General features: G+C 41.0%; 1 protein-coding gene, 2 long non-coding RNA genes, 1 other non-coding gene and 1 pseudogene across 4 annotated transcripts; 2 read left to right on the plus strand and 3 right to left on the minus strand.

Moving 5' to 3' along the window:
* Nucleotides 1-4166: 4166 nt before the first annotated feature.
* Nucleotides 4167-4239, minus strand: TRNAG-CCC (transfer RNA glycine (anticodon CCC)). The gene has a single exon. It is a non-coding gene; the product is annotated as a tRNA-Gly (tRNA).
* A 15949-nt stretch (nucleotides 4240-20188) lies between these two features.
* Nucleotides 20189-23325, minus strand: LOC145506559 (uncharacterized). Its single transcript, XR_014054033.1, has 2 exons — nucleotides 23160-23325; nucleotides 20189-22353 (listed from the first exon to the last, which is right to left on the minus strand). It is a non-coding gene; the product is annotated as an uncharacterized LOC145506559 (long non-coding RNA).
* A 145-nt stretch (nucleotides 23326-23470) lies between these two features.
* On the plus strand, nucleotides 23471-40202 carry SDE2 (spliceosome associated SDE2). The gene is made up of 7 exons (XM_081491485.1): nucleotides 23471-23609; nucleotides 28969-29086; nucleotides 31816-31927; nucleotides 32251-32420; nucleotides 33214-33328; nucleotides 36367-36871; nucleotides 39868-40202. The coding sequence occupies exons 1-7, from the start codon at nucleotides 23490-23492 to the stop codon at nucleotides 40087-40089; spliced, it is 1362 nt and encodes a 453-aa protein (XP_081347611.1). The 5' UTR covers nucleotides 23471-23489; the 3' UTR covers nucleotides 40090-40202.
* Nucleotides 40203-46669: 6467 nt separating this feature from the next.
* Nucleotides 46670-50643, minus strand: LOC145506560 (uncharacterized). The gene is made up of 3 exons (XR_014054034.1): nucleotides 50403-50643; nucleotides 49651-49796; nucleotides 46670-47357 (listed from the first exon to the last, which is right to left on the minus strand). It is a non-coding gene; the product is annotated as an uncharacterized LOC145506560 (long non-coding RNA).
* A 13309-nt stretch (nucleotides 50644-63952) lies between these two features.
* Nucleotides 63953-64998, plus strand: LOC145504556 (deleted in azoospermia-like; annotated as a pseudogene).
* Nucleotides 64999-72089: the final 7091 nt, after the last annotated feature.

Raw genomic sequence — 72089 nt, forward strand, 5'->3', positions numbered from 1 at the left:
GCTTAGTCATGTTCGACTCTTTGTGACCCCATGAACTGCAGCACGCCAGGCCTCCCTGTCCATCACCAACTCCTGGAGTCTACCCAAACCCATGTCCATTGAGTCGGTGATGCCATCCAACCATCTCATCCTCTGTTGTCCCCTTCTCCTCCTGCCCTCAATCTTTCCCAGCATTAGGGTCTTTTCAAATAAGTCAGTTCTTTGCATCAGGTGGCCAAAGTATTGGAGCTTCAGCTTCATCATCAGTCTTTCCAATGAATATTCAGGCCTGATCTCCTTTAGGATGGACTGGTTGGATCTCCTTGAAGTCCAAGGGACTCTCGAGAGTCTTCTCCAACACCACAGGGCAAAAGCATCAATTCTTCGGTGCTCAGCTTGCTTTATAGTCCAACACTCACATCCATACATGACTACTGGAAAAACCATAGCACTGTGTAAGTATGCACAATTATTATTACCTCTAACTCTAGAAATTAAGAGAACTAAGAATATTTTGAAGGTACTGAGAATATTTTACTATATATTTCAATATTCAAACAACACATGTATTTCCAAAGCAGTGTCAGGAAACACCACACATTTCAATAACACTTCATACTTCTGACTACACAGATAGTGGGGCAGATAGACGTATGGCAGGAAGTTGTACTTAAGCCAACTAAGATTCATGTTGGTTAATTACATTTTCTGACTCTAGTTAGAGTGACATCATAGCATCCAAAATGGAAAGTCATTACACACGTACTGTAATAATATCCACTCCACGGACAATAAGAAACTTCCCTCAAATACAAAAATCTAAACCTAAAATAAATATGCATTCTTAGCGATATTTTACAAAGAAAACATGTCTAAAATATTTTCCCTCTGAGTCAGTATCCCTCTAAAGTTTATTGTGGTGTGTGGGTAACATAACAGAGAGAATAGCCATTTACAACAAAATTAAATAGACTCTACTTCAACAACCAGAGAAATCTGATTATAGTCTGAGTATTAGGAGAAACTGAGGAAGTACCATCCTTTCTGTTAGGTGTGATATTGACATTATGGTCATGTGAGAACATATATATATATTTTAAGAGAGGCTTAAATATGTAGGAGTGAGTTGAAATAACTTCTAGGGTTAAAAAAAATAATTCAGAGGAAAAGTGAGAAGGGATAGTGCAGCCAAATCTTGCTAATTGTTAAATCTGAGTGATAGAAATATGAAAGTTTACTGTTCTACTCTGTCCACTTTTGTGAGTTAGAAGCTTTACATAATAAAAGTTTTTTTTTAAAGAACATTAAAATATTTGGTTTATTGGTTTATTTTTTGTATATGTAGAGCATGATTAGATGAGAGAGTTCTGCCATATTTGAGACTATCTGTTAAAGGATTTTTTCTAGCTTACTAGTTCCCAAACTTGAGTATGCATTAGAGTCCCCAGAAAGACTGAGTACCACCCCCCCCACTCCAGAGTTTCTGATTCAATAGGTCTTTTCAGGGGCCCAAGAATTTGCATTTCAAACAAGTTCCCATTTGACCCTGATGTTGCTGGTCCATGGACCACACTTTGAGAACCACCACTCTAGATAAACCATCTTTCCTAAATTACCCTGTTTAAGTAGTGATGTAGATGGACCTGGAGTCTGTCATATAGAGTGAAGTAAGTCAGAAAGAGAAAAACAAATATTGTATATTAACACATATATATGGAATTGAGAAAAATGATACAGATGGACCTATTAGCAGGGCAGGAACAGAGATGCAGATGTAGAAGGGATGTGTGGACATGGTGGGGCAAGGAAGAAGAGATGGGTGGGATGAATTGGGAGAATAGAATTGACATAAATACACTATCACGTGTAAAGTAGACAGCTGGTGGGAAGTTTCTGTACAACACAGGGAGCTCAGCTCGGTGCTCTGGGATGACCTAGAGCAATGGGATGGGGGGTGGGAGGGAGGTTCCAGGGGAAGGGGATAAATGTAGCTGATTCACTTCATTGTACAGCAGAAACACAACATTGTAAAGCAATTATACTCCAATAATAAAAAATAAATAGAAATAAACTACCCTGTTTCATTTTTTCTGTCACCAATTCCATTCCTTTTTTATTTAATGTCAAGTATGAGCTTTAACTGTTCACTTTGGCCAGCTTCTGAGCCTATTTAATTGATTCTAGAATATGTGGAAAGTCAAATCTTGAGACTTTAGTATTAAGATTTTTCACTGTTTGATCTTAATCTACACAGCTTCCCAATCTTATCGTTCACTCTTCTCTCGACTCCAACAATATGAGGCCACCTGACTTCTAAACAAGTTAGTCAAATTCCTACCTCAGGCCCTCTGCCCATGCCATCATCCCCTCCTGGAATCCACTTGTGCACTTAACACACATAGACTCACACACTGAATCCAGTCCAGGTACTTCCTCTTCCATGAAGCTCTCCTGGGCTACCAGCATCCATGGTGATGTCTCCTGCTGAAAACCTCTTATTTTAAACTAATCAAACCCTCTCTTGTAATAATTTTTATATTACTATTTGTTATATACTTGCATCTTGTCTCTTCAATATAGTGCAAACTTTGCAAGGGCAGGGGCCATGCTTTATACAGAACTTATTTGTACAGGCCACAGACTTCAGCCTAGAACTATAAGCAAGGTCATTTACCCTACAAAATGGGGGAGGAAGATACTTACTTTTTCTCTAAAGTAAATAATGGGATGGAACCTGAAATCTGCAGATGCAGAAGACATATTAGTAAGAGGCAATAGAAATCTAATATCTGATTACCTCCAAGCAGTGCTCTGAGACTAATTAATGTTTACATAGGTTTTTGAGATGTTCAGATGGAAGGCGTTTAAAAGAGTTGGAATGATGATGACGATCCCTGGGTCTCTTTCAAAATTTCATACCAAATTTCATAGCACCCCTCAGGTTTACCCAGGCTAGGAAGAGGGTCAAGGGCTACTCCTCTGCTGGTGGCTGAAAGGTGACTTTCCAATAGCGCTTGAGATTTTCAGGGAAAGCAAACTTTAAAATAAGGCTGATGGTGTTGAAAATCCCAACATAACAAACCCTTGGCTTCCTGAGCAAAACTGAAACCAGAATGCTCCTTTTCATCCTCCTGCAGGAATGCTGGACTCTAGAACTGATTCTCTGCTTCACTTCTGCAATCACTGGCTGTCAAGTTTCAGGATTGTGCCTGCAGCTACCTGGATTATGTTTGTATTGCTGCTGCTGCTAAGTCACTTCAGTCATGTCCGACTTGGTGCGACCCCATAGACGGCAGCCCACCAGGCTCCGCCGTCCCTAGGATTCTCCAGGCAAGAATACTGGAGTGGGTTGCCATTTCCTTCTCCAGTGCATGAAAGTGAAAAGTGAAAGTGAAGTCGCTCAGTCATGTGCGACTCTCAGCGACCCCATGGACTGTAGCCTACCAGGCTCCTCCGTCCATGGGATTTTCCAGGCAAGAGTACTGGAGTGGGGTGCCATTGCCTTCTCCGATGTTTGTATTATGGCAGCTCAAAGGCATTTTTGGCCTGAGTTTATATATATATATATATATATATATACACACACATATGCTTTATTATATATATATAAATATACATAATATGTTATAAATATATAATATATATAAAGTTTATATATATACATATATATAAAATATATATGTGTGTGCATGCTCAGTTGCTAAGTCGTGTCTGACTCTTTGTGATCCCATGGGTCGTGTGATGGTAAATAATTCACCTCCCAAGGCTGGAAACACAGGAGAAACAGTTTCAATCCTTGAGTCGGGAAGATCCCTTGGAGAAGGAAATGGCAACCCACTCCAGTATTCTTGCCTGGAGAATTCCGTGGACAGAGGAGCCTGGCTGGCTACAGACCATGGAGTCGCAAAGAGCTGGACAGGACTGAGCAACTGAGCACACATGTATAATATACATACATATATATATATATATATATACATACATACACACATATATATGGTGGTTTAGTCGCTACATCGTGTCTGTATGTATGTATATGCTAACTTGAGATTTTCTTTAGCCCTCATTTTCTTTCTTTCTTTTTTAATATTTATTTATTTATTTGACTGAGTCAGGTCTTAGTTGCAGTACTTGGGTTCTTTAGTTTTGGCATGTGGGCTATTTTACTTGCAGCATTTGGGATCTAGTTCCCTGACCAGGGATTGAACCTGGACCCCCTGTATTGGGAGCTCAGAATCCTAACCACTGGACCACCAGGGAAATCCTTCTAGACCTTATTTTCCTTGGAAACAACTCTTCTTTCTCTTTTTCCTTTGCTTTATTCCTGCATCCTTGTTTAGGTTGACTTGGCTTGGTACTACTTTGGTTTTATGGTTAATAATTCATTAACCACTAAAAAAAAAATCTCTGAATCCATAACTATGACTGCCTATGTTAGATGAAAAGAGCTCCAATAACTTTACAGGCCCAGGCAGACATAGGTACGGTTATAATTAAACAGTAAATCACTACAAGATACCCTCAGAGGCATGCCTCAGATGTGCTGGGAAAAGTCAAACGTTCTCACCTGCCAGCAGGAAAGAAAGAAAGAAAGAAAAAAAAGACTAGCCCAGTCAAGCTTGACCAGACAAGGTTTATACGTGGTATGATCATAAAGCCACTCCTGGACTGTATTTCCAGGAATAAAAAATCCAGTGTACAAAGAGCCAGGGTCATATTCCACACCAGATGCTAATTCCTTTCTTAGCTGCAAGATCAGATCAAACCATTTCCTGGTTGGCAACGGGCAACTTTGGTTAGACTAATGCATGAGATTAGAAGTCCTCAGACTGCTATGACTCATGTGCCAAGAAAGTCTGCAATTTAATTAAGACAAAAATGACAACAAATTACAAAAAAGTCTCCACTTCAGGCCCTGAATTAGAAGGAACCTGAACCTGGATCTGCCATCAGTTAACCAAGATCTCAGGGCTCCTTCCTTTGGCCTCGAAGACTCTTTGTTGACATTGTTCTTGCACAAGGACATCAGTGTGGGTGGCCCTTTATTCCTGACTCAGACTTTTAAAAAACAAACAAATAAGCAGTGGAGGAGGCCCAGATTCTCAGTCTCTAACTGCCCTTTGAGCCCAATTCAGGATCTGCTTCCGTGAAAGAAGTGTGTCTCTCTCCTGGGCAAATGTAAATGGATGAAAACTTAATGAAGCCTCCTCCCCACGTTATTTTTATAGGAAAATGTTTCCTGAGGTGTACATGACTGGCTTATTACCTTTGGGACACAAATCTCCCAGTAAGATGATGACTGTAGTCCTCATCATAAGGATCTGATTCTGGAAGAGACCTTACAGATAATACAGTCCAAACTCTATAATTTTTCTCTGCCTTCTTTTAGAAGGCTCCAAGGTAAAGGGATCAAAGGATTTGCCACAATTATAGAGCCACGGTCTATGACATGTCCTCTCAGTGTGGCTCCCGACCATCTGACAGACAGCCTCACCTGGGAATGTACTAGAAAGGGAACTTCTCAGGCCCTGTCCCAGACTTTCAGAATGAGAAACCCCAGGGATGGGGCCCAGCAATCTGTTTTAACCACTTGACCTGATGGTGTAAAATTTGATGACCACTGGTTTGTAGGAAAAACATATATTTACAGGGGCAGAAAATTGGGGTGGGGAGGCAGACTTTATTATCTGCCTTGAAAGAAAAGTGAAAGTGAAAGTCACCCAGTTGTGTCTGATTCTTTGTGACCCCATGGACTATATAGTCCATGGAATTCTCCAGGCCAGAATACTGGAGTGGGTAGCCTTTCCCTTCTCCAGGGGATCTTCCCAACCCAGGGATCGAGCCCAGGTCTCATGCATTGCAGGCAGATTCTTTACCAGCTGAGTCACAAGGAAAGCCCAAAAAAATTGGAGTGGGTAGCCTATCTCTTTTCCAGCAGATCTTCCCGAGCCAGGAATTGAACCAGGGTCTCCTGCATTGTAGGTGGATTCTTTACCAATTGAGCTATGAGGGAAGCCTATCTGCCTTGAGTGTGTGTATAAATAGCCATTTTTTTTTCTCCTTTCTTTGAAACACAATTACTTCATGTGAAAATTTAAGGGTATCTTATTTTGCCCCCTTAACCAAGAGAGGGCTGACGATGTAATGCAAGAGCATTCTCTTTCTACTCGCCTTTCATCTCATGATGGAGCCAAGATTCTGCTCAGAGAAAGGTATTGCCCCTGCCAGTGCCTGCCCTGGAGGCTGCCAGGCAAGGAGCTTTCCTGTATAATTCACAAGGAGCCCGGGCAAGCTGAGGGAAGAAATCTGCAGGAGGACCGCCTGGTCAGGAAACACCTGGTAGGGAAGTCCACACATGGTCAGAGGAGCTGAGGGCCTGGAGCCTCCAAAGCAAGGACAAATGTCCCCAATAACCTTCCATGCGCTGTTCCCAGAATAAAGGATGGAAAGGTGGGGTGTGCCCAAAGTAATTGTGTTTCAAAGAAAGGAGAAAAAAAATGGCTATTTATACACACACTCAAGGCAGATAGGCTTTCCTCATAGCTCAATTGGTAAAGAATCCACCTGCAATGCAGGAGACCCTGGTTCATTCCAGTCAAAGAAAGGCATTGGATGAGGACTATTCATAGAAATCTGTATTTATCACACATGGCTGGCATTTTCCTGTTTATCTTTCTGTCTTGACAAATTCAGCTGGGACTTGTTGGTTTTGTTTTTTTTTTGGCTGCCCCCCACAGCTTGTGGGATCTTAGTTCCCTAACCAGGGATAGAATCTGGGCCCCCAGCAGCGGAAGTGAGGAGTCCTAACCACTGTACTACCAGGGAATTCCTTCTTGAGGAAAGGGCCATTACCTGGACTTCATAGCTCTGCCACTGGGTACCTAGTGAAGTCATTCAGCACTGTGTGTGGAGACAAGTTAGCTGGTTATTGAACTTGGGGAGGCAATATAGGATAACAGTTAGGTGTAGGAATCAGACTGCTTGGCTTTTGCATTAGCTAGCTGCTTGAATTTGGGAGAGTTATGTGACCTCTTTGTGCCCCAGGAGTTCTACAGAAAAAAAGAATCAGTAATAATATTAGTATCTACTTAGTGAGACTTGAAAGAGATAATCCATATAAGTGCCTGCTATGTCAGTATGAACAAAATCAAAGTCCCCAAACCCATCCTGACCCTTCTTGCACCTGCATCTTTGTTTCTGCCGTTCTGCTCTTTGGGGATTCCCTGGGCCCAGTCCCCGCCAGTCACAGAGGTCAACCTGTGCCTCCTGTTTCTCCAGAGTTCACCTCAAACACCACTTCCTCATGGAGCGCCTCTCGCTCGATCACTTGTCCCATCAGCCACACAGCACTGTGTTTTTATATTTTTGTGGTATTCATCACATTTTCCCTCAGACTGTATAATGTACAAAGGACCTCAGGTTACTCTCTCTGTTTCATCTCTGTTTCCCTCTGAAGTGCCAAGTGAGAGGAGGCCTGGAAGTGAAAGTGAAAGTTGCTCAGTCGTGTCTGACTCTGCGACCCCATGGACTATAGTCCATGGAATTCTCCAGGCCAGAATACTGGAGTGGGTAGCCTTTCCCTTCTCCAGGGGATCTTTCCAACCCAGGGATCAAACCCAGGTCTCCCGTATTGCAGGTGGGTTCTTTACCAGCTGAGCCACAAGGGGAGTGCCAAGTGAGAGGAGGCCTAGACTGAGCATATTGGTGTTTCAATGTTTTCCTGTCACAAGGATTCAAAAACCCAGTTCAATTCAACTTATAAGGTGGAAGGATTTTTCTTGCTCATGAAATGGAAAATTCCTGAGGAAATACATTCAGGCTTCACATGTGGTGCCATCAGAGCTCCGGCTCTGTGTTCTGGAATTCCCTCAGCTCTGGTTTCTGAGGTGTCATCTCTGTTCTCAGTACAGCCAGTAGCAACAGGCTGGGCTACAAACTTCTCGGTCAAGTCTAGGGAGAGAATACATTTCTCTAAACAGCAAATGCAAGTCTTTAACTTCACTCAGGTCAGGCCAGTTTACATCAGGTACTCATCCCTTAACCCATGAGAGACAGCTGAGGCAAGAGGGTGGGATCCCCCTGGTCAGTCAGTTTGCCTTCAAATGCAAACTGCCTTCAAATGCAAACTTCAACTCCTCTTAAACTCCTGCTGCTCCACAGTGGGGATGCCAAACACAAGCTGGGGCTGCTGAAGCAGGAAAAGATATATATATATATATATATCTCACACTCGTCTGCTAGTCTTTACAATATCTTTGTCAGGCAGTTTCTGGGTAGCTTTTTAGATAACACTGAAGTGCAGCAACAACAATCATTGGCCTTGGAACATTTAGAACTCAACATACCTTCTTAAAGCCCATTTCTATATCTTATTTTATTTCACCTTTCAAACCTCAGAAGTAAACATATCCTCACTATTCAAGCAAGTCTCTCCTTTATTTAGTTATTTTTAATCATGTAACAGCACCTATATAGCCACCCCCAAGAGACATCTGCCTTCCTCCATCTCAAGGAAACTCATCCTGAATCCTGTGTTCTCACTTATTTGCTTGTCTTTTCATATCACTTTATTTCATCTCTATGTATTTCTACAAAGTACCTTTTTATTCTAGTCATTTTTAACTGCATCAAAAGGGTCTCATCATGCATGTAATTGTTTGGAATTTATTTTTCATATATTGCTAAGATCCAACCATATTGTTATATGAGGCTGTAGTGCATGTTGCTGTAACTTCTGAATCCTATTCCATTGTGATAATAAAACAGAGCTTATCCGTCTACTCTCCTTTTGATTGGCATTTGAGTTGTTTTGGGGGTTTTTGTTAGAGTGAAGAGGAGGATGGATACTTGTAAAAGAAGATCAACAAGGAGAAACTTACTCTGTAGACAACAAAACCTATTGTGAAGCTATAGTAATGAAGTTTTGTAGTGCTGGCTCAGGGACAGACAAACTGACCAATGGAATAGAATGGGGTGGTATGAAACTTTGCTGTGTGTCAGAGGTGATATTTAAGACTACTGGGGAAAGGAGAGACTACTCAATAAGTAGAGTTGGATAAAATTATTATCCCACATGAAAAAGGATGAAGTCAAATTCCTACCTCACAGTATAAGCAAACATAGACATCAAATGGGTCAAGATCTTAAATATAAAAAAAATATAAACAATATTTATTTTTCTCTTTCTGACTTACTTCACTCTGTATGCCAGATTCTAGGTCCATCCATGTCTCTATAAATAACCCTATTTCTTTCCTTTTAGTGGCTGAGTAACAGTCCATCATATATATGTACCACATCTTCTTTATCCACTCATCTGTCATTGGACATTAGGTTGTTTCCATGTCTTGCCTGTTGTAAATAGCAATGCAACGAAAAGTGGCACAGATGAACCTATTTGTAGGGTAGGAATAGAGACACAGACATAGAGAATGGACATGTGGACACAGAGGGGAAAAGGGAGGGTGGGACAAATTGGGAGATTAGGATCGACATATGGACGCTATGAACAAAGCTAGCAGAGATGATGGAATTCCAGTTGAGCTATTTCAAATCCTAAAAGATGATGCTGTTAAAGTGCTGCACTCAATATGCCAGCAAATTTGGAAAACTCAGCAGTGGCCATAGGACTGGAAAAGGTCAATTTTCATTTCAATCCCAAAGAAAGGCAATGCCAAAGAATGCTCAAACTACCGCACAATTGTACTCATCTCACATGCTAGTAAAGTAATGCTCAAAATTCTCCAAACCAGGCTTCAACAGTACATGAACTGCAAACTTCCAGATGTTCAAGCTGGATTTAGAAAAGGCAGAGGAACCAGAGATCAAATTGCCAACATCTGTTGGGTCATCGAAAAAGCAAGAGAGTTCCAGGAAAACATCTACTTCTGCTTTATTGATTATGCCAAAGCCTTTGACTGTGTGGACCACAACAAACTTTGGAAAATTCTTCAAGAGATGGGAATACCAGACCACCTGACCTGCCTCCTGAGAAATCTGAATGCAGGTCAAGAAGCAATAGTTAGAACTGGACATGGAACGACAGACTGGTTCCAAATCGGGAAAGGAGTACGTCAAGGCTGTATATTGTCACCCTGCTTATTTAACTTATATGCAGAGTACATCATGAGAAATGCTGGGCTGGAGGAAGCACAAGCTGGAATCAAGATTGCTGGGAGAAATATCAATAACCTCAGATATGCAGATGACACCACCGTTATGGCAGAAAGGGAAGGAGAACTAAAGAGCCTCTTGATGAAAGTGAAAGAGGAGAGTGAAAAAGTTGGCTTAAAACTCAACATTAGAAACTAATATCATGGCATCTGGTCCCATCACTTCATGGGAAATAGATGGGGAAACAGTGGAAACAGTGAGAGACTTTATTTTGGGGGGCTCCAAAATCACTGCAGATGGTGATTGCAGCCATGAAATTAAAAGACGCTTATTCCTTGGAAGAAAAGTTATGACCAACCTAGACAGCATATTAAAAAGCAGAGACATTACTTTGCCAATAAAGGTCCATCTAGTCAAAGCTATGGCTTTTCCAGTAGTCATGCATGGATGTGAGTGTTGGACTATAAAGAGAGCTGAGCACTGAAGAATTGATGCTTTTGAACTGTGGTGTTGGAGAAGACTCTTGAGAGTCCCTTGGACTGCAAGGAGATCCAACCAGTCCATCCTAAAGGAAATCAGTCCTGAATATTCATTGGAAGGACTGATGCTAAAGCTGAAACTCCAATACTTTGGCCATCTTATGCAAAGAACTGACTCATTTGAAAAGCCCCTGATGCTGGGAAAGATTGAAGGCAGGAGGATAAGGGGATGACAGAGGATGAGATGGCTGGATGGCATCATCAACTCAATGGACATGAGTTTGAGTAAACTCTAGGAGTTGGCGATTGACAGGGAGGCCTGGTGTGTTGCAGTCCACGGGGTCGCAAAGAGTTGGACACGACTGAGCAACTGAACTGAACTGATGTACACTACCATGTGTGAAATAGATAGCTAGTGGGAACCTGATATAAAGCACAGGAAGCTCAGCTAGGTGCTCTGTGATAGCCTAGATGGGTGTAATGTGGGGGCAGGAGGGAGGTCCAAGAGGGAGGGATGGAGATATATGTGTATATAAACATATATGTGTATATATATATATATATACACATACATGTTACTGATTTACCTTGTGGTACAGCAGAAACTAATACAACTTTGTAAAGTAATTATATTCCAATTTTAGAAAGTACATAAAAATTCTAATTAGAAAATGTGGGTGAATCTTTTAGAACTTAGAGTTGGAAAAGACTTAAGACACAAAACGCTTTTTTTTTTTTTTTGATTTTTAAGAAACTTGATTTAATAAACATATCAAACTTTGTACAATGATCATGCATAATCTTTTTGACACAAATGGAATATTCCCCTAAACTGACCATATTTTTGGCCACCAAGAAGGAAAGCAAAAATTATCTAGACCACAATCTCTGACTATAATACAAAATACAAAGAGTAGCCCCCTTCCCCCAAATCTTTTTTTTTTTTTAATAAATTTATTTATTTTAGTTGGGGGCTAATTACTTTACAATATTGTAATAGTTTTTGCCATACATTGACATGAATCAGCCATGGGTTCACATGTGTTCCCCTTCCTGGACCCCCCACCCACCTCCCTCCCCATCCCACCCCTCTGGGTCATCCCATTGCCCCGGCCCTGAGCCCCTGTCCCATGCATCAAACATGGAATGGTGTTCTGTTTCACATATGATAATATACATGTTTCAATGCTATTCTCCCAGAACGTCCCACCCCCACCTTCTCCCTCAGAGTCCATAAAATTGTTCTATGCATCTGTGTCTCTTATTCTGTCTCGCATATAGGGTTATCGTTACCATCTTTCAAATTCCATATATATGCATTAGTATACTGTATTGTTGTTTTTCTTTCTGGCTTACTTCACTCTGTATAATGGGCTCCAGTTTCATCCATCTCAGTAGAACCGATTCAAATGTATTTTTTTTAATGGCTGAGTAATATTCCATTGTGTATATGTACCACAGCTTCCTTATCCATTCGTCTGCTGATGGACATCTAGGTTGCTTCCATGTCCTGGCTATTGTAAACAGTGCTGCGATGAACATTGGGGTACACGCGTCTCTTTCAATTCTGGTTTCCTCGGTGTATATGCCCAGCAGTGGGATTGCTGGGTCATATGGCAGTTCTATTCCCAGTTTTTTAAGGAATCTCCACACTGTTCTCCATAGTGGCTGTACTAGTTTGCATTCCCACCAACAGTGTAAGAGGGTTCCCTTTTCTCCACACTAAAAAGGAGAAGCTGATAAATTTGACTACATTCAAGGTAAGAGCATTTGTTTGCCTATAGGTTTTAGGCAAACAATCGCCAGGACTAAAGATTATTCTGCTGCTTTAAACCCCACCCCCATGATAAACCTTTTATAACCTGAGATTAGATTTGAATATACATAAAATTGTAGCTGACTTCATCGTCTTAAAGGGAACCATTGTTTCCTTCACACTGTAAATAATAGTCTTACTGGAGCCAAATGACCCTCTTCAGTGGACGCGGCTCCCCTCAACCAGGCGTTCCCCTCTTGCTTCCTGATTGCTCTCTCACTCCCACTTGAATGTGAACATCAGAGTCTTTACAGGCTTGAAATAGGGTTGGGAGAAAAAAAAGATTAAAATCTGCAACATTAAAACAAATGGGACATTATTTCTATCCCAAAGTAAAATTTGAAGTTTCTGAAAATAAAGTTACTAGGACTTCACTGGTGGTCCAGTGGTTAAGAATCTGCCTTGCAATGCAGGGGATGTGGGTTTGATCTCTAATCAGGGAACTAAGATCTCACGTGCCACGGGGGCAACTAAGCCCTCATGCCACAATGAAGACCCAGCACAGCCAAAATGAAATAAATAAATAAAGTTTCCAAAGAAGGTAAGGAAAATCAATAAACTTTCCTTCTTCAAATATTTGTTGAGCACCAACGATCTGTCAGACACTGTGCTAGAAGCTACAAGTACAAAAGTAAATTAGATGCAGCCCTAACCTTAAGGAGTCTACAATCTGTCACAGTAAGACAAGGCGACGATAGGGCAACAAGCATCCTTGGTGCTGTTAGAATTGTCGTAGGGTCCAGTAGGGCACCAAGGAAGAGATGGCCCGTCCTACTAGAAGGGGCAGGGAATGTGGAGGAAAAGTAAGCACAGGAGAAGCTTGAAATACGCAATTTAAGCAAAGACATGAAGGTATGAATAATAATTAGGCTGCTTCTAAGGCATGTCAGTCGTGTCTGACTCTTTGCAACCCTATGGACTGCAGCCTGCCAGACTCTTCTGTCCATGGGATTCTCCAGGCAAGAATACTGGAGTGGCTTGCCATTTCTTACTCCAGGGGATCTTCCTGACCCAGGGATCAAACCCTTGTCTCTAACATTGTCTTCCTGCATTGGCAGGCGGATTCTTTACCACTAGCACCACCTGGGAAATCCAAAATAATTATAGAGAAACAAAAGTAGCCAGTATGGCTGAAGCGTAGAGTCCATAGGAAGAGGTTAGATGAGATCATCATGCAGCGTTAGGCAGAGGCCAGTGGGTGCTTGAAATTTCCCCTAGAAGCCCCAGGTTGCCACGGAAGAGTTTTGAACAAGGAGTGACATCATTAAATTTGGTTTCTGGGAGATAACCCTGGAGTGTGGGTGGAGAGACGGAGAATGGTGGCAGAGACCTCCCCCAGGACAGAGACCTCCCCCAGGACAGAGACCTCCCCCAGGACAGAGACCATAATGGCTGAAACAAGGCATTAGCATCTGGAGAGGAAGGGCTGGGAACGGTGTGAAGAATTTGGACACTGATTTGATTTCAAAGAAAAAGTGGAGGTACTTCCAGGAGGCCACTTTTACCCTAAAATAAGTCCTCGATGGTGTCAAAATTACAACATAGCCCCTCTTGCCTAATGGACAGCAAACAACAATTTCAATGCACAGCAAAGTATACATCCAATATTACAACAATCACACAAAGGGATGTACCTTAGGGTGACAGGTTCAGGCCCAACATCTTTATCTGTATTCCATGAATATCCTAGGCATCCATGATATTCCTTTTCATTGGGGTTTTCTATTTATGTGGATGTATGATGCAAACACACAAGCCTTTTTCAGATTTGTGCAAAATAATAAGAGAATATCATTATTATGAATTCATAACACAAACACTGACAGGCTGCACATGGAACCCAGATTTGTAAAAGAAAAGGCAAAGAAAAAGAATCTGGCAAGAAATCTATCAAAGACAAAGACACAACAGAAACGAGTCCCTGAGTTGTCCTGCTCAGCGCTCAACAGTGATCTTGAGGCAGGAAGATGCTCAAGACCAAACGTCTACCTTTTTCATCCCCCACCATCAATTCTCTTCTAGACAGTGGTTTCTCTGTGATTATTCTGTGAGCACGCCAGGTCATGGTAAACAAGCAGGGAACCAGCTATCCATTCTGCTTCCTCAGCGTCTCCCACCTGTTCTCTCCTTTTTGCTGTCATACTGCCTGCAGGCCATCATTCCCTTTGACCTTGGCAACAGCCTAACATAGGACCTACTAGTAGGTCTTGATGCTCTGGAATCAGTGTCAGTAGGGAGAACTTCTCAATAAAGGGTGGCTCTTCTGATTGTTTATGCCTCTGATCTGTCTCCAGATTTATATTTCTGAAATACAGATCTGATCATGTCGCTTCTGTTCAAAACCTGCTGTGGTCTCTCCTTCCCTGTAGACTGAGGTCTGGAAGTCACAGCCTTCAGTTAAAAACCCTATCAATCCCTCCAGCCTTTCTCTTCTACAGTTTCTACCATTTTCCCCAGCCTCACGTGCTCTTGCCGTAACTCAGACTTCTTGCCCTCCCTGAGCCCTGAGCTCTCCTCCTCTGTACCTTTCTATCAAGTGTGTGTGTGTGTGCATGCCTGTGTATTTATCTAATCAGCCTATACAAAGCATGGCCATTTAAAATCCCAAATCTTTTGCTTTTTTCTCTCTCTTGCCTGTATGCCTATAGGATGTAGTTTATGTCTGTTAGAATGCCAATTATAGCATCTATTGGTCTGAAATGTTTTAAAGGCGATTTTTCATTTATTATGGTTTTAGAGCCTCAGGAAAATAGGCATTCAACATTTTTTTTTTTTCGGTATCTCTCTGTCCAGTATTTCCTGCACTTAGAAGGTAAGAAATGGCTATTAAGTTGAATTGAATAATTCACTCACACTGCAGGTCTCTAAATCTCCAGTATGAGCTATGATGATACAGAGGCTCATCTTGACACAGTAAATTCCTTTGAGTTTATTGACTCTGCACGTGGGCATGAATAGGACAAGGAATGTCATTGTGTTCACTTATTACCTTCTTCCCCAAGAGGCAGAAAAAGGACTTAGTTCACCAGCATTGGTCCTAACAACTTAGAAAAAAATATATGGTGAAGCAGACTTTGATGGTGTGTGGAGAGAAAAAAAATATGTTTGTTTTTTATGAAAGAAAATGAACTTAGCTCCACAATACCCTGAGAAATTGCCTTTGTGTTCAGCATTTCTGGTTGTTTATTTTGAATCCCCATACGTTAATATCCAAGAACTCATACAATTCAATAGCAGAAAAAAAAAAGAAATCCTAAATAATCTGATTTGAAAATGGGCAAAGGATCTGAATAAACATTTTTTTCAAAGAAGATAAATGAATGGCCAGTAGGTACACAAGAAGGGTTCATTACTAATCATCAGGGAAATGCAGATAAAAACCACAGTGAAATATCACCTCACACCTATTAGAATGACTGTAAACAAAAAGACAAGGGAAAATAAATGCAGTGAGGATGTGGTGAAAAGGGAAACTTTGTGCATTGTTGGTTGGATTATAAATGTACAGCCATCATGGAAAACAGTACGGAGGTTCCTCAAAAAATTAAAAATAGAATGACCATATGATCCATAATTCCACTTCTGGGAGTATATCTGAAGGAAATGAAAACACCATGTTGAAGAGATAGCTGCACCCCACGTTCATAGCGGCATTATTTACAATAGCCAAGACATGGGAACAACCTAGGTGTCCATCAGTGGATAAGTGGATAAAAAAGATGTGGTATATATACAGTGGAATATTATTCAGCCATGAAAAAGAAGGAAATCCTGCCATTTGCAACAAAATGATTGGACCTTGAGGGCTAAGTAAAGTAAGTCAGACAGAGAAAGATAAATACTGTATGATCTCACTTATATGTAGAATTTTAAAAAAACTCAGAAAAAGAGATCAGATTTGTGGGCAGCAGAGGGGTGGGGTGGGGTGAATTAGATGAAGATGGTCAGCTGGTCAAATCTCGAGTTTAAGGTAGATAAGTACTAGGGATGTAACGTATACAACATGATGAGTAGAGTTCTCACTGCTGTGTAGTATATTTGAAAGTTGTTAAGAGAGCAGATCCTTACTAAGAGTTCTCATCACAAGGGAAAAAAATTTTTTTTGGTATCTATATGAGTTGATGGATGTTAATTACACTTACTGTGGTAATTGTTTCACAATATATGTGAGACAAATTGCGCTGTACACCTTAAACTTACATAGTGCCATGTGCTAAGTCACTTCAGTCGTGTCCAACTCTGGGTGACCCCATTGACTGCAGCCCACCAGGCTCCTCTGTCCATGGGATTCTCCAGCCAGGAATACTGGAATGGGTTGCCATGCCCTCCTCTAGGTGATCTTCCCCACATAGTGCCATAGGTCAATTATATCTTAATAAAACTGGGTGGAGGGAGTTAGAAACCTCATAAATAACTATACTTCAGTCTCAGCCTTTTTAAAATACTAATCATAGGGCATGCTAATAGGTGAATCTAGAAAAGAAGTTCCATGGTCAAATAAGGTTGTGAGATACTGGATTAAACAAAGAACAGAATTTCTCAGGGCTTTTATCATGTTAATGAACTTTGAATCTCTAGCAGTCAGCATATGATATTCGAGTGTTCTTCAATTTATTTGAAAATGGAATTCTTTTATAATAGTGCACTGTTGTAACCTAATATTTCATGGAACACATTTTGGGAAGCACTACTCTAATTTAATATTAATATCTGAAGACTGTATATGAGGATAAATATTTATTCATATATTTATTTATTTATGGCTGCATCTGGTCTTAGTTGTGGCACGAAGGCTCAGCAGTTGCAGCTCCAAGGCTTAGTTGTTCCACAGCATGTGGGATCTTAGTTCCCTGAACAGAGATCAAATCCATATCCCCTGCATTGGAAGGTGGATTCTTAACTGTTGGACCACCAGGGAAGTCCCTGTATATGAGTTTTTGCATCTCCTATTACTCTTCTTCTAAGGTCCGGAGGATTTCAACAGTGATTACAGGAGAAATATACATTTTATAAGTTTTATGAATCCTTTATCTAACCCAGATAGATGGACTGTAGATTTTTCGTAAATATTCAGAGGAAAGCTCTCTAGTAATTTATGGAAAATGAGAGAATTTTTGTATCATTTCCAACCTTATCTTTTTATCTAGAATGGCACAGATTGTCTGTCTTTCAAGGCTCTGGGTAATTAAAAGAGAAGTTATGTGTTGAAATCAATGTCATATTATAGTAACAAGGAGGAAGTTGTTTATTTGTACACAAAACAGTCTGTCTTACCCTCTATTTGAAATATGTTAGAATACAAAAGTTGTTTGGGAAGTGAGCCTAAACAGCCAAGATTTTGACTATATCTGGAGCTTCCAGGAAACATGCCATTCTGGATAGCTGAGTTTTCTTAATTCCTAGTATTTAACCTATATTCTCATGAGTGTTAAAAATTCTACCTTTTTGGTAGATCTTTTCTAAAATGTGTATCATGCCACCTTGTCATCTTGACTACAGTACACTCCACATAAGGTTTTCATTCTGCTGTGATACAGGAAGATCTTCGTCTACAGTGATGTGTTACCTTGTTTGACCCATCACAAAATCTTCCCTGGTGTTAGCTTTGTCTTTTTATTTCACTCTGGCCGGCAACTACTACTTCTCGGTTCTTGTCCCCACACCAGCCTCTTGCAGTCCCCATTCTTGTCTCCTTACTTAATAGAATTTGTTGTTGTCAATAAGTCACTAAGTCATGTCAGACTCTTTTGCAGCCCCCATGGACTCTAGCCCACCAGCCTCCTCTGTCCGTGAGATTTCCCAGGCAAGAATACTGGAGTGGGTTACCATTTCCTTCTCAGGGGATCTTCCTGACCCACGGATTGAACTCCGGTTGGCATTGGCAGGCAGATTCTTTAACAAGAGCCACCAGGGAAGCCCCTCATATAATTTATTTTATATTAACTTACTAATTTTCCATAGCAGACCATTACCCTTCTTAGAATCCTTTTTATTTTTTATAAGATGAAATTTATTTTTTATTTTTAAATTTTATTATTTTTAATTTTGTCTGCACTGGGTCTTCATTGTGGTGCACAGGCTCTCTAGTTCTGGTACAGGCTTAGTAGCCCCTTGGTATGTAGGATGTTAATTCCCTAACCAGGGATGGAACCCGCATCCCCTGGTTTGGAAGGTGGATTCTTAACCACTGGACTGTCGAGTCCAGTGGCATTCCCTTAGAATCCTTTCTAAAACTAAGAGTCTAGGGTGCTATAAGAAAAACTTAGTCTTTAGCTGTGTGGAGACTTTGAGGCTTATTTTATTTTTTATTTTTAAAAAATGTGTTCTTAGGTAGGTGAGTTAGCCAGACAGCTGAGTTATTAAGGAAAATCTAGTTAATTTATTTAACCTAGAAGTTTAATGCAGTTGACCAATGACCCCTGCATTTTAATTAATGAGATACAACACCTTTCATTCAAAAACTCTCAAAGGATTTCACCATATGAACTTTGACCACACTCTGTGGTACAAAGATACTTTCTAACAATAGTTGTTGGGTAGCTCTTCGGCCATTTAGAAGCATATACACAAAGCAATGGCACCCCACTCCAGTACTCTTGCCTGGAAAATCCCATGGACGGAGGAGCCTAGAAGGCTGTAGTCTGTGGGGTCGCTAGAAGTCCGACACGACTGAGCGACTTCACTTTCACTTTTCACTTTCATGCATTGGAGAAGGAAATGGCAACCCACTCCAGTATTCTTGCCTGGAGAATCCCAGGGACGGGGGAGCCCGGTGGGCTGCCGTCTATGCGGTCGCACAGAGTCGGACACGACTGAAGTGACTTAGCACACAAAGCAGTCAGATGAGTTTCCTGAGTTCACAGAGCAAAACCTCTGGGGAGTAAGAAACATTGGACTTTTTCTTTCTCAGTCATTTGCTAAATAACATTTCCTCTTCAGGTGCAAAATAAAATTAAATTAGTGAAGTTTATTTCTTTACTAAAGGTAACTCTAGTTAATGGATATGATGGTTAATGTTATGTGTCATCTTGACTGGGTCATGAGGTGCCCAGACATTTGGTCAGAAGTTATTCTGGGTGTTTCTGGATAAGATTAACATTTGAACCAGCAGACTGAGCAAAGCAGACTGCCCTCGCTTTATGCGGGAGGGCCTCATCCAATCAGTTGAAGGCCTGAATAGAGTAAAAAGCCTGACCCTCCTCCTAGTAAATGAGGGTTCCTTTTACCTGGACTGCCTTCAAATCAGGACATCAGCTTTTTCCTGCCTTTAGACTAGAACCAAAACCCTGGCTCGCCTGCTGACCTTCAGTTGAGAACCACACCAGGCTCTCCTGGGTCTCCAGCTTGCCGACTCATTCTGCAGATCTTGTGACTTGTCAGCCTCCTTAATTGCATGAGGTGTGAGCCAATTCTTAACAATGTCTCTCTTTCTCTCTCTCTTTCTTATACAGTTGCTCTCTCTCTCTCTGTCTCTCTCTATATATATATATTCTATTCATTTTGTTATATTCTATTCATTTTGTTTCTCTGGAGAATCCTAACACAGTGGACATACACTAATGTCAATTAATTAAAGGAAAAAATACTTCTAAAGGCTTATCAATTCTCCAGCAGAAAAATCCCCTTTTGAAAGGTTTGGCTATTCTAAATTCATAAAGGATTGCAGATTTTTGTTGACTAGAGAGAAATTAAATTTCAGTGTTGAAAAAATCCCAGTGCTGAGATACTAAATTTCTAGAAGATAGGTGCTGTGTCAGTTTTGCTTTATAGTTCTAGTACTGTGAACAGCACAAAAGAAATTCAGCCTTTTTAATATAACATTATTTGATGGTGATGTAAGAATGATACCAAATAAGCCTTGGGAAGCTACTGTTGGCATGATAATGCAAACAAGGTAATATCTAGCGCAATCAGGGGTGATAGAATTTACTGATCTAAGTTCACCCTGAGTGAAGATGTTTTCTTGCTGATATTACAAAGAGCTAGGCTTCTACATTCAGCACTGACTGCGAGTCCAGCTTTTTATCTCTTCCCTGTGCCTCTACCATACTCTCCTCTTCTGCCATCTCCAGATCCTTCCCAGCATCAGAGCTAAACACAAACCTCTTCTACCTCTGAACTCCACCTCATCCTTGACGTGTCCTGTTTTCTTCTGTCCAATAAAGGAAGGAGGGTGGAGCTGTGCCTTCACTGGCAGCCAAACATCTTGGGTCCTTGCTTCAGGCTCCACCTCCCCACATCAACCACCACCCAGTATGGACTACACAGCTCTTACCCAGAAGCTGTTTTTCCATCCTAGGAGCTGACCTCATTGTTTCTGGGGTTGGAGCCATCTACAAGGCAACACTTGCCAACTGGGGAGTTTATAGCAGTTTTGCGTTTGTGGCACGGGAAGAGTCGGCCTGTACCATTGTCTTTTGTCTTAAGGACGGCATTAACAACCTCCCTTCGTCTCCTCTGAGCACAAACATGGCTGAAAACACAGAAGGGCGACTTGCATGTCACACGTGGATGTAGTCTGTGAATTCACTAGTTTAGGAGCTTTGCTGTCATTTATGAAAATTGCCAGAGTGTACAGCTCTGCTTCCTGTTCTTACAGACCAGCATGACATTCTGGCTTGGTTGAGCCTCTGTCATGGGTTGCCACACAAGCATTGTCTGGGGCTGTCATTTCCTGGCAGTGAACAATTATTCCACATTGCCTCAGGATGCTCTCACAGTGTCCTTCTCATGGTGGCTGAACTAGTCTTCAAAAAGCAAATGTATAGCTAGAGTCAATCACTTGGAGAAGATGGGCAGAAACAAAGCCGTTGTGGTTTGTTGGAAAGAACACCAAATACAGTTCTAAGAGCACAGCTACACACTCTTAATAGTAGAGGAACTGGCCCCCACCCACTCACCATTTAGTGTCATAACCTCCCATGTGTCTTCCTGTCCCTTTTCTCCCTACACTGAGGTTGGAAAGGTGGCAGTATTTGTCTCTATTTTTCCACAACCAGCCTGGCACATAACACTGTCTACTGGACACCACCACACACTCTCAACCATCCAACCAATCAGCTGTCTTTCTAGATTTTTTTTTTCACTGATGTGCACTGTTTTCTTGGCCATAGCCCTAACTTTGGGTACCTTAATTTTCTTATTATTTGAATGTATTCAGTAATTTAATCCAAGTTGAAGCTGCACCTTCAGGAGAGAAAGTGTTTTGTTAGTGCTAACTATGGTGACATAGTGGTAAAAAATCCACCTGCAAGTGCAAGAGATACAGGAAATGCAGGTTTGATTCCTGGGCCAGGAAGATCCCCTGGAAGAAAACTTGGCACCCCACTCCAGTATTCTTGCCTGGAAAATTCCATGGACAGAGGAGCCTGGAGGGCTAGAGTCCATGGGGTCACAAAGAGTCGGACAAGACTGAGCACCCATGCAGGCAGGCATGTTTCTTCAGATATGTATTGGGAATAATTAGACTGTCTACCTTAGTAGTTCATCAAATAACCAACTAATATTTATTTAATGCCTACTTTGTGTGTGCCATGGTGCCACCATGCTAAGTGCTTATTGGAAAGATTTAACAAGATTATATATTACTCAGGAGATTTTTGTCTTTGAAAAGTTAATAACAGTTATTGCATATTTTAAATGACAAATGCCTTTTCAATACTTGGTTGTTTTTTTTTTAATACTTGGGATTTTTAACAATAAGAATTTAAATGCAAGAAAGGGATAAAGAAGGAACAATTTCATTTAAACTTGAGGTTTTAGAAGGACTAGATATAATGTTAGTAACAAACAATATGGACTTCCCTTATTAGAAGATGAATACTTGATGAGACACTTACTGACTCTGGGGTCACCGTGTCACCCACTTTGCAAAACACTGGTCTCTAGGCACAGTATTTTTATTATTTCGTGTAATTTTTCTTTATCTCCTGGCATTTCCATGGAGGCCCTTTCTCATTTTTCTTCCTGTGAAAGTGAAATAAAGACAACGGAATCTATAACTTCAGAGGTCTTGACATTCTGTTGTTCATACCGCCAGTTAAAAATGATTTCTGAATTTTTCGTTGCTTTCCCTTCAGCAGTTTCATTTGCTAAAGATCTGAGACGCACGACTTCGATTCTGTCGGCTGATACAATCGTGTTTAATAGGTACACATATCTCCTAAGACCCTCCTATCTCGTGGCTTTTAAATTGTTCAGGATTTTATAAATACCATAACCTCAGCATATTAAACATTAAGGGACTTCTTCAGATTCCCAGAGCCTTAAAGTTAGACTATGCAAATATGTGCGAGTGTGTTTCCATGGTGCGGAATAAAAGTTATGGCAGGGTTTTTCAGAGCAGCATCACTATAAGCGTCACTGCCTTTCACAAGGGCCCACTTGCTGTGAAATATTTTGAAAACCGAGCTGAAGTGAAGATAACGCAGAGCGGAAACAGGCGGAAATACGAATAAACTGAGCGTGGCTGGCAGAAACCGAGAGGATGGCAGTTTCCGCAAAGAGATGGCTTGGTAAACCTGGAGGAAAAACCCGCCCAGAGCTGTTGTTTAGAAACCTCCCCACCTCCGTTTCCCTTGCCCCTAGAGTGGGGGGAGCTCCCCAGAGCCGAGGAAGCAGCCCCCCAAAACCGCTTCCGCGACTGCAGCTTCCCTTCTCAAGCCCCCAGCGAGCAGCGCCTTCTCAGGCCACGATTCCCTGCGACCCAAAAATAACTACACAGATGGGAGGGAAAGGGCCAAAGCTTGAGGTACAAGGAAGTACTTAGTTACCTTCTTATCACTTATAGCCAGACCGCTGGAAACCTAACCCGGCGCCAGCCTTTTATAGAGAGTCCCTCGAGCCCCGCCCTAGCAACTCCTCTTAGCAACGCCTCGCCCCGGTGCTCTGCCTTCTTATCGGCCTCTGCCAGGCCCTTCCTGTTCCCCTCCCCCAGTCAGCTTTGCTCTGCTGCTCCAGGTCACGTGACTGTCCCCAGGGGGTGGCGGGGCGAAAAGTGAGGGGCGGGGCGCTGGATGAGCGAGCTTACGTCATCAAGAGACGCCGGGTGGGTGGTGGTTCTTAGCTCTCCAGGGAGTGTCGAGGTTCCGCGACTGGGTGAGATGGCGGAGACAGCGGCGCAGGTGTGGCTTCGGGCCCCTGGCTTCGGGTGCAAGGCGGTGTGGTGTGGTTCGGCCCCGTGCTCCGTACGAGATTTTATCCGTCGACACTGCGAATATCAGGTGAGGTTTGTGGTTCCTGGAAAGAGGAGGACAGAGGAGGACAGGGGCAGGAATAGGTGCGGTGAGGGTCTGTCGGGGGGCACGTCTGTTCTTCTGAGTTTTCAGTTTTTGAGGCTGAAGGTTCCTCAGTTTGAAGATGCTTCAAACTGATAATGAGGCCTTCCGTCGCTTTTGTTTTGTGATGGTTTTGTCTCAGAGAAAGGAGAAAAACCCTTTCGCTCACAGGCGCTATAGTCCGGCCCTCAGTCTGGACTAACAGAATACCCTTTGGTATTATTCTCTTCATCCGTAAATGAGGCACTTGGCCCAGAAGATTTTTCAGGCTCACTTCCTTACGTTCACTCTACGGTTATGTGACATGCATTTTTTGTCTACTGATAACACAGCCCTGTTAGCTCCAGCCTAGAGAAGTATGTCATATCCAAAGGATGATTGGGAACGAAATGGATTCTTCTGGTCACTGGTCGTGGCCAAGCACTCACATAGGCCCTGTCGAGAGCATGATTCTTAGCGCCTGTCATTTAGACGTTTTCATTAATCATATGATGCTCTTATTTGTCCAGGCGTATTTTTTAAAAACTTACAAAGTTACACATGTGTGGTTTACTTAATTATGACGTAAGCAAGCTTTTACCAACTATAAGATATTAAACCTATTATGTTATTTAAAGAATCAGATGCTCTCCTTGAATCTAATTTTAATTTTGACATTTGACCTGTTACTCTGTTTTTCTTTATAAGCACACTTCCTCCGTGTTTCCCTAGACTTTCTCTGGTTGTTATTTATGAGCTTAACACATGTTAACACTGCAGTCTAAACCACATCTTTATTTGAACTGGTTCCATGAGAAGCAATGTGTATTTGCAAATCGTGTAGTTTTTCAGTTCAGAGAAGGCAATGGCACCCCACTCCAGTACTCTTGCCTGGAAAATCCCACGGACGGAGGAGCCTGGTAGGCTGCAGTCCATGGGGTCGCGGAAGAGTCGGACATGACCGAACGACTTTACTTTCACTTGTCACTTTCGTGCATTGGAGAAGGAAATTGTAACCCACTCCAGTATTCTTGCCTGGAGGATCCCAGGGACGGGGGACCCTGGTGGGCTGCCGTCTGTGGGGTCGCACAGAGTCGGACACGACTGAAGCGACTTAGCAGCAGCAGCAGTTTTTCAGTTTCCCCATTTTTTCCCTATACTTCAGTTTAACTGCTGTCAGAACTGACAGTTTCCATCAGTTTGCCATCTGAATGGGGAAATATTTTCCAAAATAGTTGGATTTTAATACCTTTGAAAATAATTCTTATCCCATGAGTACAGTTTTCAAACTCATTGACAGTTGATCCAAAGTGGGACCAGAAAAATTTAGACCTTAATTATGAGGAGTCTTGGAAAAAATTTAAAATAAGAAGCAAGAAATATGAATGAATGAATTCAGTCATATACTTAAGAAACATGGCCATAATAAGTATGAACAAAACCACAAAACTTATAAAAGGGCATTTGATGATATACTGTAATGAATAAAAACAGCACAGTTTCACACCTGTGCCTTTTAAAACAAAACTATTCTGACACATGATAAAGTTGGTGTTAGCTCTCCCTGAAGAAGTTAAAAATCAGCCCAGCTATTCATTAGGCTGGGATAACAGACATAGAGCCAGCTGCAAAGTCAGTAAGAAACAGTGTTTCTCCCAAGGAGATGGTGCAGTGGTGAAATGTCAAAATGATTTCCTTGAAAGTCTCCTTCTTTTTCATTCTTTTCAAAACCTTACCTTGAAAATCTTAGATTATAAGAGTAAACTGCTGTTTGAAGTTGTATCAGTAAGAAGCATCCCACTCTTGCCTTGAGAATCTAAGCCCCTTTGATGTAGAGAAGCACTCTTGATTTCCAGGTGCGAAGCTTCAAATTAGGGGTTTCTAGACACAGCATTGCACGTTTATCTTAACTTTGTATTTTTGGAGGAAACAGGATCCTGGATCTCCTTCACAGTCTAGACCTGGTATTGACCCTGATACACAAAGCCCTGCTTTATTGTGAGCCTTTTAAAACATTGTTTTATTTAAATTTTACCTAAATTCCATCCTTGCCCCCAATCCTAAAACTGCATCTTTTTATTTGTTGGTGAGACAACTCATGATTCCTCTGGTGTGCAATCCCTCTCTTGTAGTGAGTCAAGAAATTTGATTTTGTTGGACTACATGTTTTTCTCTGGTGGCCTTGGCTGATTGGCCCAAGACGCATAATACTTTGTGCTTGAAATGCCTTCTAAAGGTTAAAAACAATTAAATTGATTCTAAATTTTCTTGGTGTTTTTTTTTTTTCTACTAGAAAATTGACAAGAATCTCAAGTAGAAAAATGCAATTTTGGTAATCAGTTGTCTGATTAAATAAGCGGTTCTGTTCATAAATGAAGTATGATGTATAATCTTTCTGCCTTCATATTAAAGTTTTTTGAAGTTATTTAGGATTTTAGAAATAACCATACTCATTGGATATACAAAATATTAAAGTGGCTCTTAATTTATAAACATTAAATATATAGAAGGTATATTACTTGTCTCATTTATTTTTACAGCTTTTTAAAGTAAACAGGATTTTATAGACAAGAATAATCCTTCATGTTAATCACATCATTGTATATGGCCTGAGTTCCCTTGTTGCTCTCTCCTGGTACCATATTTGCCTGGGAAAATGCCAGTCAGTTTAAATCCAACTCTCTACCTATTATGAGTGGCATCTAGGCAGTGACCCTGGTAGGGGAACTAATCACATAAAACAGTCTCATGACAAATTCACATATACAAGCCTTAGTGCTGCTTGGCAATTCTACTGTAATTACACTTGGATTAGAGAAATCTGCTGGATTGCAGGACTGCTGAGAATATTGATCCCACTAGACCTTGGGCAGCTGGACAGAACCTGGGGGTGCCCAGAAGCTCAGCCCATCCTTAGTAACTTCACTCACTTTCCTCAGGGTGTCATCCAGATATTATTTGTGTATATGGTGGTGTAAAAACGATTGAGAGGCACTGCTCAGTTCATCACTCTTTCACTCTTCTAGATTTCTTTCTCACATCCTCTCTCTTTAAATCTCCAAGACTTATTCCATCTCAAGGACAAACATTGTATTCAAGCAGTAAGGAGAGAATTTTCCTCTCCTCACAGCAGTGCCTCTGGTAGGTACCTGCTGTATATTCAGCCTTCTTGTGTGTTACTGTGGATGAACTGTCATTATTTTACAAGTAACTTGCAGTTATCTTCTACTTTGTAGAGTAACCCCTCTTACCTACTAAAAGACTTATTTGGCATTAGTGCTTTCTCCCCTGTATTTTCCAGCGTTTTCCCTTTTTACTGGATCATTGCTACCAGTGTGCAAACATGAGCCCACATCCCTTCCAGCTGTCGCCTTATTTTCTCTGATTTTCTTTATTAAAAAAATATACTTGAACATGAAACTCTTCTCCTTTAGAACCCACTCTAGTTCAGCTTTTCTGTTCCCATCACTTCAACAGCTCTGTGTCATGCTGGTCAGTATCTTCTGTGTGGCCATATCCAACGATCAGTTTCCAGTTTTCGTCTTGCTTGGCCTGTCAGCCTCAGTTCGCACAGTTGACCATTCCCCCTTTTATACACTTCTCTCACTTGTGCAGATGACACCCTCAATTGTCTTCCATCTTGCTGGCCTCTCCTTTCCAGTCTCTTGCTGCTTCATCCTCATCACCATGAACTCTCATCTTGCAGGAGCCCCTCCCTCATCCCAGTGGTTTCCTCCCTACTCATGGCTTTCAGTACCATCAGAATGCTGGTAGCTTTCAAGTGTAAATCTTCAACACCGACTTCTTCCCCAAACTCCAGACTTGTATAGCCACTGGTCTACTCAGCATCTCCATGTGCTTGTGTAATAAACATCTCACACCAAAATATCCAAATAGTCCAGCCATGTCGACTGTGTTGCTCTTCCTTGAATACTCTAACCTCATTTCTGTTGGCAGTCTTTGCATTTGCTGTTGCCTCTGGAATGCTGTTCCCCCAGACAACCATATGGCTTATTCTCTCACTTTCTTAAATTCTCTGGTTTCTCTGACTGACCGTATTTATTAACTGGATTACCACCACACCTATCCATATATCTTAATCCCCTTTACCCTGCCTATCACCACTTGACATAATATATAATTTGTCAATTATATAATTATAATTATATAACAAACATAATACATGTTTGTTCATAATTTGTCTTCCCCCACTAGAATATAAGCATCATGAGGCAGGATTTGCATTCACTATGGTATTCATGGTAGTATTCCAACACTTGAAAAGTACTATGCTCATAGTAGGCAGCTGGGTGAAGGAATGGGTCCCATTAAAATAGCTGTGTGATGTGCCTTAGAATGAATGTTAATAGTTTCCACTTCAGGAAGATGCCAGAAATGCCTTTTTCCTTTCTATTTGTATTTAGATCTCTTTATTCTTCATGTTGCAGATTTAATTGCCAACCTCCTATATAACCTCCTATAAGTTCCATATAACTTTGGAGAATACTCCTCTGTTGTGTTATTATATGGCATGAGAAACTTGTTTAGGGACTTCCCTGTCTAGTGGTTAAGACTCTGAGCTTCCCCTGCAGAGGGTGCGGGTTTGGTCTCTGGTTGAGAGCAAAGATCCTGCATGCCGAGTACTGCGGCTAAAAAAAAAAACTTGTTTAGAAAACCTTACGGTATTTATATTTTCTTTTCATCACTTGATCTGAGAATTTTTTTGAAATACATAGAGTGGGTTTGGGGGGCTATGTGGGCTTCTTCAGTGATTGGCTGGATCTCAGGGAGGCGCTGGCAGAAGAGATTAATTACCAACTGCCAGCTGATTCTAAAACTGTTAAAGCTTATGTAAGTATATTAAAAACCATATTTTTGTCTCCTCCTCTCCCCGCTTCTTATCCCTATCTATACTTTTCAAGATGTCACTTTTAAACTTGGGGCCACTCACTGTTCAACTTGGTATTGTTTTTGAAAGTCAAAGGAAATGGGACCTTCAGAGTTACTAGATCTGAGCCCCTGTAATCTTCCACCTCGACTCCCATTTCCTATTAGAGAACGAGAAAGAGCAGTTTTAATTTTCACCCAAGAAGCAAATAGTTCTTTATATCATGATTAGGTAAGTATTAGGAAAAAGTTGTACCTAGAATACATCATATAAAATGACTTTTTTCTTTTAGTGTTTTTCATTTTTTTCAATTCAGCAGATATTAACTGATCACGTACTATCTCCTTGTAACTGAAATAATAAAAAATAAGCTAGGTCCCTTCCTGCAAAAAAACTTGTCTCATAAACAGCATTGAAAGGCCCCTCACTTGTCTCTAGGTTGTCCCAGTGGAATGCTTCTTTGTGAAGTGCAATGGATCGCTTGTTAACACCAGTGACACAGTGCAGCATGGAGCTGTTTACAGTTTGGAACCCAGACTTCGTGGTGGAAAAGGAGGTAGGACGTGAATGTTGATGGCTTAGTAGTAACATATCTGCATTCTGTAGCCAGATGTATTGGATTAACAAACTCCTTGGTCTCTGTAGTGTGCCAGCCTTGATTTGCCTTATGAAGTCCTTTGTTAATTTACCTAGTTTTGAATATTTTCTCTTTTATTCTTTTTGGGGAAGATACAGTATGATAAAATGCCCACCTTCTCCAGCCCAGCCAGATCACTCTTAGGCACCCTAGGCTCTCAGTCTTTGGGGAGAATTAAATGAAGAGAGGTGATGGCTGTTCTGTCCAGTTTGCTGATGAGTGTTAGAACAATCAAATCTCCTTTTGCTGTTCTCAGGATTTTGTTTGGTTATTCTAGTTCCACGGGAAGCCTGACGTCACTTTATGAAATGCAACTGTTAACAGATTGAGGTAGATTAAGGTCCTGGTTGTGGTAACTCATCTTAGAGAGAAAAGAAACTGAAAGAGCAAAAACTGAATATGAACAGTTCTTGGTATTTCTCCTGATGGACTAACATATAATTCTTAGGCTTTCTCAAAATCTGTGGTGACTCAGTTTGGTTTTCAAAGAGCTAACATCTCAGATTACAGTCATCCTGCTGTTTGAAATTCTGTCAGTATGAAGCTTGTCGTGTCAGCCAGTGACAGCTTAAAATTGCTTGATTGCAAAATCTCATCATATAATTTTTAAAATTCTTAACTGTGGAATTTTGGGATTTCTGTCACTAGGTAAAGCCCTGTAAAACATCCCAGTGGTGCAGGTACAATATTGCAGAAGTATAAGAGAAAGTGTGAAAAGCACAGGATTGAATCACATTTATCAGTATTCTTACCTTTGCTACCTGGGTTAGAATCTTGACGTGCATTTCCTTTAAAACCGAAAAGAAAATAGAGATCACCTTTACTCTTATGATAATCTTATAATATAATAATACTCTTTTCACAAGGTCGGCTTTTGTCCATCCTTGAACACTTTCTTTTTTTTTTTTTTTTTTATAAATTTATTTATTTTAGTTGGGGGCTAATTACTTTACAATATTGTAATAGTTTTTGCCATACATTGACATGAATCAGCCATGGGTTCACATGTGTTCCCCTTCCTGGACCCCCCACCCACCTCCCTCCCCATCCCACCCCTCTGGGTCATCCCATTGCCCCGGCCCTGAGCCCCTGTCCCATGCATCAAACATGGAATGGTGTTCAGTTTCACATATGATAATATACATGTTTCAATGCTATTCTCCCAGAACGTCCCACCCCCACCTTCTCCCTCAGAGTCCATAAAATTGTTCTATGCATCTGTGTCTCTTATTCTGTCTCGCATATAGGGTTATCGTTACCATCTTTCAAATTCCATATATATGCATTAGTATACTGTATTGTTGTTTTTCTTTCTGGCTTACTTCACTCTGTATAATGGGCTCCAGTTTCATCCATCTCAGTAGAACCGATTCAAATGTATTTTTTTTAATGGCTGAGTAATATTCCATTGTGTATATGTACCACAGCTTCCTTATCCATTCGTCTGCTGATGGACATCTAGGTTGCTTCCATGTCCTGGCTATTGTAAACAGTGCTGCGATGAACATTGGGGTACACGCGTCTCTTTCAATTCTGGTTTCCTCGGTGTATATGCCCAGCAGTGGGATTGCTGGGTCATATGGCAGTTCTATTCCCAGTTTTTTAAGGAATCTCCACACTGTTCTCCATAGTGGCTGTACTAGTTTGCATTCCCACCAACAGTGTAAGAGGGTTCCCTTTTCTCCACACCCTGTCCAGCATTTATTGCTTGTAGACTTTTGGATAGCAGCCATTCTGACTGGTGTGAAATGATACCTCATTGTGGTTTTGATTTGCATTTCTCTAATAATGAGTGATGTTGAGCATCTTTTCATGTGTTTGTTAGCCATCTGTATGTCTTCTTCGGAGAAATGTCTGTTTAGTTCTTTGGCCCATTTTTTGATTGGGTCGTTTATTTTTCTGGAATTCAGCTGCAGAAGTTGCTTGTATATTTTTGAGATTAATTGTTTGTCTGTTGCTTCATTTGCTATTATTTTCTCCCATTCTGAAGGCTGTCTTTTCACCTTGCTTATAGTTTCCTTTGTTGTGCAAAAGCTTTTAATTTTAATTAGGTCCCATTTGTTTATTTTTGCTTTTATTCCTTGAACACTTTCTAACCTACTTTTTACGAGTTCGGCTTTTGTCCATCCTTGAATACTTTAAAAAAAATTTTTATTTTAATTGGAGGCTAATTACTTTACAATATTGTGGTGGTTTTGGCCATACATTGACATGAATCAGTCACAGGTGTACATGTGTCCCCCAGTCCTAAACACCCCCCCACCTCCCTCCCCATCCCATCCCTCTGGGTTGTCCCAGTGCACCAGCTTTCAGTGCCCTGTTTCATGCATCGAACTTGGGCTGGTCATCTATTTCACATATGCTAATATACATGTTTCAATACTATTCTCTCAAATCACCCCACCCTCGCCTTCTCCCACAGAGTCCAAAAGTCTGTTCTCTCTATCTGTGTCTTTTTTGCTATCTTGTATATAGGGTCGTCATTACCATCTTTCTAAATTCCATGTATATGCGTTAATATACTGTATTGATGTTTTTCTTTCTGACTTACTTCACTCTGTATAATAGGCTCCAGTTTCATTCACCGCATTAGAACTGACCATCCTTGAATACTTTTTAACCTGCTTTCTCCAAATATATTTGTTTAGGTTTTGGCTCAATGCTCCGAGCACTTGGTGCTCAGATTGAAAAGACAACCAATCGAGAGGCTTGCCGGGATCTCAGTGGAAGGAGATTACGAGATGTCAATCATGAAAAAGCGTAAGATGCCCACCTGTTTTGTTTTTTAAAAAGACATAGTTTTCTGTCATTAGTGATTGCACACACACCACACATATCAGAAATGTAAACTTAAAGTACTTATGCTGTAATTTGTTGTTACCAGATATAACCTTTTTCATGATTGAATCTTTGGGTTTTAGTCAAGTCCATAACAGTATGCTAATAAGCATGGCACACCTTTCTGAGGGACTATCACAGTGTGAATAAGAGTGGAGTAATTTGTATAGGTGGGGTGTTACCTGTATAAAAGTATGTGTGTATAATTTAGCCATTTAGTTACATCTTCTCTTTCCTATCCCCAGAATGGCTGAATGGGTAAAACAACAAGCCGAGCGAGAAGCTGAAAAGGAGCAAAAGCGCCTGGAACGACTGCAGCGGAAGCTTGCAGAACCCAGGCACTGCTTCTCCAGCCCTGACTACCAGCAGCAGTGCCATGAGATGGCTGAGCGCCTGGAGGATTCTGTCCTCAAAGGTGAGGAGGAGGGTTCCTTAGTGCCATCCGCAGGCATCCTGGAAACCAGCTGTTCCACACCAAGAGCAGTTCTTGACCCTTCTTAGGTTACAGACTTACGAGAATCTGATGAAGCTATGAAATTTCTCCATTCAATAATGAACACAATATGCCTTACTACACAGAGGGGAAATACCCACATATCCATACAACATTTGACATACTTGATCCCTGAGCTCTGGGGGCTCAGGGGCCCCAGCTAAGAATGTTTTTTGTGCTTCCTGGGAATAAGCTAAGTCTTCAGGAGGTACCTACACTCCCACATATTTGCTTTCATTTTTAGGTCTCCTTTTTATTAAATGGTTTTTAATGGGAATGATTATTCTTAGCTTTTATGTTTTAGCATCCAAAGCATTATGCTAGGACTATTATGCATTCATTTGGATAAGGAGGAGTGTTTTCCATCAAAAGAGTTATAATAGGGGAGAGACAGTTGTATGCAAATAAAGGGATGCATAAGGGGCATAAGGGGGTGAATTGTTAGGTTTGAGGAGTGTTAGGAATGGATCTGTAAGCTTCAAAGTTACAAATTGGACATGGTGCTTTAAAAATCTGGTTCAAGAGCCAAAATGCTCATTTTAAATCTGTAAATTTAAGATTAGTCTCATTTTAACTGGATTAAATTTTGGTATGCTAAGAAATTTAAATCTAGAGCTTTAGACTGCAGCTCTTTTTGCAATCCAGATTATTTATAAATTCTTTAATTAAACTTAATCCTGATAGTAGAAACTGAGTTGTTAAAATTTATGGCTAGGCATGCAGGCTGCCTCTAGCAAGATGGTATCGGCAGAAATCGGTGAGAGTCGGAAACGGCCAAACAAATCAAAAACAGACGAAAGAGCCAGTGCAGGGAAAAGGAAATGCTTTTGGTAAGTATGTTCATTCTCATTCCAAATAGATCTTTGAGGACTGAAGAAATATATTTATTCTTTCTGTTTATCCCTCTAGAATATCTTGTTCTGAAACTTACCTACTATATTTCTTCCTTGTCTTATCTGGTATAAACACACTTTTAAGTAAAGTCTAATGGAAGCTCAGAAATTTTCCAAAGTGTTCCACATCAGGTTTCAGTGATTCTCACATTATACACATTAGTAATGGTTTCTGCCATAAATGCCATTAATAGAATCTAAGGGACAGTTTGTTTGCCTACAGTGAAAAATCACACAAAAAATAACTTTATACATGACTTACTAATAGTTGTTGAAAGAGGTAACTTTCAAAAATTCCAGGGGGAAGCCATGACTTTACTTTCCAAGTTGTTCTGTTTTCTCTGGTTTTTCATAGTCATCACTGAGGTCTTTGATCACCTTTCCAGACCTCTCTTCACTACTTTTGTGCTTGTAGGTGAAAAGCACAACAGTACTTTTTCTTATCCCTTTTACTCTTAGCTCCTCCACCCTTCCCAGTTGGTCCTCTGGTTACCAGCTTAGTTCTCTTGGGCCAAGTTCTAGATGATGATAAGTTGAGTTGGATCTTGGCTTGTTTGTTGACTTCCCCTTTGGGGATAGAAAGGTAATTGTTAACTAAACACTATTTAACTCAGTCCAGCATAGAATTTTTTGTGTTCTTTCTGAAATGGAAATTAAATGTTCCTGAGAGAAACAAAAATGGTATTTCCTGTGGGTTTCTTTTCTTAAGCCAGGTTTATTGATATATAATTTATATACAGTAAACTTCACCCTTTTTGAACAGTTCTACAAGTTTTGAAAGGTTTATAATACATAATAATGTAAGCATCACCAAAATCAAGCCGTAGAATATTTTTGTCACCCTCAGAAGTTCCCTGGTGTCCTTTTGCAGTTAATTTTCCTCCCCTCACCTCCACCACTGGCAACCACTGATCATTAGCCTGATGTTTGTTCCTATGGTTTCATCTTTTCTAGAATGTCATATAGTTTTTGTCTCTTTCTGTTTTTTTTTAATGCTTCTAAGAGCATTCATAATCAGATCTAAACTATTAAGTATTAGCAAGGAGGTATGTTTCCACTGAATTATTTAACAATGCATTCCTATAAAACAGCCAAGAGATGCAAACACATCAATCAGTTCACTTCAATTGCTCAGTCGTGTCCGACTCTTTGTGACCCCACGGACTGCAGCACACCAGGTTTCCTTGTCCATCACCAACTCCTGGAACTTGCTCAAACTCATATCCATCAAATTGGTGATGCCAGCCAATCATCTCATCCTCTGTCGTCCCCTTCTCCTCCTTCCTTCAACCTTTCCCAGCCTCAGGGTCTTTTCGGATGAGTCAGTTCTTCCCATCAGGTGGCCAAAGTATGGGAGTTTCAGCTTCAGCATCAGTCCTTCCAGTGAATATTCAGGACTGATTTCCTTTAGGATGGACTGGTTGGATCTCCTTGTAGTCCAAGGGACTCTCAAGAGTCTTCTCTAACACCACAGTTCAAAAGCATCAGTTCTTTGACACTCAGCTTTCTTTATAGTCCAACTCTCACATCCATACATGACTACTGGAAAAACCATAGCTTTGACTAGATGGACCTTTGTTGGCAAAGTAATGTCTCTTCTTTTAAATATGCCGTATAGGTTGGTCATAGCTTTTCTACCAAGCAGCAAGCGTCTTTTAATTTCATGGCTGCAGTCACCATCTGCGGTGATTTTGGAGCCCCCAAAATAAAGTCTGGCACTGTTTCAATTATTTCCCCATCTATTTGCTTTGAAGTGATGGGACCAGATGCCTTGATCTTAGTTTTCTGAATGTTGAGTTTTAAGCCAACTTTTTCACTCTCCTCTTTCACTTTCATCAAGAGGGTCTTTAGTTCTTCTTCACTTTCTGCCATAAGAGTGGTATCATCTGCATATCTGAGGTTATTGATATTTCTCCTGGCAATCTTGATTCCAGCTTGTGCTCCACACATCAATGGTTATCATCAAAATGTAAATATGAACACATCCACATACATCCCTCCCTTCCTTCTGTTCCTGTGCTGCTATCCTAAATGAACAAGTCCTGGCATATATTCCTCAGAGACAGTTTAATCCATGTTCAAGATGTTTTTTGTTTTGTTTGTTCATTTAATCAATTGTAACAAAGATATTTACAGATTGGTTAATTCAGCAGCTTTACTTTTTATCATACATTGTCACCTCTGGATATCTAGAAAGCCTCGATATTGTGAAATAGTGTACCTTGTCTACAGTAAACATAGGTACCTTACAAAAATGCACATACAGACCCATGGTTGTAACTTAAAACTGTCTTCTAGATAATGGGGATATTAGCCAAGAGCCCTTCCCCTCACCCTGCCTCTTACTCCTGTCTTCAGCATTTCAGTGACTAAGTAGCAGATTACATCTAGTTCCAAGAGGTGGATTAACATAGGCACTCCCAGAAGACACAGCCCTTCATTGTTATAGGAAGGGCTGGGCCTTCTTTTTTGAGACCCATAGGTGGTGTTATATGGATCAATAGTTCATTCCTTTCTACTGCCAAGTGTTGTTGCCTGGTATGGCTGTACCACAACCTGTTTATCCATTCTTTAGTTGTTAGACATTTGGGTAGTTTCCAGTTTTGGATGAAAATGAATAAAATTGGATTTTCTTTTAACTGTTCATTATTTTATCTAATTCCAACAGTTAAAATTCATACAATATTAGGAAAAAGGCTTTAAGCAAAATCAATTTAAGAGAGTCACATGTTTTAAAGAGAGATCCTTAGGATCTTTGGAATGTTGCTCTCAGTCTCACTGAAATTTTTTTTTCCTTCTGTTTATACCTCTGGAATATCTTGTTCTGAAACTTACCTACTCTCCATCTCCATCTCAAACTAGCAGATATCCTTATTCAGAGTCTGTTTCCTGGACACACTGCAGCTCTCTCTTTTTATTTTTTTTTTAAGTTGAAGCTGTAAATGGCATTAAATCTTTCTGTTACTTTCTGATAGGATGGGCATGGAAGGACTAGGGACTGCAGAGGGGTCCAGCTCTGAGAACTCTGATGATGACAGTGAAGAAGCACCTAGTACTTCTGGAATGGGCTTTCATGTTTCTCAAAATGGCTGTGATGGTGTTGACATGGCAGCTGAAATTACTAGTAGTTCTCAGCAGGCAAGAGTATTGAGTACAGACTGTAGATCGCCAGAAAAACTACAGAGCCCTTTGACTGACTCTGGGAACAGTATTTCAGAAGACTTGCGTGCTGAGCTGGGGGAGACACCTACCCAGGAGTACATGGAAAGGAAGAGGGCTGTAGAAACAGAGAACACCCAGGAGAAAAAGGAGGCAGAGGGTAAAGAATCCTTAGAAAAGGAAGCAACTGGAGTTGGACAGAATACGGAGCAAGAAACAAAAGAAATGACTGATGGGGAAAGAGCCGCCAAGGGAGCACCTGGAGAAGATAGGCAAAACGTTGCCTTGGCCAAGCTGGAGGCAAGCCAGTCAGGAAACATGGTAAGTGAATTTTAGGGGTCGATATCTAAAGCCAAGTCAGTTTTTTTTTCCTTAAACCTTTTATTTTGTGTTGGTGTATACGCAATTAACAGTTTTTGATAAATTCAGGAGAGCAACAAAGGGACTCAACCATACATATACATGTATCCATTCCCCCCCAAACCCCACTCTCATCCAGGCTGCCACATAACACTGAGCAGAGTTCTATGTTAAAGCCAAGTCAATTTAATCTCTGCAGTAGGTCATTAAAATGAAAACATGTGCTTTTCCCCATCAGCTGCTTAGTGGAAAGGCTTGTTTAATAATCAGAAGTTGATGATAGTGAAGCTTGTCATGTCTACCCGCTACCCCACCCTGCAAAAGAAAAATCCTTGGATTTTTTGTTTTTAAGCTGTGGACTTGGTATTATTTTGCCACTAGGTGGTGTCCTTGGTTCTATATTTCATCAATTCTAGGATGCACTTTTTTCACATTTCAGTATCTCTGAATTTGGATATATATCACATTACAGTTTACTTAATATTGTTTATTGTTTCTTAATAATACAGGCAGTAGTAAGGCATATTATGATAGATGTCACTTTTAGATTTGATGAAATGTGCTCATTTTCCTATCACTACATTTCTTGTTAGTTTTTCTTTCTCAGGTGAGTTACTGTTTGAACACAGTTGTCAGTTGGATGTGAAGACCTTTCCTGCAGAAAAGGAGCCATTCCTTTTAAATTTATCATTAAATCTTAAGCCCTACACTCAGCTTTTTAAAAACTTATTGTCATTATGTATGCTTTCCCTTAAATAGTTACTGCTATCTTCAATGGACTGACTTCCAGCAAAAATCTTTAATGTTTATTCTTCAGTCTAATGATTTCCTTTTTAGGACAGATGAAACCTGACTTGGCTTCCTTTGATAAACACAAAACTTACCATTTAAAGCACCTTCCCTACTCCCAGGAAATAAGCAGAAATGAATATGTTGCTCTTTCTAGGGGAGATAGTGAAATTTTTCGAGCTAAGGGCTTTAAATTGACCCTCACACCATCTCTGGAGTTAAAAGAATGTTCAGCTTTTATGTAACTCATATATGCTAGGAGTTTATCCTGACCAAAATCTTAGAAAAATGAAAAAGGAAAATAGAATAAAACCTGATTTGACTTTTAATCTTTGAGCTTTTAACTGTGGAAATTTTGTTCTTGATGTAGTTGTAACTGTTGTATTCATAATAACTGTGCAGCCACGTGTGATTCTCCAAAGACACATAGTGGGTTAGGATTTGGCCATATATAAAGAAGTCAAGATTCACTCTAGAAATCTAACAAAATAACTGTTAAAAAAAAAAAATGCTCAACTAGAAAGATAAAGAATCTATCTATAGAGTTGTTTAATATTTTTTTAAAAACAACTAAACTTTGAGAGAATTATTATCCTTTGAATATGCCGACAAAGGTCTGTCTAGTCAAAGCTGTGGTTTTTCCAGTAGTCATGTATGGATGTGAGAGTTGGACCATAAAGAAAGCTGAGCGCCAAAGAATTGATGCTTTGAACTGTGGTGTTGGAGAAGGCTCTTGAGAGTCCCTTGGACTGCAAGGAGATCCAACCAGTCAATCCTAAAGGAAATCAGTCCTGAATATTCACTGGAAGGACTGATGCTGAAGCTGAAACTCAATATTTTGGTCACCTAATGGGAAGAACTGACTCATTTGAAAAGACCCTGATGCTGGGAAAGATTGAAGGCGGGAGGAGAAGGGGACAACAGAGGATGAGATGGTTGGCTGGCATCACCGATTTGATGGATATGAGTTTGAACAAACTCCTGGAGTTGGTGATGGACAGGGAAGCCTGGCGTGCTGCAGTCCATGGGGTCCTGGCGTGCTGCAGTCCGTGGGGTTGCAAAGAGTCAGACATGACTGAGCTACTGGACTGAACTGAACTGAACTAAACTGAATATGTTTTTTAAAAAACCCCTGGGTGAGGGACTTCCCTGGTGGCCCAGTGGTTAAGAATCCCCCTTCCAATGCAGGGGACGTGGGTTCCGTCCCTAGTTGGGGAACTAAGAACTCACATGCCTGGGGGCAACTAAGCCCTTGGCACCACAACTAGAGAAAGCCGATGTGCTGCAACAAAGACCCACTGCAGCAAAAAAAAAAAACAACCAAAAAACCCTAGATGAACACTTTCATTCTTGGCAGAGCATCCGTCATTAGAAGTATTTAATTTTGTGTAAGTCTATAAAGTTACTTGGTTGATAGAACATTTGCAGGTCTTTTGAACAGCATTTAAATTTGTCAAGTTATTTAAGTGAGAACTTTGACGATCATGATTATTTGATTAGAATAGAAAGCTTAAGATTATGGGGTTAGGGAACTTCCCCTGGTGGTTCAGTGGCTAAGACTCCACGCTCCCAGGGCAGGGGCCTGGGTTCCATCCCTGGTCAGGGAACTAGATCCCTCACGCCACAATGATGAAGGTCCCATGTGTGACAACTAAGACTTGATGCAGCCAAATATTTTTTAAAAAGATGATGGGGTTAATATCAGTAGATTCATAGGCATAGGATTCTCATTAAAATGAAGCTTAATAGGATACTGCTTTTTTCTCCAGTCATAGTAGGAAGGGTAGGCGAGGTAGGTGAAGTATGTTTTGCTGTTTGAATTTTTACTGGATAAGTCAAAAAAGAAAAGTATGTTCATACATATTAAGATTTATCTGTTTTGGAATCTTTTTAAAAATTTTTTTAATTTTTTTTATTCTTTTAGAATCTTATGTTATTCTGAATATCTGTTTCTAAGTATATAGATAAAAAATTAATGTTTACTTGAATTGAGAACATGTATAGAATTACATGATTATTAGCATTCACTAGTAAGATACAGCATATTAAAAATGAAAATTTCTTGAAAAATAGGATGTCAGTGACAGTTGAAGAAAGTTTTAATTAAAGAGACAAAGGAATGGAATTACTTAAAATTTCTCTCTCTCTTTTTTTTTTCTTTTTCTCAGGATATCAGTCAGGAAACTTTAGATTTACTGGCAATCAACTCTGTTGCAGAAATGGAGTCGCTGGGTTTGGAGAAGCTCAAGTGTGAACTCATGGCCCGGGGACTAAAGTGTGGGGGCACTCTCCAGGAGCGAGCAGCGAGGCTCTTCTCTGTCAGAGGACTGGCAAAGGAGCAGATAGATCCAGCTTTATTTGCCAAGTCTTCAAAAGGGAAGAAGAAGTGAATTTCATCAGAGCTGATTTTCTGTTTCTTTATAGTCTAGTGCTTATAACCTGTATTATGTTGAATCTTGAACGTTATTCCTTTTGCTATTAAAGGTGACTTTTTAATAATCCAGTTCTAACTATCCTCTTTTTCATTATTAGATTTATGGAATTAATTTGTGAAACCATCTGAGCCTGAAGATTTTTTTTTGTGGGAAGCTTTTTTATAGCTTATTTCTTTAATTAATATAGGGCTATTCAGAGTTTGGGTTTCATTTTGTATCTTTTAGATAAGGTGTACTTTCAAAGATTTGTGGACATAAGATTATTCATAATATGGTCTTTTCTATCTTTTAGTATCTGTAGGAGCTGAAGTGGTAATTTATTTTTCATTCTCATACTGGTAATTTCTGTTTTTCTTGATCAGTCTAGGTAGGAGTTTATTGTTTGTTGATCTGTTCTCAAAGAACCACCTTTTGGCTTTGTTGCTTTTTCTTAATGGTTTTTAGTTTCATTGATTTCTGCTCTTTATCCTTTCTTGTACTTTGCTTGGGTTTACTGTGGTCTTTTTTGTTTTTCTTCTTAAGGTATGTACTGAGTCACTGACTAGACTTCGTCTAGTGTAAATATTTAAAGCTGTGAGTTTTTCTTTAAGCACTATTTTGACTCCACCTCAGAATTTTTAATATATTATATTTTCATTTTCATTCAGTTTTAAATATTTTCTAACCTTCTTGTGAAGTCTTCTTTGACCCATGGATTATCTAGAAAATGTTGTCTAATTAGCAAATTTTAAAAGTTCAATTTATTTAAACTGAAAAAAATAGTTTACCCATTTCTCCCACCCTGTACTCCCTGCCTCTGACCTCTGACAACCACCAATCATTTCTCTGTATCTATGAAGTTGGGGTTTTTAAAAAAAAAAAAATTTTTTTTTTTAGATTCCATGTGTAAGAGAGGTCATACAGTATTTGTCTGTATCTTACTTAATTCACTGAGCAGAGTGCCCTCAGGATCCATTCATATTCTGAAAATGGCAAAATTTAGTTCTTTGTTATAGCTGAATAATATTCCATTGTATATATTATTCGTTTGTCATCCATTTATGGGTACTTAGGTTGTTTTCATATCTTGGCTATTATAAATAATGCTACAATTAATATGGGAGTGTGTATAGCTTTTCAAGTTTTTGTTTTCCGTTTTTATCATTATTTATTTATTTTTGGCTGTGCCTCATGGCTTGTAGGATCTTAGTTCCCAGACCAGGGATTGAAACCTGGGCCCTCAGCAGTGAAAGTGCAGAATCCTAACCGTGGGACTGCCAGGGAATTGCCTCTTTTTTTTTTTTAGTAAAGAGTGGATGGATGGTACACTTTCTGAACCCTCACATATCTGGCAGTGTTTTTGTTACTTTTGCATATGTGATAACCTTGACTGGATATCAAATCCTGGTTTACAGTCTTCTTTAAAAACAATAGATATTTGCTATTGTCTTCTGGGATATAATATTGCAGTAGAGAAGCTTTTGATTCTGATTTTGAGTTTCTTAATGCGAATTTTTTTCCTTGAATAGATACTGCTTTTTCTTTATGCTTTAAATTTTAAAATGTCACCATGTTATTTCTAGGTATGGTCTCTTCCTTAATATTTCATAGTATTAGGTAACTTTTTTGCAGTCTAAAGACTGGCCTTTTAGTTTTACACCATTATTTTCCTATTATTTGATTATTGCCTTTATTCTTTGTTTCCATGGAACCTGATTTTTGCCATATCCAATCTGCTGTTTACCACTCTTGTATTTGTAAACAATTAGGCTTTTCCCTTAGAAAATCTTTCTTACTTTCAGATTAGTCCATGCTTACTTGCTTCTGTTTTTAAATATGTTCTCTTGAAACTTGGTATGCATATGCTTTGGGGTCTTCTATGTTTTCTGTTTCTCTTTCATAAGGGCACCTTTCCTCTAATTCCTCAAATTGATTTCCTTATAATTTTTCAGTTGTTTGGTGTGTCTGCATGTGCATACATTTAGATCTTCTAGGATAGGATTAGCTATACAAGAGATTTATTGGGAGCTGGGAACTGGTGTAGGAGAAGGCAGGGGAGAAGCTTCAGGTGTAGGTTTGATACCATAGAAGGAGAGGGAACAAAGGATTAGGTAGGAAGAATCTCGGACTACGGTCCAAGGAAGTTTGGGCCAAGCACTTGGAGAGTTCTCAAGCCACAGTCATCTGTGGAATCCAGCATCTCACTGAACAGGCCTACCTTACTATCCCACTGCAGCCATTGGCTAGAAAGAGTCCCCTGGAAGTGAAGGTTGGGGTAGATCTGTGGATCCAGAGGGCAGCCAATGGGACCATCAGTCAATGATGTTCTCCACTAGTGGATCTGAAGGGTATTTATTCATGGTTGCTTAGGATTATTTTTTTGGCTCAGGTAGTTGAAATCAATTTTCTTAAAATTATATGGGTACCTGTGCAAATATATATTTTTTAATATCTGTTTATTTGACTGTGACCGGGTCTTAGTTGTGACAGTTTGATCTTTGTTGCAGTATGCAGCATCTTTAGTTGTGGTGTGTGGGATCTAGTTACCTGACCAAGGATCCAGATCAGGGCTCCTGCGTTGGGAGTGCGGATTCTTAGCCACTGGACCACAAGGGAAGTCCTGTGCAAATCTTAAAAAGCACACTCAAAAGGGAAAGGGGAGAGTTTAGATTTAGTGGAAGATTTACTTTGTCAGATTAGAGGTTCTTGTATGTGTGTGAGATTTGGGCAGCCATGTCCAGAGACTTTCTTTTCTGTTGTGGCAGCATGAGGTTCGCTGGTCAGTGCCCCGTTCTGGTTGACATGATTATGCTCTTCAGTTGCTGGTTCAAGCGGTGCACTGTTTCATTAGTGTGAAAGTGTGAGCAGTCCTCACCCTGTTCCTCACAGCATGTAGACCTTCACTGGCAAAGTAAAAAAACCCATAATTCTGAAATTGTCCCTGTAGCATTAAAGGAAGTAAGGAGGTTCACAATGCACAGAGACTGACTGTCTTGACATCATTATTTGTGGCTGCAGTTTGTCCAGCTCTCACTGGTGCACGTGTGGGATGGTAATGGGATTCTCTTGGGGTTTATTTCAATGGCTTAATCTCCCCCCCCCCCGCTTGAGAAATAATTGACATACATCGCTGTTTAAGTTGAAGACATAGAGTGTGATGATTTGACTTACATATTTTGTGAAATGATCATGATAGTTTTAACTAACATGTCTTCCCAAATATATACAATAAAAAGAAAAGAAAAAAGGAAAAATGCTCTCGTGATGAGAACGCTTAGGATTTACTCTTAACTTTCCCACGTACCACACAGCTGTGTGGAGTAGGGTTGATTTAAATGTTGTGTTTTGTGTGTACAGCAAAGAGATTCAGTTATGCATACACACATATATTCATTCTTTTTTAGATTCTTTTCTTACATAGGTTATCACAGCCTAGTACTTTTTAATCCTAAAAGTTTGTACCTTTTAACTATCTTCCTCCAGTTCTCCCTTCCCCACCCTCCACCTCTGGTAACCTCTCTTTTTTAATGAGTTTGATTTTCTTTTTAGGGTTCCACATATAAGTGAGATTATGAATTTGTCTTTCTCAGACTCAGTTTTACTTGCTCACAGTTTGATTTTGAGGTACTAACCTTTTTCCTAATTTCTAGTACTATTACAGAGTTTCCTTGTTGTATTCCTTTAATCACTTCAGTGGGAGTTGGTAAGAAGGAGTTAAGTGTGTGTCCTCCGCTTACCATCCTGAACCAGTCCCTGTTAGTGGATTTTCTAAATCAAAAGTGCCTCCCAGAAAGTTCAGATGGCTCTCAGCCATCTGTTTGTCAACCTGTTTCTGGGGAGAAGTCTGATTCAGGCAAGGAATCGCGAGTAGTAAGGAAAAGAAGAGAGGAATTAGGAGTGTAGGAGTGTAGGCAATGAAAACGGGCATTCAGTACTGAGAAGGCCCCCAGGGCTGGATATCTCAGTTTACAACTAGATCACTTGCTACACTTCAAGGATAGGAATGACAGTCCAGGGAGGCCTGTCAGGTCTCTGCCTGTTGAAGTTCTCATCTTTCCAGACAGCTCACATTACCTCCTCCAACTGTGGGTCTCCGTGAAAGGAAACAGTAGGCTGATCTTAAGGGTTTGTTCTGCAGACCTACAGTTTCTGAACATTGTTAATTGTGCACGTCTATCAGTAAAACATTTGGGGGTGTGCACCCCAGGTGATATCACTCATTTATTTAGAGTTCCATCTGCTTCTAACTAAAAAGCCCAAGGGTTTACTTACAGTCTCTGGCAACCCCTTCACAGTCTACGCCCTCACCCCGCTCTGACCTTGTCTACTCCTGCCTGGCTCCATCTCAGCCAAGGCAGCCTCCTTGCTATTCCTTGGATAAACCGAACCCACCAAAGACACTCTTCTTGCACAGTTCTGCACTCACGTCCTTCTCTCTGGAACGTTCTCTCTTTGGTTGTCCACAGGTGTGCCTCTCACTTCTCTAATTTAAAATAGCACCTACTCCTACCCCCATAGACATCCCTACCTTTCCTTCCTGCCTGTTCTTTTTCTTAGTACCAATGTCATACTATATATTTTACTTGTTTATTATATGTCGTCCCCCCACCCCCACCCCACTTACCATAGAGATAAGGGCATCAGGGCAGAAATATTTGTCTGTTTTGCTAAAGCCTGGTACATAGAAGCTGCTCAAAAAAATATTTACTGAATGAATGAATGAATGTACTACTGCCCTCATATGATGTGTTTTATGAAACAAACATATTTGCCATCCATCGATGGATTACATGGCATATCCCATGGTGTACCTTTGAAACTTTGCTTGTAGACTTGGAGTGCCTTTGAAGGTCGTTGTGGAAAACGACTGGAACTGAATATTTTATCAAAATAAAATATTTTGATATTTTATCAAATATTTTGAATAGTTGAAGTCGGGGCAGGAAGGGCAACCCTACAGAAAGGGATTCTGTTGCTCAGCACCTGCCAAGCAACAAAACGCTGCCGATTTGCGGAGGAAGAAAAACTTTTCCTGTTGCCGGTAGAGGGCGCTGCTCACCAACGAATGTGAGCAGGAGCAGGGGCAGGATCGGAACCTGCTCTGAGGTGAGGCGACACAGATAAGTAGCAAATAGAAGGCAGCTGGCCTGATTCGACCAGGCTCTCCGTTCTGATCCTGGGAGTCCCATATTTCACTTCAGCTTTCACTCTACCAGGTGTGAATAAATCATGTATAGGCTTGATGAATGCGGGCTTCGCCGGTGACTCTGTGGTAAAAAAAATCCGCCTGCCAAAGAAGGAGACACGATTCAATCCCTGGGTCGGGAAGAACCGCTGGCGAAGGAAATGGCAACCCACTCCAGTATTCTTGCCTGGAGAATTCCGTGGACACAGGAGCCTGGCGGGTTACAGTCCAGGGGATCGCAACGAGTTGAACACGAGTGAGCGATCGATCACTCGCGCACACACAGGCTTGCTAAATATCCCAGAAAACTGCTACTTTTCAACAAACAGCTCTTTCCTAATCACTTGCTGTTGTTTTCTGCTGGAGGAATTTGAGTATCCAATTTGAGTAACAACTGCTTTATTTTTGTGTTATAAAAAAATTAGGGGGATTTTTCTGACGATCCGGTGGTTAAGAGAGCGCACCCCCGATGCAAGGACACGGTTTGATCCCTGGTGGGGGAACTAAGATCCTGCATGCTAAGCAGCAGAGCCTAAAATAAAAATAAAAAGTAGGAGAGGCAGGTACAGCTGTATTTTGTACACCTCTGCCATATTTATTTCTGCTGGCGTCCTCAGGTCACTTTGGTGGGAACTGTGTGCACTGCCCTTACACCAGCCAGCAAAAGAGGCCTCTGCCCATAGCCTGCCTCTGTCCCCAAACACAGAGACACGAGGAAATATACCATCTTCTCTTCCTTCTCTCTGCAGAAAGGTTGCAGGGAGGTTCGACCACAGACTAAGAGCAGACAGCAAAATGGGGACAGCAGGGAGACCTCAGGCTGGGAGTGGAGAGGGACAAAACCCCCTCCTCTGCCCTGGAAAATCAGAGATAAGTGGCTGCTTCTGTTTAAAGTCAGTCCCCCAAGTCACCCTAAGTAGTGTAAGGCAGATGGGGGTCCCTTAGAGACGCCACTTCCTCCCCTCGGCTCACTTGATGGAATTAGGGAGGCTCCTTGGAGAAGGAAATGGCAACCCACTCCAGCATTCTTGCCTGGAGAATCCCATGGTCAGAAAATCCTGGCAGGCTACAGTCCATGGGGTGGCAAGAGTTGGATAGGACTTAGCAACTACACCACCACCACCTGGGACTGCCTGGAAATCCTGAGTGGGCACAGCTAGGCATGGGGAGGGAAACCCAACAGTCAGGCTCCTGGGGAGCTGGCCGGTCTGTCCCCTTCTCTGTGGAGCCACTACAAAATGCCTGGATGTTCAGGGTGCTGTGATTCTGTGACTCCTCAGGGGCTGTAATACATCCCTAGGCTCCAATTTTGTCTTCTTCTAAATAGACTTAGTGTGTATGTCAACTGATGTTATACACAAATACCAGGCCTTTGACTTCGAAAACGATTTTATTTGAATAAAATACTATCTCTTTGTATATTGAAGTTCTACATAAGATTCAATTTATAAAAACAAGGTTTCTTGATAAAGCAATTTTGAAAGCTTCGAGACATTAATTCTTTATATTGGTATTTTGGAAATATGATTTTTGGAAAAATGGATAGTCCAGAACAGAGTAAGTTCAGTTCAGTCGCTCAGTCGTGTCCGACTCTTTGCAACTCCATGAATCGCAGCATGCCAGGCCTCCCTGTCCATCACCAACTCCCGGAGTTTACCCAAACCCATGTCCATCGAGTCAGTGATGCCATCCAACCATCTCATCCTCTGTTGTCCCCTTCTCCTCCTGCCCCCAATCCTTCCCAGCATTAGGGTCTTTTCCAATGAGTCAACTCTTCGCATGAGGTGGCCAAAGTATTGGAGTTTCAGCTTCAACATCAGTCCTTCCAATGAACACCCAGGACTGATCTCCTTTAGGATGGACTGGCTGGATCTCCTTGCAGTCCAAGGGACTCTCAAGAGTCTTCTTCAACACCACAGTTCAAAAGCATCAATTCTTCGGCGCTCAGCTTTCTTCACCGTCCAACTCTCACATCCATACATGACCACTGGAAAAACCATAGCCTTGACTAGATGGACCTTTGTTGGCAAAGTAATGTCTCTGCTTTTAAATATGCTATCTAGGTTATAAGTGGGGGAAAAAAAGAATGAAAAATGACCTTGCAATGTAAGAATGAAATATTGTAACTGTTATAATGTTGAAAGAGATCAGACATAAAAATGGCATATACAGATCACAAAATTATAATGTAATTTGTGATTTTATAATAATATAAAAACAGCTTATCTAGGAAAAAAATGACTGGAAGGAAATAGAGGTTAATGTTTACCAGCATTATCACTGAAGATTGTGAAAACAGATTACTCCCTGCTTCTCCCCAATCTCATATGTTTCCTAAATATTCTATGATCTATGATCAGGTTACTTTTGGGGTGGGGACTACCCATCTGTTCTCTGTATCTATGAGTCATTATTTTGTTTTGTTAGATTCCATGTATAAGAGAGATCATACAGGACTTGTATTTCTCTGATTTATTTCACTTAGCACAATGCCATCAAGGTCCATCCATGTTGTCAAAAATGGCAGGATTTCCTTCATTTTATGGTTGAATAATATTCCATTGTGTGTATATGTATATAATTTTTATAATAATGAGACGTGTTATGACTCTTTGCTGGAATGTGTCACTTTGTCTTGATTTTGTTCAAAATGTACTGGTTGAGCACCTGCCCTGCACTCTGCTCTTGGGGATGCCTTTCTCATAGAGCTTAAATCCAGCAGCCACAGCGAATGTTTACAAGGTGGTTACAGCAGTTTTCTATGGAGAATGTGCAATAATAAAGCGTATTCATGAGTGACGTGGCACGAAAAAGGAGGAATCATTCCATCTGGTAGAGTGAGTCAGGGTCACTGGGGAGGCAACTAGGAACCTGGGTTTTAAAAGATAATCCTCTATCCCAGACCGAAAAATGGACATAAACTGAGGGAGTTCTTAATAAGTAGTATTTGCAGACCACACATGATTCATCAAGTCCTTCCCTGTCCCATGGCAATGCCAAGGCTGGTGGTGGTGGGGAAGCTTAGCTGTTGCCTTTTGCCCCCCATAATAGAGCCTCCCAGGCCTTCCCAACTAAACAGACAAATCTACGTTGAAAACAATGTTCAAATACTTTTATCTAATTTGCTCCTCATCACAACCCTTCCAAGTAGATGTTGTTATCATCCTCTTTGCAGACAAACTAGAGCTTACAAGTAGGAAATGACCAGCCCCAGAGCACACAGCTCTAGAAGGCTGAGCTGGGGATGAAGCTGAGGACTTTGAGCCTATGCGCTTTCTATCCACTTTCGGGCCTTGTCTGCTGACCCTCCCTTAGCCCAGCCTGATAGGGGGATGCCCTGGAGGATCCCGGAGGCCAGGCCAGCACAGCTTTTCCAGATATACCCGTCAGAGGAGAAGGTGCCAGAAAGACCCAGGCCCTCAGGACCCCTGATTCCTGACTTTCCTCACTTGACCCAGAGCGTTTCAGGGTGAGACCCCTTTCACACCTCTTTCTTCCTTTGCTGTAAGGAAGCTCAGTGTCCACCCACCTCTGCCTTGCCTTCAGAATCCACTGGAAATTCCCTGGCGGTCCAGGGGCTGGGACTCGGTGCTCCCCACGCAGAGGACCTGACTTCGATCCCTGGTCTGGGAGCTGAATCCCACAGGCCACAACTGGGAATGCACAACTGAAGATCCTGCAAGCCTCAACTAAAAATAAAAAAGGATTCCTCATGCCTCAACTACCGTGATCCTGCCTGTAGCAACTAAGAGCCACTCAGCCAAATAAATAAGTAAATAAATATTAAAATGAAAAAGAATCCACCTTGGGCTACTGGGGGATAGTTGCATTTGCCTGGTGGGCAGGGCCCATTCTGCCAGTGGTAGGCATCAGGGATTCATAGATTATTCAACTCTGAAAGGCTCACCATGTCTCTTATTTGTAAAATAGGAACCGTAGTCCCTGCCCCATACAGTGATCTCCAGGATTCAACGAGATCACTTCCCTAAAGCACCTGCCACGGTGCCTAGTGCTTTCCAGTGCTTAGAACAGGACTTACTCCCCTCCATTGTCAGGTGAGAGTGGGCAGTAGGGAGGGTGCTGCTCTATTGAATCAGACCCATTGGAACACAGCCCTGTGGACGGAGCTCTGATGCAACATCCTGCGAGCTCAAACAGGCTGGACTTGGAGCTGTAATTGGCCTTCTGTGTGGGTTTTAAGACCTTGCTGAAAAAAAAAGATGTATTGTTTCGAATACAGCAATGTTAAAGACAATTCTGCAAATGAAAACATGAAATACTATACTAGCACAACTTATTTTGCAATGCTTTCTAGTTATTGTCATTTGTTATTAGGTCTCAAACATACTGACCTGTTCCTCCCCTTCTCCCCAGTCCAATCCATGGCCAAGTCCTGAATGATCGGCTGCCCTCAAAACTTCAGTCTTCAAAGGTCTCTGAGCTTCCTCTCTGAAGCCCCAACCCTGCCGTTCACCCTCTTCGCAGCAGGCAGAATTATCTTTAAAATGTTTTTCTTTTATTGTGGTAAAGTATATAGAACACAAAATCTACTATTTTTAACATTTTAAGTGTACACTTCGGTGGCATTAATTACATGCACATTATTGTGTAACCGTCAACACAGTCTGTATCCAGAACTTTTTCATCTTCCCAAATGGAAACTCTGAACACTGTGAAGAATAACTCCCCTTCTCTCTCCCTCTCCAGCCCCTGGCAACCACCACCCTATTTTCTGTCTCTACTAACTTGAGTACTCTGGGTACCTCCGGTAAGTGGATTCACATAGTAGTTGTCCTTTTGTGACTGGCTTATTTCATTTAGCATAATATCCTCAAGGTTATAGCTTGTGTCAGCATTTCCACTTTTTTTAAGGCTGAATTGTATGTGCATGCCACACTTGGTTTATCTGTTGGAATTATCTTTTAAAATACAAATCAGATCATGTCCCTTTTTTGCTTAAAACCCTTCAGTGGCTTCCTGTGGCTCTCAGTCAGAGCCTTCTCACAGCCGGGACCCCCTCTTCTAGCCCTGCCACCTTTGCTCTGGCCACGTGGCCCCTTTCTGATCCCAGAAGAAGCCCTTCCCAGCCCCACACTCACGTCACCTTCTGCCTGGAGCCATCTTCCTGGCTCCCTCTTGCACTGGTTTATTCTCACTCCAGATGTTGCCTCCTTGGTGGGGCCTCCCCAGTCACTCTCTCTTCCCTCACCCTGTTTACTTCCTTCACATTATCTGGCTTCTTTGGTGGCTTGTTTATTGTCTGTCTCCTCTCTTTGGAATAGGAGCTTCACAAGGCCCAGGCCCAGCTGTCTGGGGTGCTACCGTGGGCTCAGTAAAGATGTTCTGAGGAGTGCCTCATTGAATGGGCGCTGTGGGGCTGTCTGCAGGGGGTGTGGCCTGCTGTGATGTAGCGTCACTTGTTCTAAATACTCGTTTATAAAAATACCGTACTGATGTTAGAAGGTGGTTATGACCTTGGAAGGGGCTGAACTGGATTGTCAGGAATCCAGGTTTTCTCCCTCTCTTCCAAGAGGGGTGTCCATACCCCTCGATCATGTAGCTGGACTGAAGGTCTCAGTTCCTTCTTAAATCAAACCATGGTGGGGGATGCTGGCAGCACCAATCTCCTAGGTTACCAGCATTTTGTGATAATGTAAGGAGACAGAGACATGAAGAATATCGGGTAAACATAAAGTTTTTAAAAGAAATACATCAAGTCCTTCAACCAGATGAAAAAAGGAACCAAGAGGAACATAAATAATTTGAAAATTTTCCCCAGAGAAAGAGCAGAATTTCCACTCATTTGCATTAAAAAGTTTGTAATGAGCGAAAATCTGTTCAATAAATATAAAAAGTAATTTATTTTCAAATTATACATATCTATAGAAACACATAAAAATGCATAGCTAGAGGAGGATGAAGAGATTTTAAAAGGCAAAGCCCCTAATTTAGCACGCAGGCAAAGAGCTAAGTGATATATGTACTGGCATATTTTTTCTGTGTTGCAAATATCTCCTCCTACTCTCAGCTTGCCTTTTCATTAATGGTGTCTTAAAATAAATATATTACTGAATATAACATCCATACATACAGAAGAGTGACTACATCGTACAGTACAATGTGAATTTTTTTACACGTGAACTGTGTGACCAGCATCCCGATTGAGAATTGACATCACTAGCATCCCAAAGCCCCTTTATGCCCCCTCTGGCCACCATGCTCCAAGGTAACCACTGCCCTGACTTACGTACATGGGAGATGAAGTATGTTCTCTTTGGTGTGTGTTTGCATGTTGGATTCAGCACATTGATTTGGGCAGTTGTCATTCACTCATGTTTGTTGCATTGTAGCCGTCTATTACATGACAGTTTATCCATCGTATGACTGATGGACATTTGGATAGTTTCCAGTTCAGAGGCACTACAGATAGTGCTGCTGTGAACATTCTCGTACATGCATTTGATGAGCACATATACATGTTTCTATAGGGTATACGCCTATGCTGGTCATAGGAGGTGTTTATATTCCACTCTAGGAGACATTGGGGAAAATATGCCAACACCTGGTTCTTTTTGTCTTTCCAGGATATTGATTCTTTTTCATTACAATTGGAGGATGCTTGTATTGTATTATGTTTTATTTCACATTTCCCTGATGATGAATTGAGCATCTCTTCATATGTTTATTGGCCATCTGGATAGCCTCTTCTGTGACACATCTGTTCTAGTTTATTGCTCATTTTTCTGTTAGATTTTCTGTTCTTGTCTCATTGTTCTTTTCTTATTGACTTTTGGGAAATCTTTATATATCCTGAATACAAGTCCTTTGTTAAAATATAAGAATTGTGACTATCTTCTCCCAATCTTTGGCTTGAGTTTACACTTTTTTTCCCAAAAATTAAAAAAAAAATTCACTCTAAATGGTGCCTTTTGAGGAACAGAAATCTTAAATTTATCATTTTTTTTCCCTTTATGGTTAATATTTCTATTTCTGTTAAACTAAAGTATCTTTGATAAGTAGATATCTCTAATTTTAATACAGTCAAATTGAACAGTCTTCTTTTATGGCAATTTTTTTTAATTAAAAAATGTATTTATTTATTTTATTTTGGCCGTGCCGGGTCTTTGTCGTGGTGCATAGGCCCTAGAGTGCTTGTGCTCAGCAGCTGTGGCACGCAGGCTCTCCAGTTGTGGTGCATGGGCTTCGTTGCCCCGGCCGGCATGGGGGATGTTAGTCCCTGACCAGGGGTCAGACCCGAGTCCCCTGCACTGGAAGGCAGATTCTTAATCACTGAACCTCCAGGGAAGTCCCTATGACAGTTCTTTTAGTGTCTTATGTGTTCAAGGAATCTTGCCCTACCCTATGTTCATTAAGATATAAACCCTCTGTTCTCTCCTAAAATTTTTTTAGCTGTGCCTCACACATTTAGGTCCTAATTCACCAAGAATCGATTTGAGGGATGGGTGAGGGGAGGGATGGACTGGGCATTGGGGATTAGCAGATGCAAAGTATTACATATAGAATGGATAGACAACAAGGTCCTACTGTATGGCACAGGGAACTATATTCAATGTCCTGAGATAAACCATCATGGAAAGAAATATAAAGAAAGAATGTATGTAAATATATATATATATATATATATCTGAATCTGCTGTACAGCAAAAATTAACACAACATGGTGATTCAATTATACTTCAATTAAAAAAAAGAATTCATTTGTGTGTATGATGTGAGATAGGGGTCTGATTTTACTTTTTTCCATATAGATACTTCAAAGATAGAGCACTATTTGTTGAAAAGACCATTCTTTCTTTATTACAAGGCTGTACATTTAAACGGAGAAGGCAGTGGCACCCTACTCCAGTACTCTTGCCTGGAAAATCCCACGGACAGAGGAGCCAGGCAGGCTGCAGTCCATGGGGTCGCTAAGAGTCGGACACGACTGAGCGATTTCACTTTTACTTTTCACTTTCCTGCATTGGAGAAGGAAATGGCAACCCACTCCAGTGTTCTTACCTGGAGAATCCCAGGGACGAGGGAGCCTGGTAGGCTGCCGTCTATGGGGTCAGACAGAGTCAGACACGACTGAAGCGACTTAACATCAGCAGCAGCAGTACATTTAAAAATGCATAAATAAATACATAAAACACATAGATAAATAAATACATAAAAATAAATGTACAAATACTGTACATTTGTGATAAATCAAGTGTTCATACATTCATGGGTCTGTTTCTGACTCTCTCTTTTGTTCTATTGGTGTACCTGTCTGTCCCTACCAACACCACATTGTCTTAATTCCATGAACCCTTGCCCCCTGCACTGGAAGCATGATGACTTAACCACTGGACCACCAGGGAAGTTCATGCTGTTTTTGTTACTATAGGTTTATGGTGAGGTCAGGGAGTCTGATTCCTCCAGCTCCATTTTTCTTTCTCAGGATGGATGTTTTCTTCAGTTGATGTCTAAAATTACCCTTTTTCAACATAAGAGAGTCTAGAAGAAATAAAACCCTAAATATGAAAACTAAAATTATAAAGAAGGACAACTTAAACAATGGTGAGGTGCTAGATTATCAACAGCTACTCAAGAAATCTAGTTTGAAAATTCCCAGAATTTGGGAAACAGATGCAGTCATTTCATTGCTAGAAACTTAGAAAATGTGAACATTCCTTTTGGAGTGCAGAGTAGCAAAAGGGCCAGTACCACCTGTGAATGTACCCCTACCTCCTGTAGGTCAAAAGAAGAAAAGTGCTGCATGCGTAGAGATGTTTATAATAGCAGTGCTTCCAGTAGTGAAAACAAAACAAACTATGGTGTCCCACATGAGGACAATATAGAGCAATCAAAATGAGGTGTATAGTAACTGTGTAAAACAGGGAAGAGTGTGGAATTCTAAGTTAAAAACAAACTCCATCAAACAGGTACAGATTATCTACTAAAATTTGGAAGGGAAAAAAGTACTAAAAGTTGTAAGGGAATAAAAGGAGGAATGAAAATTGTAGGATTATAGGTACCACACCCCATTTTTAAGTTTCAAAATGATCATGAAAAACCTGGTTGTTTGGGTGTTTCCAATTTAAAAGTAAGAGCAGGGAGCAGTGAGTCACCAGCCTGGAGCAGTTCACCTCTCTTCCCACCACTCTGCCTGGCTGAATCCAACTCATTCTCCACATATCATATTAAATGTTAGCTCATCACAGAGACCAGACTTGCCTCCCTAAAATAGAACCCAGATATGCGCTTTCATTTTCTCTTAGTGTGCTCTGTAATTCACATTTTCTGCACTTCTTCTTTCCGTCCAGATGGCTTGAGCTTAAATCTCAAACCCCAAATTACTAACAAGCTACCACTCTGTGCTGCGGGTTTCTCATCTGTGAAATGGGGGTAATGACAGCCCTTCCTGGTGAGGAGTTGGTGAACTGGTGCTTGTAAAATTCACTGTGTTCTGGGTTCACAGTAAGTGCAGCTGTGGATGAAATTGCATCCCCTCAAAATTCATATATGTGAGTCCTAACCTCCAATGTGATGGTATTAGGAATTGGGGGTCTTTAGGGATTAATTAGGTTTAGATGAAGTAATGAAGATGAGGCCCTCACAGTGGAATTAATGCCCTTATAAAAGAGGAAGCCGCAACAGAACTCTCTCTCTGCCACGTGAGCACACAGCAAGAAGACGGCCACCTGCAAGCCAGGAAGTGGGCTCTCACTAGAGACCAAATCAGTTGGCACCTTGACCTCGAACCTCCCAACCTCCAGAAGTGTGAGATGATAAATGTCTGTTGTTTCCGCCATCTAGTCCGTGGTATTTTGTTACAGAAACCTGAGTTAACAAAACCATGTTATTAAAGTGTTGGCTATGATTATTATTTAACTGTGTAGTCATTAAAAATCATGTTTTTGAAGACTTTTATTTCATGCTATAACAACACTAAGTGGAGAACAGGATAAAAATCTACGAACACCAACACCTTAAATTTTGCAATAGCATGGAGGAAAACATACCAATATGTGGTAATAGAGGTTAATATCTAGGAGGTATGATTATAGATAACTTAAATTTTCTTTTTTATAGTTTTCTGTATTTTCCAATGTTTTCTACATGAGCAATAGAAAAGGTTTAAAAAGCAATGAGTTCTTGTAAAATGTTTTTTTATACATTTGACAAGCTCATGTGCTACCCTTTCCTCTCTTACCTGGCGCCTTTGGCCACTGCATGAATCCTGCTTGGCCTGAAGTTAGAGCCACAGGTGTTCTCCCCTTAGTGACCCTGGGCAAGTCCTGTGACCTCTCTGGTCTTGGTTTCTTCATTTGGGAGGACCCTGTGATCTCACGGGGTTTTGGAGAAGAGAAGACGACCACTGAGCCAAAGTACCTTGGAGATGCTTTTGATGGCAGGGTAACCCTGTGACTCCCGTAACATCAGGTATTCTGCGTCCTCCCTCCACCCACCAGCAGCCAGCCCAGTCTCAGTGTCAGGGTCAGAGTCAGGAAAAGCTCCCACCACTCCCCTACCTCTGTACTGCCCAGGAGGGCACTGCTCAGAGCCGGGTCAGGGGCTGGTGAGGGTGGGGGGGTGAGTGGGAAATACAGAAAAATCATAAAGATGAAACCACAAATCACCCAGATTTCTTCAACTCAGTAATAATCAGTGTTGACACATTTGTAAAGTTCCTTTATTTTCCCCTTTAGTGTGTTGACTGAAATCATACATTTTATTTTTTCATATTCTTTTCCATTATGGTTTATTATATGATATTGAATATAATGCCCTATGCTATACATTAGGGTCTTGGTGTTTATCCATTCTATGTATAATGGTTTGCATCTGCTAATTCCAAACTCCCAGTGCAACTCTTCTCTGTTCCCACCCCCTAGGCAACCATAAGTCTGTTCTCTATGTCTATGAGTCTGTTTCTATTTCTGTTTTATAGATAAGTTCATTTGTGTTATGTTTTAGATTCCACATGTAAGTGATATTATATGGTATTTGTCTTTCTCTGTCTGATTTACTTCACTTAGTATGCTAATCATTAGGTCTGTCCATGTTGCTGCAAATGGCATTATTTTATTCCTTTTTGGTGGCTGAATAATATTCCATTATATATATACACACCACATCTTCTTTATCCATTCATCTGTCAATGGACATTTAGGTTGCTTCCATGTCGTGGCTATTGTGAATAGTGCTGCTTTGAATTACAGTTTTCTCTGGATATATAACCAGGAGTGGGATTTCAGGATCATATGGTAGCTCTATTTTTATTTTTTGAGGAACTTCCATACTGTTTTTCACAGTGGTTGTACCAATTTACATTCCCAACAACAGTGCTACCTTTCTGTTGATTACCCCTGTCCTCTTTTCAACTGCTCCATGGATGGGATCCTGGCTGAAGGCAGGGGGGCCAGTTAAATAGCTTCTTGAATCCCCTCTCTACTTAAAAAAAAAAAACTCTTTCATAGTGTTTTCCATGTCCTGAAAACTGTTTAAGTGCTTAATAAATAATGATTCAAACAACCCTACAATGAAAACTTTATTATCATTCTCCTCATTCAGTAAATGTGGAAACTAAGTCATGGGCAGCAGCTCAAGGCCACTCAACTTTGACAAGGTGAAGCTGGACTTGGGCTGAGAGCAGATGCTGGGCCCACTCAGGAGCAGGAAGAAGTTCCTGCTGCGTGAAGAAGCCAGCACCTCCTATTTCGGTCTTAGCCACACATTTCCTGACTCATCACGCTTCTTTCTTTTAGGCCTCATCTTATTTCTTCAGGTGCCCTGAGCACCGGTAACAGACCTACAGGCAGACTGGCCAGGATCCTTGGGGCGCCAAGGATGACACTTTGCAGTCTACATTGTGGCACAAGAAAGTTTGGAAGGGATCATAGGCATGAATCACCGTGCCCGGGGCCTTCCCCAACCCAAAAGCTCAGGGCTGCCTCTGCTAGTCAGCATGGAAGGGTCACATCAGGGAAATCTGACATGGACTGCTCCCTGGGAAGCTAGCGAGAATCCACATCAGCCTCTCTTCAGCCCAGCCACACTTATCACCCCGAGTAGCTGTCTGTTTACTAAGGGTGGGCTTCCTACTGGCTGGGACTCTGTCTGTTCTCCCAGCTCTGAGGTGTCTGGTGATTGATCGGTGCTCAGTGAATGTTGATTGAATGAATGAACCGCGGATGGGATTAGCTGGCTGCCCAGAGGTAGCCCATCTACTGAGGTTGGGAGATTGTTTACCCGTGAGATTAAGGTGCTGTGGGTGCAGCCTACACTGGTCAAGGGGCCTGTGTTCAAATCCCAGTGGGATCCCTGACATTCAGGCTCATGGTCTTGGATGATATTGTGTTTCGTGAATGGTGTTGTGTGTGTCGGCCTCAATTTTCCTTCTTAAAGTACCCCATTGTTGTGGGGGTACAAATGGAATGTATGCGACAGCAAGGAGCCCCAGGTAGACAGAATGATGGGTGCTGTACCTTCGGACTTGCATCATGGAGCCATGATCCACTCTTACCCTTGCTCCTTCTGGGCAAAGGCAACACACTCAGGGTTCCAGGGTTGCCTTCCTGTCAGTCACTGTCAGTCCTGTTCAGTCACTAAGTCATGTCTGACTCTATGCGACCCCACGGACTGCAGCACGCCAGGCTTCTCTGTCCTCCACTACCTCCCGTAGTTTGCTCAAATTTATGTTCAATGAGTCGGTAACGTTATCTAACCATCTCATCCTCTGACTTTCCTGCCCTCTTCGAAAACGCTTTTCCTGAAGAGGGGGCTCTGCACTCCTGACAGCCTCTGGGAGGCAGGAAGCTGATGTGCAAAGACATCTGGGGTCTGGTTGGACACATCTCACACTGGCTGAGGCTGGACTCCAGGAAGTTCTAAACCTTCCTCCCACCGTTAACATTTAGGAAGAAACAGGGTGATGTGGCGAAGGCAGAGGAAGAGGGTGTCAGAGAAGCAAGGGCCCATCTCCACCACGTCCTTCCTGACACTCCTCTCTCCACCCTTCCCCTTTCTCTCTTTTTAGTCACTCATTCTCCCACAGAGCCCCGAGGGGGTGGCAGGGGCTCAGCTTCCCTCCTCTGGCCTCCATCAGAGGGAGATGGCTCCTCGTTCTGGGACAGGGCAAACAAGTCCTCGGGACTGTGAGACCCACCTTAGAGCCTTTGCCTCAAGGTCCTGTCCCCAGACCATTTTGCAGAGGGTCATTCCATCCACTCCAGCTAGAGCTGTCCTTTTTTTGTTTTAAATTATTTATTTTTGGCTGTGCTGGGTCTTCATTGCTTTTTGCGGGCTTTCTCTAGTTGTGGAGTTGGGGGGATATGCTTGGTTGCAGAGCGTGGGCTCTAGAGCATAGGCTGGGTAGTTGTGGCTTAACTGTTCTACCGCATGTGGGATCCCTGTGGATCAGGGATCGAACTCGTACCCCCTGCATTGGCAGGCAGATTCTTATCCACTGTACCACCAGGAAAGTCCTAGAGCCTTCCTTCTTGTAAGGACTCTGTTTTGAAAAGAAGTAATGTTCTATTAAAAGCCTATGTAGGCAGAAACGTAATATTGATAAGTGGTTGCATTACTGGGGCCTGTTGCAATCTGAATATGTTTGAAGTCATCCCTGAGGACACAGTGATCTATGGTGCAGAGTGGCTTTGTTGGGTGCAGACCAAGTAGCCACAGCCCCAGACACCTCAGCTGGATTTCCTGATGAAAATCTTGCCGAACTATCATCACCTAAAGAAGACTATGAAAGGAAGCTCAACTAAGAAAACATATGACATCAAGATAACGTTTGTCTCTGTTGTCTTTTGAAAGAGTCACAGTGTTTATATTCTTTTGTGACATATTTGTATTGTATGTATTTATATTGTTATGTATTTATATATAATAGCATTTACCAAACTAAATAAAAATGTTGATGACAGGACTTTTAGTCAACTTTTAATCATTTTTTCTACTTGCATCGACTTTTCCAAAATAACTCTTTTAATTTTAACTGTGTACTAGCTATATATTAAAAGTAATGTGTTTACCTTTTCCTTTTGCAGATTTGTAGCTGTTTAAAATTTCAGTAGCTGTTGAATTAATTTCAACTTCATTTTGTTCCCAAGATTTCTTTTTGTTTTAGTAAAATGGAAGTAAACAGGGAAAGATGTATTCAGTAGAATACAAAGTCAAAAAGAATGGTGTCTAATGAAAATGATAAGTAAATGACTGTTGAGTGGTATTCTTAGGTTTCTGAGGACAATGAAAGCAGAAGAGATTTCAATATATTTATAAATATGTGAAATTATTTTGGCATATTACTAGTCACTAATTGTTGACTTTGTCATAATTCTATTTACCTAAGTACATAATGGGCAAAATACTGACAATTTTATTGTAATTTCCAGTTTTTTAAAAAAAATTCAGATGCATAAATTTAATGGGACATACTTTTTAACTTTTAAATCAGTAGATGTTGATTAATACTAAGACATTAAAATGCTAAAATATTTTCTCTTGAAACTTAACTTTTTAAAATTGAGATAAAATTGATTTAGAGCATTGTGTCAGTTTTGGGTGTACAGTAAGATGATTCAGTTATATGTATACATATTCATTTTCAGATTCTTTTCCATTATAAGTTATTATAAGATTAATTTTTAATTTTGGATAGTAAAGACTACTTTTGAATATGTGAAACTGACGGGTACAAACAAGCCTTTGTTCCAAAGGTGAATGACTTGATTTCGGTAAGACTATTCATGACTCAAGTTAGAAAACAGTACTACTACATATGGGTTTCCCAGGTGGCTCAGTGGGTAGAGAATCTGCCTGCAATGCTGGAGATGCAGGAGATGTGGGTTAGATCTTTGAGTCAGCAAGATCCCCAGGAGGAGGGCATGACAACTCAATCCAGTTCTTGACTGGAGAATCCCATGGACAGAGGAGTGTGGCTACAGTCCATAGGGTTGCAAAGAGTAGGACACAACTAAACTACTGAGCACCCACAGACTACTACTCACAGTGGTTTGAAAAAGAACATGATATAGATGTCCTATTTTTGATAGCTGCTTTCTATTCATTTTTCAACACCTGGTGATCAACTTTGGATTTTATTAATCATGAAAATTTCTAGATAAAAGGGCAGAAATTACAAAACTGCCCTTGAAATGCTGTGCTGGTTCTGAATATCGTCTCTGAACAACCTCTGATATGCTAATAAATGCCCTGTGCTCTAAACTAAAAAAAAAAAAAGTATTATTCTGTTTAGAGACATCCTGTAACAGGCAATATTACTATACAGCTATAACAATGTTTTCCTCTGAGAGGCTGCCCGCTGCAGGTACTCGCATGAGAGTTAAGGAGCAGGGGCTGCGCTGTCCAGTTCTTTATTTTGCAAATAGCATGTCAGTTTCAGCTCCAATATCATTGCCTCTTAAGCTTCTGTGGGGCACGATGGTTTCTTTCCTTCTGCAAGCTTTTGGGCAAATAGTTGGTCTCCTGCATTCTAGTCCCTCAATTTGTCTTCCTCAGAGGCTTCTCTGGGCTCTGGGGACAAGGGTGGTGGTGGTAGGGCTCCTTTTCTTGGAGAAGTCTTCCTCAGGAAAGAGAGGAGGGGCTGCACGTTTCTATGGTCAGTGCCTCTGGGGCAGCTTGGACAAAGGATTTGGGTGACGTGCAGGGATATCTCTTTCGTTCACAGAGCCCAGGTCAGCCTCCCATTGCAGATGAGGCTGAAATGCATGCATACTAGTACAAGGAGCAAGCTGACCTATATTCACAATGGGGAGACATGGTCTCAGGTCTTTGCCAAAGAAGAGGTTTTGATAGTGAAGACTCACAGCCCTATTTTCTCCAAAGAAATAGGTGAGTCTTTTTGAAGGATTGACTCTAGAGCAAATGAGTATTATCTGGGAACATTAAATGCTCAAAAATTACAGTTAGAATTTTCAGAATGATTTTTTAATTGAAGTACATAGTTGACTTGCAATATTGTATTAGTTTCAGCTGTAAAGAAAAGTGATTCAGATATATATATATTTTTTTTCCAGTTCTTTTTCATTATAGGTTATTATAAAGTATTGAATATATTTCCCTATGCTATACAGTAGATAGGTCCTTGTTTAATTATTTTATTTATAGCGGTGCATATCTATTAATCCCATACTCCTAATTTATCTCTCCCCCTGTATGTAGGTTGCTTTTAGTTTTGTTTACAGTTTCCTTTGCTGTTCTAAAATAAACTTTTTATTTAAAATAACAAACAGCAACAGAAGGATTAGGCTATAAAGTCATGAATGTTTCAGAATGTGGAGCCATGGGCACAAACAATAAATATCAGTATACATAAACAAACGAAACGCGCAATGTAGAGGTTCGACCAGGTCTAGATGTAGAAAACAGAGACCTTGGAGAGAGGGTGGACAGGATGGGAGGATGAAGTTTAAAAAAAAAAATTAAAAGATAAAAGAAGAGGAAGAGAGATGAGAATCAGAACAGATAAGAAGGGCCCACAGGTCTTAGAGTAAAGAAGGCATTCTTTTTTTTATTATTATTTTTTATTGAAGTATAGTTGTTTGGTGCACCACTATATACAAAATAGTTAAACAAGGACCTATCTATCAATATATATAAAGGCTTCCTTGGTGGCTCAGATGGTATAGAATCTGCCTGCAATGCGGGAGACCTAGGTTCGATCCCTGCGTTGGGAACATTCCCTGGAGGAGGGCATGGCAACCCACTCCAGTATTCTTGCCTGGAGAATCCCCATGGACTTCATATCCAGTCCATGGGATGGCAAAGAGTCAGACACAACTGAGCAACTACGCATAACATATATATGTGTGTATATATATATATATATATATATATATATATATATATGTATATTCTTTCTCATATTCTTTTCCATTATGGTTTATTACAGGATGTTGAATACAGTTCTCTGTACTATAAAATAGGACCTTGTTTAAATATAATATAGCATAGTTTGCATCTGCTAGTCCCAAACTCCCAAGCCAATGCTTTCCTGCCCCCTGTTCCCCCTGGCAACTACAAGTCTGTTCTCTGTCTGTGAGTCTGTTTCTGTTTCGTGGATAAACTCATTTGTGTCATATTTTAGATTCTGCATGTAGGTGATAGCATATGGTATTTGTCTTTTTCTGACTCACTTTGCTTAGTATGAGTGGTCCAGGGTTTATTTTGGACTCAGCGCTATTTATTGGCCCTACAATAAAGAATATTTACGTAATAATGGTAACATAATCGTCACTTATTGGTTTTCAGCATTTAAAATCAACTTTTAAACAAAGGACTAAATAGAATGTTATGGTTCCAAACCTTGATGTTAAAAATGACAGAGTGTAACTGGTACAGGGTTAGGAGACTAGGGTGGGTGAGGAGGTGGAAGACACGGCCGCTTCATAGTCTTATTTTATGTAATGTAATATTAAAACATGGTCTGCAGCTCAAGGAGTGAGAAATAGAGGTTTTAGTACATTGTTGAAATTCACAAAAGTGTTAAGAAGAACTAAAATTACCAACACATTTATTAAAAATCTGGGAGGAGGATGGAATCCAGAGTGAGGAGGAAAGGAGCTAAATCCTTGTGTTTTGTAGCAAAGAGTCAACAGATACAGCTAAGTTAAGGAGTCAGGCATACTGTTTATGGTTTGGGAGGTAAACTGTCAGAAGTGCTATTTGAGAACAGGGGAAGGATGCAGTGGGAGGCTATTACTTTTCATTCTAAATCTTCCTTTGCTATTTGATGTAGCACCACAGATATATCTTTGAACACACACACACACACACACACACAAACACACATACACAAAAGGCTCTTCAGAAAACTCATCAGCTCCCACCAGGAACCCCTCGGAGCTCCAAGAGCAAGCAGCAGGCCAAATGCTCTAAGGGCAGCTTAGAGCTGCATAGAAGAGGAAGCAAAAAGTGTTTCCAGGAGGTGTGGGGGCTGCCTGGTGGCTGGAGTGTCACATCCCCTAATGAACATGCAGGAAGTGGGTAAAACACGCCAGAGTAGATGGCAAAAGCTCGTTTCCTTTCCATGATAGATGCAGTGCTGAGCTATTGACAAAATGCTGAAGTATGTGGGAAAAGGATCTGGCCCAACAGGACGGTGCTAATCCTAGGGATTTCCCAAATGACTCTATGCTCGTTGTTATGTATTTTGTTTACTCAGGCCACCTTTCCAATTACCTGTCAGAGGGGCAAATCCTTCCTCCCTGCTTTATCAGGTGTGAGAGGTAAAGAACCCGGTAAAGAAGAGGGTAATGAGAGCAATACCATAATAATGATTCTGATACCACATATCAATTAATGATAACAAATATCAATACCGCTGCCCTCCATTAACACTTCTCCCCTGGATTGGGTAGAACTCTGGCTCCACAAGAATGAATTCAGTACTGACAGCCTAGAAAAATATGCTCTGATACAGACCTTCAAGAATTTTCCATCTAGAACAAGGTGATCCTAAAGAAAAAGTCAAGGGAGCTCACCAGCGCCCCTTGGCCTCGCCACTCTTCTCTGCTTCCTCTGCCCATTCAAGCCGGGTTGGGGGCACAAGCAGGCCTAACAGCAGTGGCGAGTGAGATGCCTGAAGCCAGCTTCTGCTCCTCCTCCAACCCCTCTGTGGGAACACTGGTTGTCGCCATCATGTCTGTTGCAAATCCTGACTCCAAACTCAACCATGTCCAGAGGCCAGCACCCAGTCTTCATCAGCTACTACCCACCAAGGCTATGTTTTACCAGAGGGTAAAGTCATGCCAAATACCCTTTTTTTTGCTGGTGGAATTGATGTTAGGGTGGACGAAACCAAAATTAGGAGGTTTCTTTATCAGGTATCTGGGTTCCATCCCTGGGTTGGGAAGATCCCCTAGAGAAGGAAATGGTAACCCACTCCAGTATTCTTGCCTGGAGAATCCCATGGACAGAAGAGCCTCACAGGCTACAGTCCATGGGGTCACAAAGAGTTGGACGTGGCTGAGAGATGAACACTTTTGCTTTACTAGGTATGTTTCAGTAAAAGAAGTAAAGATAATCACAGATGGAACTGGTGTGTCCAAAGGCTATGGATTGTTGCATTTTACAATGATGTGAATGGTCAGAAGATAGTAGAATCACAGATAAATTTCCATGATAAAAAGCTGAAATTGAGCTCTGCACTCAGGAAACAAAATTTACGTGCTTATCATGTACAGCCTCGTCCTTTGGTTTTTAATCTTCCTCCTCTACCACAGTTTCAGAGTGTCTGGAGTAACTCAAACACTGAAACTTACAGGCAGCCTCTAACCACAATGAATCCTATAACTCAGTGTGTTCAGGCTTATCCTCCATATCCAAATTCACTGGTTCAGGATATCACTGGATATCAGCTGCCTGTTTATAATTATCAGATGCTACCGCCGTGGCCTGCTGAGGAACAACAGAGTTAGGTTATTCCCCTGGCTTATACAGCTATTAACTGCCACTCTGATGAAGCTGATCCAGGAGCTGAAGTTTTGCCAAGTGAATGCTCAGTTCATGAAGCTACATCATCCTCTGGAAATGGCCCACAAAAGGAATCTGCGAACTGAAGCATACGGACAGTGGTATCTTGACTGTTTAACCCAGAGAACAGACTGAGAAATTCCCTTGCTAATCAAGATGACTACTGCAAGGAGAAAAGAGTTCATCGCTTTAGAAGTCAGGCAGTGCTTTAAGTCTGTTTGATCCTCTCTGCTAACTTTCTAGTCTCATAAGAAGTTGCACGTTTTGAATAATAAGAGACTGAAAGTTTTTCCACTATTATAGAAATTTAATTCTGAATTTTGATAAATTGCACTCAGAGTTTCTATGCAAGTTATATTGGATTGCTTAGTTTTATTTTACATTGAAATCGTTTTTCATTAGACATTTACTTAGAAAATGATTCTGTGTTGAATATAGTTAAAAGTGAAAAAATAATTGAGACAAAGGAATAACTTTTTATTTATCTGTATTTATCTATAACTTTTTATTTATCTATAACTTCTCATTTATCTGTCAGGACTTTTTAATTGACATTTTATGCATTTAAAAGCAGATGCTGATTTTTTAAAAAAAATATTGTATCAGAAAACCTATTTTGAAAGGTCAGAATTTTTTTTACATAGTATCAATAGTAAAAGATGTTTATCAGTTTTCAAAATCAGTAGCCAGACAAAAAATAAAAGATGGTTATAATTGCAAGCCATAATGGGGACATGACTAACCTAACAATATGAAATCATTACATACAGTTTGGGGGGTCAAGCAGAGCGATGTGGTAAGTGGAAGTGCATTCATGGACATGTTTTTGAAAGGTCGGAATTTTGATAGTTGAAAAACACAAGCACTTCACTTTCCCAACAAGTACCTCTGAAGAGTACATATCTATAATATTATGCTTTTATGATTTGTCTAGAAATTTGCCACAAGAGCAGAGCTTTTAAAACGGCGTTTTCAATCAGTGAACCTCAGTATAAAGTTGGCTTTATTGAAGTTTTCCTTATCCAAACCCAGTAAAACAGATTCTAAACAGTCCAGTCAGTGGGTTTTACATTTATTATGTGCATATGTGCTCAGTACCTCAGGAGACTCCTGGTGTATCTGACTCTTTGCGACTCCATGGACTATAGCTCGCCAGGCTCCTCTGTCCATGGAATTTTCCAGGCAAGAATACTGGAGCAGGTTGCCATTTCCTACTCCAGGGGATCTTCCTGACCCAGGGATTGAACCCTGGTCTCTTGCATCTCCTGGATAGGCAGGCAGATTCTTTACCACTAGCGCCACCTGGGAAGCCTGCAAAATATTTTATCTTTTATCTAGAATCCACACATTGAGATATCCAATCAGAATGATAATTAGGATAACTAAAATTCCAGGCCTAATCTTTTTAAAGAATCCAAAACAAACTGAATCATAAGCTTCTCAGTGAGTTACTATTCTTTTTTTCATTTACTTTTTTTTCCTTGAAATGCTAACCTCAATGGCTGTATTTTAAATTGTGCAAAATATTAAAGTATTAAAGAAGATATTAAAGAAGGCCGAAACTTTTTTACGTCACTTAAAAGTTAAAGTATCTGAAAGAAATTGTATTTTACAAAAAACATTAAAATGTTAGTTATTTGTTATAGAACAGATAGATTTTTATGTTTGTGTTTTTTGCCTATTGTATTTCCTTTTTTAAAGTAAAATATGTCCAGGAGAGTCAAGGAAGTTTTGGTGGTTCTAAACCACAAAAGTTGTTTAATAATATCCTCAAAATACATTAAAGTTAGCATTAACAATCCATTTTAAACTTAAATTTAAGTTTAAGATTAATTCTTAAAACAGATTTAAGAATCTGTTTTACTAGGTTCCTCGTTAGACATTGCAAATTGTGACAAACATCTAGAGATCCAGAGCCCCTTTGCTGTACCCATGGTCTGGCTTTTCCAGTCTGTACCACCATGCGTTCAGAGGGTTTGCTCCTAGAACATGTGATGGAAAGAAGAGAAGTAGCAGTGTAAGCAGTCTGAGGGCTAAGCCTTGGAAAGGTAACAAAGGGGTAATAACCTTTCTAAGGGAAACGCTTGTATCGGCATCATTTGACCTGCCACGGACATGAGTTTAAAGTGGCTTCCTGGCTTTTGTTTCATTCTCCAGCCCCTTCACTAAAACATGGAAACTCCGTTTATGCCTATCTTAGTGAAGCTTCCAAGGCTTCCCAGGTGGCACAGTGGTAAAGAATCCACCTGCCAATGCAGGGGACAGGGGTTCGATCCCTGGGTCGGGAAGATCCCCTGGAGAAGGAAATGGCAAACCATTCCAGTATTCTTGCCTGGGAAATCCCATGGACAAAGGAGCCTGGCAGGCTACAGTCCACAGGAGTCGCAAAAAGAGTTGGGCATGACTTAGTGACCGAACAACAACAACGTAGCTTCCATGGGCAACATCATCAGTGCCCGTTGTCGTACAATTTCTAATTATCTCCACTCTACTCTGAAGGGAGGAGTCTTTTAGCTTAAGGATCCCCAGGAGGGCTTTCTTATGGCTCAAAATTTGAAAGTGCCCTGAGATTTGTTCATTTTATTAATAAAATTTTCTGTTCTTTTCTGTGTGTGTGTGTGTGTGCTATAATGTTCTTACCTGTATTATTCTGTGGTTAAATCTCCGGGTTACTATAAATGATACCGAAATTCTAAAGAACCAATTCTAATTATCCCAAAATGACCTTAAGAAAAGTAAAGGAATAAACTTTTCATTTGTCTGTTATTTTGAGAAAAGTAAGGGAATAAGCTTTTCATTTGTCTGTTATTTTGTTGAACTGACATATTTAAAAGAGTAAGGTAGAAAGAAGAGACAAAATCCTGAACTTTTCAAAATGGAAAATTAATTTTTAAACTTAAAAGTGTGTTCCTATTACCTATGCTGATACTGTCTTAGCATGAATGAATAAATAGAAATAAACTTTTTTTTTCAAAAATGTTTTGACCCGCCTTTCATGTCATATTATCTAAAAAAAAAAAAAAAATGGTAGAGTTTTGAGTGGGTAGTATGTGACAAGATTCAGATCCTTGAAATTCAAAAGTATAAATATTATTCAGTTTCTTAATCTGGCCAAGTAGCTTATAAAAGCAAATTTTGGTACACTGAAAAAAAAAAAAGAAAGAAAAGGCCTAGGGAATCATGTGAGGTCAGGAAAACCAGGACCGAGCACTGATGACTCCTGGCTGTGTTTCCAAGGGCAGGGAGGCGGTCAAGGACTTGCTGTCAGGCGAAAACAGGAGAACACATCCCCACACTGATGTTACCACACACCTGGGCTTGTGCAGGTCCAAACATTCCAGAAGCTCATACAGGATTCAGCATTGTTTTGAGGGAAGCTGAACAGAGGTTAGATGTTAACATAGGAGATGCTTCTCTTTGTCTGTCCATCTGCCAAGTTTGTCAACTTTAAAGTTTTATGTGTTGAGGACTTCCCTTGTGGTTCAGTGGTTAAGACTCCATGCTCCCAATGCAGGGGGCCTGGGATCGATCCCTGGTCAGGGAACTAGAGTCTGTATGTCACAACAAAGATCCTGAGTGCTGCAACTAAGACCCAGCATAGCTAAAGAAAATGGTTGAATGTGTTGGTTATTAGTTTATTGCAAAATTCAGACTTAAATTGAAGAAAGTAGGGAAAACCACTAGACCATTCAGGTATGACCTAAATCAAATCTCTTATGATTATACAGTGGAAGTGACAAATAGATTCAAGGGATTAGGTCTAATAGAGTGCCTGAAGAACTATGGACAGAGGTTCATGACATTGTACAGGAGGCAGTGATCAAGACCATCCCCAAGAAAAAGAAATGCAAAAAGGCAAAATGGTTGTCTGAGGAGGCCTTGCAAATAGCTCAGAAAAGAAGAGAAGGTGAAAGGCAAAGGAGAAAAGGAAAGATATATCCATCTGAATGCAGAGTTCCAAAGAATAGCAAGGAGAGATAAGAAAGCCTTCCTGGGTGATCAATGCAAAGAATAGAGGAAAACAATAGAATGGGAAAGACCAGAGATCTCTTCAAGAAAATTAGAGATACCAACGAAACATTTCATGCAAAGATGGGCGCAATAAAGGACAGAAATGGTATGGAGCTAACAGAAGAAAAAGATATTAAGAAGAAGTGGCAAGAATACACAGAGAAGAACTATACAAAAAAGATCTTCATGTTCCAGATAACCAGGATGGTGTGATCACTCACCTAGAGCCAGACATCCTGGAGTCCGAGGTCAAGTGGGCCTTAGGAAGTATGAGCAAAGCTAGTGGAGGTGATGGAATTCCAGCTGAACTATTTCAAATCCTAAAAGATGATGCTGTCAAAGTGCTGCACTCAATATGCCAGCAAATTTGGAAAACTCAGCAGTGGCCACAGGACTGAAAAAGGCCAGTTTTTATTCCAACCCCAAAGAAAGACAATGCCAAAGAATGTTCAAACTACTGCACAATTGCACTCATCTCACACGCTAGCAAAGTAATGCTCAAAATTCTCCAAGCTAGGCTTCAATGATATGTGAACCAAGAAATTTCAGACGTTCAAGCTGGATTCAGAAAAGGCAGAGGAGCCAGAGATCAAATTGCCAGCATCCATTGTATCATAGAAAAAGTAAAAGAGTTCCAGAAAAACATCTAATTCTGCCTCACTGACTACGCCAAAGCCTTTGACTGTGAGGATCACAACAAACTGCGGAAAATTCTGAAAGAGATGGGAATAGCAGACTACCTACCTGCCTCCTGAGAAATCTGTATGCAGGTCAAGAAGCAACAGTTAGAACTGGACATGGAACAACAGACTGGATCCAAATTGGGAAAGGAGTACCATCAAGGCTGTATATTGTCACCCTGCTTATTTAACGTCTATGCAGAGTACATGATGCGAAATGCAGGGCTGGATGAAGCACAAGCTAGAATCAAGATTGCTGGGAGAAATATCAAAAACCTCAGATATGCAGATGACACCACCCTTATGGCAGAAAGTGAAAAAGAACTAAAGAGCCTCTTGATGAAAGTGAAAGAGGTGAGCGAAAAAGCTGGTTTAAAACTCAACATTCACAAAATGAAGATTATGGCATCCGGTCCCATCACTTCATGGAAAATAGATGGGGAAACAATGGAAACAGGGGCAGACTTTATTTTGGGGGGCTCCAAAATCACTGCAGATGGTGACTGCAGCCATGAAATTAAAAGACGCTTGCTCCTTGGGAGAAAAGCTATGACCAACCTAGACAACATATTAAAAAGCAGAGACATTGCTTTGCCAACAAAAGTCCATCTAGTCAAAGCTATAGCTTTTCCAGTAGTCATGTATGAATGTGAGAGTTGGACTATAAAGAAAGCTGAGTGCCAAAGAATTGATGCTTTTCAACTGTGGTGTTGGAGAAGACTCTTGAGAGTCCCTTGGACTGCAAGGAGACCCAATCAGTCAATCCTGAAGGAAGTCAGTCCTGAATATTCATTGGAAGGACTGATGCTAAAGCTCAAGCTCCAATAATTTGGCCACCTGATGCAAAGAACTGACTTACTGCAAAAGCCCCTGATGCTGGGAAAGATTGAAGGCAGAAGGAGAAGGGGACAACAGGGGATGAGATGGTTAGATGGCATCACCAACTCGATGGTCCTGAGTTTGAACAAGCTCTGGGAGTTGATGATGAACAGGGAAGCATGGCGTGCTGCAGTCCATGGGGTTGCAAAGAGTCGGACGCGACTGAGCGACTGAACTAAACTGAAATCCGTAATGGCCTTAATCTGGACTAAGGTCTCATGTATCTAGTTTCCATCCATTCACTCTTCTCTTTCCCCTGTCCTCCACCCCCTGCCTCTCTCTCTCTTTTAGCAAGTGCAGTTCAAGTACAAATTATCTTCTGGGCACCGTGTCAGGTGTGATTACAAGGTGGACCTGGGGGGTGTCCATCCCTTGCTGAGCTGGTGCTCTGTCAGGAGAGCTGTACCCCCATCTCTTTCCAGAATGCCACAGGGACTGTCATCCCCTTGTTTTCACAAGGGACCAAGTGCATCCAGAGAATATAGTGGTGAGCTGGGCAAGGAGAGATGGGGGTGGTCAGAACATTAGGAAGGGTGTTCATAAAGGCAGTGAAACGTATGCTGGGGTCTGCAGATGAGAACATTTCAAAGATAAAAAACAGATGAAGAATGAGTCACTAGATGACCCTCCAGGGGGTGTTCTCTGAGAGGCCATAATGCTGAGTGGAGGGTGACTATGAGGGGCAGAACGCAGGGCTGGGAAAACAAGCTGAACCTCAGAGGAGAGGGACCTCTGTCTGTGCTCCGTGTGGCCATGAGAGCGACAAGTTAGGGGTCACCTGGGCAGAGAGTCACGGTTCAGAATTAGTACCTTGGGCTACCGCGTCCTGTGTCACGGTTCTTGAATATGAAAATATTCAGAAGCTGTAAAGAAAGACACAAAAAAGGGCTTTTTGCCTGAGGGAGAGAAAAATCCTTTCTCTTTGCCTGCTCTTACTCTCAAATTTTCAGGGCAAGCCCAGAATAAACCTCAGGGAAAAATGGGGTCTTCCCTTTTCTTCTCTGGTCACTTTCTTCTCTCTCAGCACAGGGAATCAGGAAGCTGAGGAATCATCTGGAACAGACTGGGTTACAGTTCTCCTTAATGGTAGGATGAGATATCTTCACAAGACTGCCACCCAACCCCGCCAGGCCAGAGAGAGCCATTTCAGGAGCCATGGAGCCTGGTCTGGGGAAGGCAGAGCCAGGCTGCCAGGCTGGGTTACCCTAGAGCAGCAGTCCCCAAGCTTTTTGGCACCAGGGACTGGTTTCGTGGAAGATAATTTTTCCACAGACTAGGGGGTGGAGGGGTGGCTGTGAGGGGAATGATTTTGGGATGATTCAAGTGCATTACATTTATGGTGCATTTCATTTCCATTATTACTACACTGTGATATATCATGAAATGATTATACAAATCATCATAATGCAGAATCAGTGGGAGCCATGAGCTTGTTCTCCTGCAACTAGACGGTCCCATCTGGGGGCGATGGGATAGCAGTGGGGAGCAGCTGTAAATACAGATGAAGCTTCACTCACTCACCCGTTCCTTACCTCCTCCTGTACAGCCCGATTCCCAACAGGCCTCGAACAGGTACCCCATGGCCTGTGGGTTGGGGACTCCCTGATCTAAAGGCCACCTGAGTGGGAGGAGACTATGTAAGTGTCCCCAGTCGTAATGCCTGTGCATGCCAACAAAACAGACGGGAGCGTGAAGTAATTGCATGCTTGTACAGCATTCACACGATTGCACTT

This window comes from Giraffa tippelskirchi, chromosome 5 (genome assembly GCF_054371585.1).
Source record: "Giraffa tippelskirchi isolate mGirTip1 chromosome 5, T2T-mGirTip1v1.2.pri, whole genome shotgun sequence".
In the NCBI taxonomy this organism is placed as follows: domain Eukaryota; kingdom Metazoa; phylum Chordata; class Mammalia; order Artiodactyla; family Giraffidae; genus Giraffa; species Giraffa tippelskirchi.

Coding starts and splice junctions, on each gene's coding strand:
- SDE2 (XM_081491485.1), top strand. CDS start 23,490: ATGGCGGAGACAGCGGCGCAGGTGTGGCTTCGGGCCCCTGGCTTCGGG. Junction 23,610..28,968: donor GTCGACACTGCGAATATCAG/GTGAGGTTTGTG, acceptor ACTTGTCTCTAG/GTTGTCCCAGTGGAATGCTT. Junction 36,872..39,867: donor CAAGCCAGTCAGGAAACATG/GTAAGTGAATTT, acceptor TCTTTTTCTCAG/GATATCAGTCAGGAAACTTT.